The sequence below is a fragment of the Pararge aegeria genome, chromosome 6, assembly GCF_905163445.1.
Source record: "Pararge aegeria chromosome 6, ilParAegt1.1, whole genome shotgun sequence".
Taxonomy (NCBI): Eukaryota; Metazoa; Arthropoda; class Insecta; order Lepidoptera; family Nymphalidae; genus Pararge; species Pararge aegeria.
Genome location: NC_053185.1, coordinates 15,533,430 through 15,594,377, shown reverse-complemented (window position 1 = coordinate 15,594,377; position 60,948 = coordinate 15,533,430). Strand labels below are relative to the sequence as shown.

General features: G+C 34.9%; 1 protein-coding gene across 1 annotated transcript; it reads left to right on the top strand.

The window, feature by feature from the left end:
• Positions 1 to 4,269: 4,269 nt before the first annotated feature.
• LOC120624694 (fringe glycosyltransferase) lies at positions 4,270 to 32,739 on the top strand. Its single transcript, XM_039891370.1, is given in 9 exon segments — positions 4,270 to 4,404; positions 4,406 to 4,711; positions 17,935 to 17,983; positions 19,150 to 19,252; positions 30,458 to 30,605; positions 30,960 to 31,045; positions 31,125 to 31,195; positions 31,699 to 31,876; positions 32,272 to 32,739. Coding segments are annotated over 9 exon segments (1,041 nt in total). The 5' UTR covers positions 4,270 to 4,359; the 3' UTR covers positions 32,327 to 32,739.
• The last annotated feature ends 28,209 nt before the right edge of the window (positions 32,740 to 60,948 follow it).

Sequence of the window (60,948 nt, the reverse complement as noted above, 5' to 3'; positions counted from 1 at the left end):
AATTATTTATTATATTAGTTATTAGTAGTATGTAAGTGTGTAAATTTATGTATTGTTTGTTGTAATTGCGATTTCCCGTCTCTCATGTATTGTTGTGTGCTATCGTTAAAGTTACCTGGCAGAGATCACTTTTAGTGATAAGGTCGCCTTTTGGTTTTAATTTTTTTTTAATTATATTTGTAATTTCTCCTTTACTACGCACGAAAGATGTTTAAATTAAATTAAAATTAAATTCTCTAAACTGAGTAGGTACTGGTGATAATGTTTAGTTATCCTAGTTACTTATTCCATATAGATCCAGCCTTATCTATTTTATATACGCCTGATATTATTTTGAAATACTTTACTGAGGTTTGGGTTCCAACTACAAGGTGTCGAAGTTGTCTGGTGGGAGGCTTCGGCCTTGGCTAGTTACCACCCTACCAACAAAGATGAGCCGCTAAGCAAATTAGCGTTCCGGTATAATGTAACGTAGAAACCCATTAGGTATAGTTTAAATATAACTGTCATACTCCCGAACAGTTTAGCCCGCTACCATCTTAGACTGCATAATCACTTACCACCAGGTGAGTTTGCAGTCGAGAGCTTATTTGTAGGGCAATAAAAGAGTTGCAAATTACAATCCAGCAAGCATCTGAAAACGCAGCGTTTATAGACAGCATGTATTCGCTGGACCCAGTCATATAGGAGTGAGGAAATCTTTAAGTACTACCTAGTGTTTTTTGTTACTGAGCTCGTCAGCGGAAGAATAACCGCCAGCCGCTATGCTTTTTCCGGTCTGAAGGTGGTTGCCGGTAAATAACACCTATACACCATGGAGGACGTGTTCCTTGCACGTTCTGCGAAGTGTTGCTTGGTTATAATCTATCTATACTTATAATAAAACTGTAACTGGAAGATTTCTGTACATTTAATAAATTTTGAAAATTTTGACCCGGGGATACTTTATAATCGATACTGAGTCCAAAACAGATATTTATTTAATTTTTATCTGTCTGTCTGTCTGTCCGGGCATCACGTGAAAACTACTGAACAGATTCAAATAAAATTTGGTATAGAGGTAGTTCATATTCCGGGTCAACATATAGGCTACTTGATATCCCGATAAACAATGTTTTTAGTTTTCTCCGGGAAATAGGATGAAAACTTTTATCAATTTTACTTAATATCTCCGTTAAATTTGCATCGATTTTAATCATTCTTTATTTATTTGAAAATGTATACTATCAAACATGTATTGTATTATTTAATAAGGATCTGATAAATATTGTCGGAGATAAAGAACATAACTCTTTACAAATAACTAAATATAAATAAATATACTACGACGATACACACATCGCCATCTAGCCCCAAAGTAAGCGTAGCTTGTGTTATGGGTACTGAGATAGCTGATAATAATTTTTTTATGAATATAATACACATAAATACTTATAATATACAGATAAACACCCAGACACTGAAAAACATTCATGTACACACAAACACTCTCCAGTTGTGGGAATCGAACCCACGGCCTTGGACTCAGAAAGCACGGTCGCTGCCCACTGCGCCACTCGGCCGTCAACTGTTAGTCTCAAGGCATATGCGACAGGGATCGAATGCATGCGTATCATCCTACTAATATTATAAATGCGAAAGATTGTAAGGATGGATGTATCAACTAAAATACCACGTAAAATAATAGTAGTTACATAACTACCCATGATGATTATGATGTTAGCATTAGATATATTCTAGCTTCTCGATTGACTCTTACGCGGACGAAGTCGCGGGGGTCCGCTAGTATTACTTTAAAAAGGGATACCTCATTTCGCATTAAATAAATGATTGATTATAGCTCCCTTAAATGTTCTAGTTTGAGTGAGTTTAAAAATCACAGTACATAATTTCCACGCTATCGAAGTCGCGGGAAATAATATTTCATAACGATGGTGCGGTATCGAGACTAGTTTAATTTCTAATTAGTTATGTTCACGTTATAAAAGCATCCGATCTTTGCCGTAATTAAGCTTCGATCGCCTCAAATGTAAAAAGTGGGCGGACAACATGAGTTATTTATGTTTTCTTTTCCGATACAATTAAAATTAAAAAGTGGACTAATCAGGTGCTTTCCAATAACGATGTGATGAAACTAGATATGAAAGCTAAATCATTTTTCTTCATTTCTTATTTAACACCTTTGGGGGTAGGTTTGGTTCGCAAAACTGTGATAAAAATCGCAAACATTTATTTATTTTAAATTAAAAGCGCAAGTAAACTTTTCACAGCTTGAAGAATTGCAGATTTCCATACGAACTTAAAGCCATATTTAACCTACTCGGGGATAGACTTCAAAAAATCCTTTCTTAGTGTTCAGTTAAGTCTATAAAAAACCTACTGTCAAATTTCCAGCTGTACAGATATCAACATTCAAAGCTGTACAGTGATATCTCAGTCAGTCACGACTTTGAGTATCGATGTGATGAAACATGATATAAAAGCTCAATAATTTTTCGTCGTCATTGGTCAATAGACATCAGCACCAGTTTACAGCTGGTAAAAGTTCTAGTAAACGCCATTACATCCCGTTCTCGGGCTTCATCAGGGTAAACAGTTAAAAATATCACCATTCAGGTTTTGAAGGTGATAGCCCAGTGACTAAGGCTCCGGTTTTCCTTTCGTGGAGACCGAGTACGAGCCCGGCGCGCACCACTGTATTTTCGGAGTTATGTGCGTTTTTAATTTAAGCAATTTAAATATAACTAGCTTTAATCGGTGAAGGAAATCATACAGAAGAGCATGCCTGAGAGTTCTTCGATAATGTTCTCAACAGCGTGTAAAGACCAATCCGCACTTGGCCAGCGTGATAGACTACGGCCTAAACCCTTCTCATTCTGAGAGGAGACCCGTGGCCTGTAGTGGGCTGGTAATAGGTTGATCATGATGATTACCATTCAGGTGGTAATCATCATGGACGACGTAAGTACGTAAGACGTACCGCCAAGCGATTTCGCGTTTCTATACGATGGCGCGTAGAAACCGTATAATGGGTTTAATATTAATACCTCTAACAGGCAGTTAACATCTTAGACTGCATCACCACTTACGCTTACCATCAGGTAAGATAAGCAAGGGCTAACTTGTAGTCGAATAATAATAAAAAAGATAGGAAGATAAAACAAAACTCAAGTAGTACTAGCATGTAGTACGCCTTAACTTACACACTCCATACAATCCATACACATGATTTCAATTACAAATGGCGCTACATCGAGCGTCGTCTGCATTGTTTGTCAAATGGGTTCCGTAATGGTTTCGATTAATTTCCGCAAATACCTTTGCTGTAGACCTTTCCAGAAATGTCGTGCATTAGGCAGAGCCAGATACTGTGCTTACCTAGAATTGAAATCCTGTAGAATTTTCCAGGGGTAATATCGTGTCAATTTTTACGAAAGGTACATAAAGTTTCGTTACATTTTTTCATCCTATTTTATAAATATGCATAAACAAAACTAGCTATGTATCTGTGTGGTGACATTAGATCTGAATATAGTTGTCAACACCCCTCCTCTCCCCTCGGGTGTCGCATAAGACTAAAGGAATATTACGGTGAACGGCCAGCAGCATCCTCTGTACTACTGCTACCATTTACTGGAATCTCCAAACCGTCTGGTGATCCAAAACCTCCTGCTCGGAGAAGTCTTTATTCCAGCATTGGACTGTTATGGCTATTGATAATGAATGTCCAATAACAGTGAAATATTTAAGATTACTATAGAGGTACAGACTTTTGTTTATTATGTAGAAATATAAATATATTTATATATGCAATTTTACTTGATTTTCACTTTCTGGACTTCCTGTGTCGGCTGTTATAAATATCCCGTCCCGCAACTCATAGGAAAAAATATATCTATATCCCTATTCTATGTATCGATATTATTCTCTTGCAAATTCCTTTTGGGATAAAAGGAAATACCTATGCACCTAAATTATATTCAGAGTATAGTCGCGTCGGTCAACTTAAACTCGCTGAATTAGCATTGTTCTAAAGTGCAGCATACCGGTGGACCTGCAGATGAAGGTAACAATTACTTGAGCCATTGACATGAGTGTCGCTGCCGGCGGGCGGCGGTTGCGCAGGCGGCGGACAGGCGCACGCGCAGGTAGACCAAACGGGAGTGACGCAGAAAGCTATAACGGATCTCTCGCTCACAACACGTGGTGGGGCTGCAAAGTGCGAGGAGGCGCGGGCATGTTTACCGCCGACCGCCTGTGCTACATTTTTATTTAGTTTGTAACCGTTCTTCGCCGTGGAAGCACTGCCGTTTAGCGGTATTTGTGAATCTCTTGTTTTTCGATAATAAAGTACAACAGATGAGTGACAAGGTGGAAATACTTAGCAAAGATTATCAGCGCTATAGCACCAGCCGGCTCTGGCATGGGTGGGCGTAGGATAATCAAAGCTGCGGCTCTGCTCATAACTTTAGGATACTGCAGTTTGCTTGTTTATCAAGGCGGAGTGAATTACAACGTCCAAGAAAGTCGGTCAGTGCAAGTGGCTGATTTACCTATAGAGCCTGTGACAAAAACCAGTATTCTGGACAGTGGTCAGAGCAAGAACATAACATTGGATGACATTTTCATAAGTGTAAAGACAACTAAGTTTTATCAATATTCAAGACTGCCTATTATCTTGAAGACATGGTTTCAATTGGCAAAAAAACAGGTGAGCTTTTATGATTATTTTCGTGCATGATTATATTTCGCGCCAAATTTCTAGGATACTTTAAAAGCAAAGCTCTATTAATCAAGACACACGATAAGTGTGGCAGCCAAGTTCCAGCCAAGAATAAGGAACTGGCGACGTAGACGAACCATTCAGATATCCATTACTTAACAAGATTCTTCTTCTTCTTGCCAAGTAGACACAAAATGTATTCTTCTTCACTCTTATCTATTGAACGTCAACTGACTTTCAACTCCTTTGCATACATCAAGATGGATTTGTACGTATTTGTCTGCATCTTTTTAAATATACCTTTATGTAAAACACTTGCATATGAACGGATACGAAGGTTGGTGCAACGTTACCTACCTAGGTATATAATTTAAATGCTTTGTTAAACAAACCAGTTTATTTTCTCGTTATGGTAGAACAGATGTTGTCAAAGATGCATTGAAGTTATTTGATTTACGTAGGTATATTGTTCTTATTAATCGTAGGTAGATACAGTCTGAGCTTCACCCACGCAATTTTCCATATTTGGCAGCTGATCTTGGAAACGCTCAATTACCGTGGACTGGGTCGCCTCTACTTGGTATGCCCACCAATTTAGTGATTGAGTGGTTTTATTCTCTTCCCCTATATCTTGCCATACGCCTGCACGGCTAGCATAGGCAGGAGACAATTACATCCCCAAGGGGATGGGGGGGGATATATATTTATCTTCTCCCACAACTTTATTATTTCTCAGAGCACTGGCAAACAAGTGGATAGGTATATAATATCCAAATAATATATGTGAAATAATAAACGGTGTAAACTTCCCCTATTCCATATTCCCGTGCGCTGGTGGACACGTTAATTATACCCCTTGTCAGGGGATATAATTTTTGTCTCCTGCCCGTGCTAGCCCTGCAGGAGGCATAGTTAACCTAGAGTAGGTAGGTATTTACTTGTTACGTACCGAATATTTTAGAATTCTTCATTATTAATGAACAAAACACTATTAAAGTTTGTAACCTTAGAATTAAGAACATACAGAAACCGTATACACGAATATTTTCGAAGCATCTAAAACCATTCCACTTCAGTACTGACTTTCGAACAGGCAGTTAGTCACTTCACACATAAGAAAGTTCTAAACGTTCTAAAATCATTTCGCGAGAGTGAAGTGATATGGGCGCGGGGCGTTTTCACTGTTTTGGCCACAATGCTCTGCAAGCAATAAAGACTGAATGAGGGTTTTGTATATTACACCAGATGGAAGGTGCCTAACCTATGTCCTTATTACCCTGTCAAGATACCTATCCTATGAAGGTTAACGTAGCTTGAATGATAAATTGATTTATTAGGAAGGTAGGGTACGTGGTTTAGTATGAAATTATTACCGATGCAAAATCTGATTTCTCGCCTGCGTATTCTTGCTACCGATATTTCAGAAACCGTAACCAGAATTGATCAAAATTAGTTAAAAACGTTAACGTTATGTCTGAACCGATAGGTAGGATCTACACACTTATTCAATTTTGTTTCATTCTAATGACGTCTTCATTTTCTCATCTTTTATTATCGCACCATCGTCCGATACCCTCGTCCCATTTGAGAAAACATCTGCTAAAACATGTTCTTTGCAAAACCTGATATCTAAATTGTTCGTCGAACACGTATTTTTTAACAAAACTCGTATTAGATGTTTTTGTCGTTTTTAAAGCTTAGAAAATTATGTTTAATAGTTCTTTTCAAAGTATTTTTTTAAACCGAGTAACAAAATAATCTAGGTAATAGGAATAATTTTAAAAATAAAATATACCAACATAATAATTCTTATTATAGACATGAGATTTGTAATTTCAGTTTTCTTCTTATTGCGCTCAGTGAATTATCTTGGCTTCTGAAACCTGCAGTATTATCTATGCCATTAAAACATACAAATTTTGAAGCTCCTGCGGCAAGTCGGGTGGGGTAACACGCATCAACATTATCAATTATAGGTAGTAAGAGGGTATTGGCTAACACAATCTTTGTCTTAATCGGCAAAAGATTCTTCCAACGCCTTAGGTAACCGATAGTATCAAAAAATTTCCGCCCAACCTTTGTAACCTGTGGTGACCATGAAAAGGAGCTATCCTTAATAAGACCAAGGTTTTTAACCGTACCTCAGTAAGGTAAAGCTACACCGTCATAATAAAATGCCGGTAGATCATTGAGTCGTGTCAGTAGCTCGGGACTACCAATGACGATTACCTGGGGGCTTAGCAGGATTTACCGCAAGCCCAAAGGATTTGCATAAACTACATATGTTGTTCACGTCTGAATTAAGCTTGGAGGTAACAGAGGAAATTCAGCCTTGAGAGACTGTCCTGGTCATCACGTGGGCGTTGTGGCTCGCTCGGAAAACTTCACTCCTCCCTGAACGTTGGGTGTGATGGAGATGCTAAAGAAAGTTTTCCCACAAAATTTTACACACCCAGGTGTGTAAAATTTTTTTCACTACCTTTTTTCTCCCTCGGGTAGCTTTTAATACTAGAATAAAACATTAGATCACTCGTTCAACATTTAGGTAACCGGCTTAGCCTATTATTATGAAGAAGAAGAAACACGTTATTACATTAAGGAGTATACAGTAAACAATGTAGACATGCGAAGGCGGCCTTATTGCTGTAAGCGACAGGCAACCTTTGTAGAAAGTACTACAGCAAGAGAACGGGATAGTGACAAGAGTGTTTTGATATATACATAAATACCAAAAATGTATATTGTATACAAATACATAGACCATTTAAATAAATAAACGTAATATATAAATTTAAATATACATAATAAATAAAAGTAGATTTTAATACATAATTTACAAATAATAATAAAGCAACAACTTCTTGTGCTATCACACAAAGAGAGGTAGTAGTCCTTCAGACGACTCTAAAATATAGGAAGGGAATTACTTCCACGGATTTCAGAAGGCAGATTATTTCATAGCATAAATATTAGTGTAGATTATAATCGCTGTTACCTACCTAAGAATTTATGAGACCGTAAATCTTGTTATATCGATGAGATTAGTCCAATAAGACCAATTTTAATACAAATTCCTAATTATAAACACTGCATTAATCCGTAAAAGCAAGTACTATGAAACTAAAAACTTATCTATTCGAAAATATCTAATATTCGAGGTAAGTTTTCACTTGCTCTTCAGTTTATGAATAATAACTATGTTTTCATTGTTATAAATTGTGATTAACATTCAGGCTATTTGTATTCCAAACGGTTCCAAGAAGAAGCCAACAATAAACTCAGTGGGGTATTCATAAAGTCTTACCTACGTACGATGCTTCGATAGACGGCTTAATGTTTTTCTTTCAAGTAATTGAACGATGAACTTATTATTCAGATGATTTAGACAAGCGCTCCACACAACGACACAAACATCGTTATTACAGATAAATATTCAGAGGCTGCATTAATTTCACCGTTAGAGGCTGACTCGTTAATCGTATCTCGTTTCCCGAATAGGTACCAACAAGACCAATTTTATTTTATCTTATACTAAAAAGACCAACAACTGTGCCCGCATTCATTCACAATTGGATAATCCTTTATCGTTATAGAAATTCATGTTTTGATCACTGTAGTTGGTTTCTTTTAAGTTTCCATAGTTCTTTAACTTAAACTATCTAGATTGTAATTGGTGCTAATTTAAACTTCGCTAGACTGACATTGGTGCTTATGTTGTCGTTAACAAATATCTAAGCTAAGCTAACTAGTCTAAAAATAGTACCATCCTTTTAATCAAAGACTTGTCAGTTGTTGTGTTTTAGTTAGGTTTAAACGCTTAAAGACAATAAACAGTACGTATAAACAGTTCAAACAACAAAAATTTTAGTAGGCTTCTATAATAGCCAATTTCATAGAAAGTGAAACAAAATTTTGTAATCATTAAAAACTATTCAAATTATTTCCCACCTTAAGTCTAAACCGGTACGTATTGAATGTATTATGTATTAGTGAAAAGCACTTACGGCTCGTTTTTTAATATTTACATTCAAACTAATTTTAAATTAAACTTTTATTAACTCGATTTTAGCCATTATTCGCATCTAAATTTATTCGACCGGCCGATATTTTTAGGAAGTTTCATTACCCTCGTTCTACTACCATGACTAAGCTAATCATCATCATTTTCACTGTACTAAATAATTTAATAATAACTAGAAGGTATCATAAGCTCTGTTAAGTAACTATTGCATTGTCTTTTTATAAAATCAAACTTAATTTTATTATCAGTAAGTACCAACAGGAGAAATACTGGAAGTAATATTATAACTGCAGTAGAGAGTACGGTGCCGAGGTCAGTCATGAACCGCTCGTTTAGCTAGTTTCCTGAATCTGGAGCGTGCATAATCGACCGTTAATCCGGCCGAAGGACCAACATAAATAACTATTGTACATCAAAGGCCCTGCGCTCGCGCAGCGCGTGGCACGAAGGCGCGCGCCGGCCACGTGACCGGATTGTTGCCTTGCTTTCCCCTTTTTGTATCAGAAGCTCTCGGTGCGGCTTATCGATTTTGATTTATGTAGTACAACTTAGTTAATATAATGTTTATTCAGTGGAATAATTTAAAAAATATTTTCTTTGCTCTCTTAATCTCTCTCATGCGTTTTAATATCAACGCATGAGAGAGATCAAGTTATATATTTATAATACTTTTGTCCCAATAAAGCATGTAAGATTTTTTTAACATTCTGTTAACAAAAGCGGCAGGTTATTTCAACTATTCAGGATGGATTCAGGGTTCGTATTTTAAAACATAGAAATGTCGTTCTATAAAAGGTTTCATAAAGTAGGTACCAAGGACTTTTCTTATCGCAGTAGTTTTGGTATTTTTATCTCACCTCTCCGATTCCAAGAAGTCGATAGCTTTGTTTACACATACTTCCGGTGCAACCCGAAGCTTATGTTGTGTTAACCAACGTTCTAATTAGCTAATGCATCAGCATAATCTGTATTAATTACATTAAAGGTACACATGAAGAGTTGGGATCCTTAATTTTTATTTCTTGTATGTTTAAGAAACTTATACGGTGCGTTCTTTTTTACAATAACATTTATTATCCTATATATATTATTATTAAACTCTTTATTTGTATACCACAACATTTAAAATATAACAAAAACAGAAACATCGAAAGAAGTAGTAATACAAAAGGCGGCCTTATCGCTTAATAGCGATCTCTGCCAGGCAACCTTAGAATTAGGAAAAAAAAAGAAGAGGAGAATAGACTGCTGGTGGTACAAATATTAAAATACATACATGCAAATAACTACATGCCAATACATAAACTAGTGTGCACAAATAGATAAAAAGTAAATAATATAATAAATAAATAAATATAAAAATAAACTAATATATATAATAACAACACTTACATAATTAAATACTTTAACATACAATAAATGAGTAAGTACATATATACATACTATTAAAAGTCGTTAACAATATAATGGGCCTTAACTGCTCTTTTAAATATCGCCAGTGATTTGGATCGTCGTATGCTCAATGGAAGCGCATTCCACAATTCCACAGCTCGTACGCTAAACGAACGCTTATAAAATTTTGTCTTATGATAAGGCATACACAGCGTCAGCGCACGGCACGATCTTACACCAGATTGCTCACCATGAAAAGTGAACTTCTCTTTTAAATACGAGGGAGTATTTAGATGAAATAACACACAGTACAGAAGAGAAAGTACATGCATATCCCGGCGACGACGAATAGGAAGCCACTTGAGTTTTTGTCGAAATACGGAAACATGGTCATATTTGCGAAGGCCAAATATGAACCGAATAGCCAGATTTTGAAGACGCTCAAGTTTATTAAGCTGATCCTCGGTCAGATTAAGAAAGCTTGCATCCGCATAATCGAGAATAGATAGAAAAAGAGAATGTGCTAGCATAACTTTGGTCGGAATTGGAAGAAATGATTGCAGCCTTCGCAACGAGCTCATCGCCACAAACACTTTCTGACTCAGCTCTTTGACATGCACTGTCCATGACAATTCCCGGTCGAGGTATACACCAAGATCTTTCACAGAGTCACAAAAAGGAATAGCGATGCCATTATAAATAACAGAAGGAATGCTCAGCCAATCAACCCTCGCGATCATTCCTGAGCTACCAATAACGATAGCTTTTGATTTTGCAGGATTGACCTTTAGCCCATATTGCCTGCTCCACTCAGAAATTGCAGCCATATCATTATTTATAGCTGCAATAGCAGAACCAAGATTTTGAAGGGTAGATGAGCGATATATTTGGATATCATCTGCATACATGTGATAGAGAGAAGAGATGTTTTGAGTAATAGAGTTAATGAAAATAGAAAAAAGTAAAGGAGATAACACGCCACCCTGAGGTACCCCAGCCGCTACATCACACCAAGACGAAAAGGACTCGTCAATCTGAATGCGCTGTCGACGGCCATTGAGGTAACTCCGAAACCAGTCTATTACTGATGGAGATATGTTAATAGAGCGTAAAAGACTAAGCAAGATGTCAAAGTCAACTGTATTAAAGGCATTGCTAAAGTCAAGCAGAATAAGAATTGTTAGCTGCTTGTTATCCATCGCCCATCGAATATCATCAGTTACTTTAGCAAGAGCAGTAGCCGTACTATGACCAGGACGAAAGCCAGATTGCAAAGAACTGAGAAGGTTATTCTTATTAAGAAAGAGACTAAGTTGTTGAGATACGAGTTTTTCAAGAACTTTTGAGAGAAATGGTAATATAGAAATGGGGCGAAAATCAGAAAACGATGAAGGGTTGTTTTTTTTAGGTAGAGGAATAATCTGAGCAAACTTCCATTCTTCAGGGAATTTGCTACAGAGAATGGAAGAGTTTAAGATATGGGTTAGAATAGGGGAAACAACGTCAAGAATTGGAATGATCATATTACGGGTAATGCTATCTACACCAACAGCATTCGATGCAATGGATATTATGCTCTTCTTAACATCGCATTCAGTAAAAGACTCGAAGGTAAATGGTAAAAAGTTAGGAGTTGAGTGGGAAGAAAGAATACTAAGAGTACGTTCTTTATCGGAACTATTAATTGTATCAGAAGTAGAAAAATGTTTATTTAGGAGTTCGATATCAACGTTAATAGAAGATCTATGAGATGATTTACCAACTCCAAGAGACTCAAGAAACTTCCAGGTTTTAGCAGTGTCACCACTTTCAACAGACTTATGAATATGGCGTCGTTGAGCATCCCTACACAATGTATTACAGCGATTCCGTGCTTTATGATATTTTTCCCGGTTAGCGTCAGTATTATTTGTTTTGTATTTATATTTCGCCGCAATCTTTTTGTCCATTAAAATTTTTATCTCTTCTGATAACCAAGGCGCCGGTAGATGTTTCAGCTTGATTGGTCTTAACGGAGCATGCGTATCGTAGAGTTGCGTTATCAGGGAATTAAATATCTCAATTTTGCGGTCAACTGAGTCAACAGCTGCGATAGCCGCCCAGTCCAGATGACTAGCATCATCACACAAGCGACGGCTGTCAATTCCTCCAAAGTTACGCCGCAGAAGTACCCTCGATTTTGCTTTAAGTGGACGTATTTTATATGAAAGATAAATCAAATCATGATAAGAAAATGCATCGGCAGGACACTGGCCATGCTTAAAGACGAAATCCGGAGAAGATACCATAATAAGGTCAAGAAGAGAAGGAGTACAACCAGGAGAATAATGCGTAGCAGCAAGGGGCAGGACAGACAAATTACAGGATTCCACTGTAGTCAAAAATTTCTTGCTGCGATAATCATTTTTGAGTAAACAAGTATTAAAATCTCCAAAAATAATGGAGTGGCTATAAAGAGGAACTTCTTTCTCTAATAAGGATTCAAATGAACGAAAGTAATCAGAAACGTATGGTGGACAATAGAACACTCCAAGAAGAATTTTGGTATGGGAAATAAGAACTTCAACAAGTAGGTGCTCAGCAGCATCAGGTAAGGGGGGTTGTGAAGACATACTAATAACAGTAAAAGGAATATAAGAACGCAAGTAGATCGCTACTCCACCACCCCCCTTACCAACACGGTCATTGCGAATAAGCCTAAAACCTGGCAGCGAATAAGAGGTAGAAGGTAAACAAGTTTTAAGCCAAGACTCAGACACTAGTATAGCATGTATGTTACGGGAATCAAAAGATGCAAGCATATCAGGATAATGAGCTGGGATATATATATTTATATATATATATTTTATTCTCCTAAACATTACCTAATACCAGCGGAGAATATCAATTAACTGCGTTTCTTGTTAATAAATTTTATGACGTGTTTTCACTGATTTCTCCGACGTTTCTTGACCAATTTACGATTTATTTTTAACTTTAAGCTTTCTATTAAAATTTATGAAAGATTTTAATAAATTTTCAATATAATACGTAGTTGCAATTGTAAGCAAGTCAAATTGGTAAAATCAACGATCGATATCGGTGGTTGAAATCGATTATTGTAAAATACGCCCAAATTTATTAATAGTCGTTGTACTTGTGATGTCTACTAACCAAAAATATAAAAATATCAAATTAGGTTAACACAACCAATTTTTTTGCTTTTAAAAGTATTTTAGATTGTTTACTAATTTTAGCCTATATTTGGAAAGTAGAAGATTGCTTTACAACAAAACATGGCATAACGTTACGCTCTAACATATTTTGAAAGGTGAAAAAAATAACGTATTGTATTCCAACGCTAAGTCATTGTTATTTGTAAGGGCCTTAATAAGGTAAAACCCTTTATCAAATGTTCATAAACCATAAAAGTAATCCTATAGCCGAAACACCAACGTCAATTCCATAAATCCTCAATAAATCACAATCACGAAGGCTGTCCCGGCTATTCGATGACAGATCTCTTTTTTCGGTTGCTTCTTTAAATAATACCTAACCAATTTTTTTCGACTTCCATAAAAATATATCTTTTCTCGTTCAGATAAGCTACGTGATTTTGTTTTCGTATCATTACCTTGTCAATGTAAACATAGTTGAAATTATAGAAAAGGGCGTAGGTAGGTACTTCTTTTAGCGCGTAATCATTTTTTTTTGTGCCGGATTAAACGGTACACAGATTCTGCATTAGTCAAACTTGATGTAGGGTTTTCTCGACACACTTTTGTATTAATATTATAAAATATGAATTATCTCCGATGATCATTAAAGTTTTACCTGCTCTGAAAACTGCATTAGGTACAAGGTTTAAAAACATAATATTGTTGTGTGTTATAATAGAACTACACATTAGTTATGGTCTGCAGGTAATTTAGGAATTATGAAAGTACTTATCAAAGTTACTTACTGTGATAGAGTGCATCCGAACATAGTGCGTATAGTGTAGGTAGGTACTAAAGTGAGCCTTGCTACTACCATCACTTTAAGTAGTATTAGTACAATATTGTTGACGTTTTGTTTGAGAATTATAGTCTTTATATTTAGGACGTCAATTTAAGTTTCATTTAAGTTTTGAATAATTTTTTTTTTCTGTTATCCTGCCACGTATAACTTTAGTACCTTCAAGTCAAGAGTGAATAGGCTTTTTATAGGCAAGCGTGATCCAACCTAGACCTCACCATTGCTTTCCAACGGACATGATTGTCGTCAAGCGCGGGCCGTTTTATATCGTTAATAAAAAAATTCAAAAAAGTTTAGAGCGAATGTAGAATGTGAAAGAGATCGGTATCACGACGCAAAGCAAACCAATTTCAAGCAAACACAAAATCTTCGACATCTGTTTAAATTCATATTACTTATTAAGTTCTTATAAATAGGGGGATTGAAAATGTCCTTAAATTATTATCCCTGAGCAATTTTTTAAAAATAATAATCGAACTTTGCTGGACTAACATTTGTTGTTTACCCAAGTTGGCAAAGTAATACGATCTCTTGTGGTAAAAGTTAACGTTGGAAAGTTTTGAATATAAGCTTGATCATGAGCAAACTTCGGTACCCCATCGATGTAAATTGGGTTGCCATATCTACCGAGGATAATTTACAGACCGCCCAACTTTAGGGTAATTAAAAACTATATGCATAATAAATCATAGGTTTATTTGAGTAATGCCGCCTCGATTCAGTGGTTAGCATGTTTAACTGAAAAATTCGGAGTCCTGGGTTCGAATCCAGCTCGGGCCAAAATCAGCTTATAGTTTGAAACATAGCGTTATCCAAAAGCGATACGAAGCGGAAATAATTCTGTTGATAATGAGAAAAATGTATTAATTAGTTACCTACGCAGAATTTAGTTATGTTTTTCTTTTCCCCGCGGCATACCTACCTTACCTTTCCGTTAAAACGTCTTTTAAGCCGTTGCAACGATTAGCAATCATTGTTAAATTTCAAAAACATATGTAAGAATAGATGTTTTAAATTTAACATAGTAATTTAAGAAGGTCATACCTACCTACTATGGTAGGTACGACCGTCTTAAATTATTATGTTCTTTATATGTACTCTTATGATTTCACACGCCTTGAAATATAAATAAGTTATAACTTAGCATTAAAAATAAAAAAGTTGTTGAAAAGTAAAATTGTCTACTTTTGCACATACTTTATTACTAGCTTACTTATAATCATATTATTTATTGCTGAACACAAATCGCTAATGTGAATTATTAAAATGATAATTTTATTCGAGACATGTCGTAGATTTCCTCTGAACAACACCTGCGACTATAAATAAATAATTAATATCGTAAAGCTTTGCACTTTATTAAACATGACTCGCTATTCGCAACAAAGTATGTTTGTTGTAGCAATTGCAATAAGTACCGTGTACCTAGTATAGCTACGTAAAAAGTAGGGTGTTTTTGATGGTTTTTTATGTGTGAGTCCTATTATACATGTTATAAAATAAATATACATTTATTTTATAACGTCTAAAAAAGTGAACTGAATAAAACCAATAAATACGTGCTATAAAATTATATACATGTTATAAAATAAATATACATTTATTTTATAAATGTATATTTATTATACCAATAAATACTGGCTATATATAATTTTATAGCCAGTATTTATTGGTTTTATTCAGTTCACTTTTTTAGACTTTAAAGCCAAAAAGGCGTACTATTATAGTTTTCTGGGTAACATTGTAATAGCGCCAAGGCCGCCTATTCTTTCTTTATACCTTTATATTATGCCTTTTCTTTCAGTTGTTTTTTTTATTGCTTTGTCTTTGGTGTACAATAAAGTTTATTTGATTTGATTGATTAACTAAATCCTATTTCAGCATTTTCACTTTCTTAATCGTTGTCATTAGCACGTCTTCGCAATACGCGCGGATTTAGTTACGGGCAACAGCTAGTCAACTATGTTTATACAGATATATAATATTTGTTGTGATATTTTTTGTATGTACTCCTGTTTTATCCCATAGTACCAAATGTTTAAACATCGTTTTATAAACTAGGCAGGCACCTACTGCAGGCGTAAACGGAATTTATTACTTTTCACGGACGCTTAAATAACACTGTGATTTAAAAGCTAGTCAGTCACCTTGTCGGATGACCGAACCTAACGTTCTTTACACAACTGGTTCGTGGATTTAATTTAGGTATATTTTGGTTACTTAACAACAAAAAATTAAGAAAAGACTGTGGATTATATGAGAATTTTAAGGAAAGACTGGCATACATAGGAATATAAAATCTGAAGAGTCTAGGAGATTACCATCATCATTTTCATATGATGGAACTCTCAGGCATGCAGGTATTTTTCTTCACCGTTGAAGCAAGATATTTTCATTGCTGAAAACGCACATACCTAACTTAAAAAAGTTAGATGTACGTGCCGGGATTAGAACTCGCCCCCTCGAAAGTGAAGTCGAAGTCCTACCCACTGGGCTATCACCGCTTTAAGGAGATTAAACCTGCATTAAAATCCTTACATAATAATAAATAAATAATAAATAATAATAAATAATAATAATAAATATACTAAGACAATACACACATCGCCACCTAGCCCCAAAGTAAGCGTAGCTTGTGTTATGGGTACTAAGATGACTGATGAATATTTTAATGAATTATATATACATAAATACTTAGAAAATACATATAAACACCCAGACACTGAAAAACACTTAATGCTCATCACACAAACATTTTCCAGTTGTGGGAATCGAACCCACGGCCTTGGACTCAGAAAGCAGGGTCGCTGCCCACTGCGCCAGTCGGCCGTCAAATAAATATACTACGCAGTACACACATCGCCATCTCGTCCCAAAGTAAGCATAGCTTGTGTTATGGGTACTAAGATAACTGATGAATAATTTTAATGAATAAGATACATAAATACTTATAATATATAGATAAACACCCAGACACTGAAAAACATTCATGTTCATCAAACAAACATTTTCCAGTTGTGGGAACCGAACCCGCGGCCTTGGACTCAGAAAGCAGGGTCGCTGCCAACTGCGCCAATCGGCCGTCGATATAAATGCTAAATTGTTTTAGTTTGTTTATTCTTCCTGTAAGTCCTAACTAAGCAACTAATTAGCTTGATTTTAAGCATAGATCTATAGGTATATAGGATAGATAGATTGGTATAATATACTTATACTTTTATATATATATATATATATAAATATCAAAGGAAAACAAAGGGCTCCCACGTTATTAGTAAAAACCGTAATGAACCTTAGCAATAGCTAATGATAAATATACTGAAATTGATTTAAAGTTTTTTTGCTATAGCGGATTCTATCGCGCTACCTATTTTTAAAACTATATTAGTGAATTCGACCACGCGACATAAAACTCTTCACCTATGTTAGGGACAGTAACTTAAATACCATACCTACTTATGGATAGAAGCAGGCGTTACTTTGCGGAAATCCATAGTATATTATGAAAATTAAGCTTAATTTATATATACTCCGCAAACAGTAACAATTATTCATTGTTAAGTCAACATCACCTGCGGATGCTCCGTTTTCGGAGCGAGACGTGCGTAGAGGGTACATTGCCGAGGATCTGTTTGGTGTGGAGTATACGGATTGAAGAAATTATAAATTACACCATCCAGATTCTCCTGCTGTTCAAGTTGTATAGTAAATTAAGCTTAGTTTTCATAATACCTACTTTTGTAAAAATATTCAGTATACCAAATTTTTTTTCTCTTCTAATTTAGGTTGTTTTTTGTTTCAGACATGGTTCTTCACAGACACAGACAACCCACGGCACCAGAACCAAACGAGTAAGTTGTAATTTTCTTTAAATATTATTAATGCACAATGAAAGTTTCTTAAACTTGTAGACACATCTAAGCCGCCGCCCCGCGTTTTTGTTTTTTTTATATTTCCCAATGGGTTAATGAACTGATTACAAACTCCTTATATGATACAAGGCGATCTGTACAATATAAAGCCAACAGCAGTGTTTGGGAATTCTCATTAGGGAGACCTGTATCACGAGTACCAAATTTTAAGATAGGGACCGAATGTTTTTGGCGACACTTTTCTTAGCGATTTGTAGCTAAGTAAATATTGTGTGTATGTGTGTGCTGCAGGCACGCTTTCACTGGTTTGATTTCGAAAGATGGGGATTTCTTGCCGCTGACAAAAAATTTAAATAATAATTAATCCTTTCTGCCTCTAATATATAAGGTATATATATAACAACGATTTTGACGGTCGGCTGGCGTGGGTTCGATTCCCACAAGTGGATAAGTGGTGGGGCTAGATGGCGATGTTTGCATTGTCGTAGTAGATTCATATTATTATTGATCACATATTTTTAAACATTAAGTGAAAAGGTGGTTAGCACCTAATAATAGATGCGTGTTTGGTAGTAGTCGAACGAAACGCTCTACTGAGCTTTTCGTCACAGAAGCTCGTCCGAGGAATTACTATCGTAGGTATTTCTGCCGTAGGTACCTGTTTGGGCCATTCATTTACATTTATCATCTGTGGTCTGGACCGTGAATGTCTATGGATTCTGTGGTTTCTTGGTGGGTCTGTGGTCGTAAAGAACTAGTGTAATTTTTGTGTACCGAAAAATGTCTCTTACATGTGCTAGCCGAACTGGTGGGCGTTTAATCTGGTCCGTCAATTATTGCTTTAAAAATAAAGTAGGTTACCTTACATGTTAGCTGTGAGGAGTGTGTCGGCAAAAATCACGTCGAAATTACTTTTCTGAAAACACTACTAAAACTGCACTAAAGCTACAATAATAATAATATTTAAAAATAAATGTCACGTTTCCTTATATGTGCGGTGCCATCAAAGTTTGAAAATTTCAAATCTCATTTCAGTGTAGCAATTGAGTTCATTGCTACAAAACACTCCCATTGGCGGCTTTGCATTCGAAATGCAACTCAATGGCAAGGTTTTAAAGCTTTAATTTGTTCTTCTTTGCCCGCAGACGGTCACATGGTAAACACCAAGTGCTCGGCGTCACACCAGCTAAAACACCTCTGTTGCAAAATGTCCGTGGAGTACGATCATTTTCTGGAGAGCGGTAAAAAGTAAGTAAAGTCGTTATAATAAATAAGCTTTACGGACTTTAAGAGCAGTTTTACATGATTCTGTACGAGCTTTAAGAGAAACTTTTAGCAAAACTGGGGTCTTTTGCGGTATATACGTGTCATACAAGAAATTGGTCCAAATTCTGTCAAACGCAAATTAACAAAACTTAATCGTTGGGATTAAAAGTAATGATGTCCTTTTCACATTGGCGTTGTGTAAAAAGGATAGCACCATTTTAAGTTTTTGTCTCATTAATATTAATTTATAAACTAACTTAAATATACAACGTGTAACCGAATGACGAAATACTGTTGAAGGGTGCTTCATTTCATAAGGCCTGTACCCTGTAAAAATATTAATTAAAAAGAAGAATATTTATTTTTTCATACAAACGAATTACAACATTCTAAGTGTTTTCTTATAACAACTCTATTGAAGATGAAAGTCCGACAGTACCACACGCATAGTACCTACACTTCGCGATGTAGAGATATTTACCGAGAAGTCTCAGAAACAGTAAATAATATATCTCGAAAGCCTGTGAAGTAATATCTCGGATTTCATTACCTTATTAATATATACAACGTGTTAATAAGGTTAAGGTTTTAATAAAAATAATAGATACAATTCGATTATTAAAAGTCACCGACTGAAATGCTAAAAAGTAAGCCCGCAATCTGCACTCAAGACACTTCTATACCCTAGGTATATGATAAAATGAAAAAGGATAGTAATTAAAGTACCTAGTCATAGCAAGGACTAGCTGGACGCCCAGCAATTAGTTCGCCGCCGCTACAGGCTTCATCATCAATAATTTTCTATCATAAATTACACCCTAGACATATAAAAAATCCTACTGATTACCCACTAATTATAATGCAATTAAAGCTAAATTCACACTTGATACTCCTACCTACAATGTCACGAGATGATGTGTGTAATTAATCATACCACAATAATAATTATAACAAGTGTATAATTACAATATGTATGTATAGTATGTAGGTTATACGATTAGCAAATTTCGTTAATGTACGTGATCTCAAATGAATACCTAATTAATAACAAGTAGATAACTACCGAAATGTTTCTAAGCAAAATATTGAATGTATATTGTTCTACTATTTGCTCAGAATAACGAGAATGGTCGGGTTATTATTTGGTCGGATATTTTATCGAGTGTATCTACAGTTTATTTGGAAAGAGAACAATATTGCGCAGACCTCTTCAATAATAAGCCACGTTTAATGACTAAAGCGATATGAAGCGGTGATAGCCTATTGGGTAAGGCTTCGGCATTTCTTTCGGTGGAACCGAGTTTGTTTTCAGGTACGCTAACTAACTTTTTGGAAATACACATTGCAATTATAAGCAATTAAATATGTGCTTCAACTGTGAACACTGTAAGGAAACCGGCATGCTTGAGAGTTCTTCACAATGTTTTCAACGGCGTGTTAAGTCTACAAATCCGAATTCGACCAACGTGGACTGCCTAAATTCCTTCTCAATCTGATAGGAGTCTGAAAGTCCCGTGCACTTTAGTGGGTCTGTAATAAAATTCAAAATTCAAAATTCATTTATTTCAACTAGGCCTAATAAAAGCAGTTTTGAAACGTCAAGTCTGTTTGTGTGTAGTAACTCTACCACCGGTTCGGAAGGCAGATTCAACCGAGAAGAAGCCGGCAAGAAACCCAGCAGTTGCTATTTGCCAATATCAACAATTTACATTTTACATTTTAAAATTCATTTTTCTATCTTGTGAGAGATTAAAGCGGAGCCGGATGCTTCCAACTCCAAGCAACCTTGTCATTAAGAAATTCATCAATTGTATAATAACCTCGCTGTAATAAAATTTTCCAAATTTTCCAGACTGCGGCACTATAAGTTATTAACTCTATCTGATCGTAGAAAACTATTGGACCTTTGTTTTTTATATAGACTTTGTAATAATGCCCTAGATGCGTCTGATCTACTTTACAAAGTTTCTGTCAGAATCCCAAGGCCGTTCAGTCGTGTAAAAAATTATATGCCTTTTAAAGCTGCCGTCTCGAAAACAAATCTGGGGGTCTCAGCGCCTATTAATAGGTTGTTAACTTTGTATAACAGCATTAATAAAGTGCTTGACATAGACATAATAGGGGATAGTCTTCCTATATTTAAAAAAAAACTAAAGGACCACTTCCTATCGCAATACGGTGGTACTGTTTAAACTTAGTTATTATTATTATTATTTTTTTTCCTTTACTCTTTTTTGTGTTAGTTTAGCTAGCTTATGTCTCTCTTAATCGTTTTTTCTCCTTCTAACTAACAATATAGTTTTTATTTGCTAGTTGTGGCAGTCTTTAAGTGGGTCTACAATATTACATTTATATGTTATTTCATTTTTTTGTTTAGTTTTTAAGAGTTGTTGTTGTAACCTGTTGATTGTCCCTAAATAAATAAATAAATAAATAAATAAATGTGTTTTAACACATTCTTTAAACTTATGCATTGGTAGGTCCAAAATAATATGTTGATACTGTATCTTCCTGTTCGGAAATTACCTTCTCAGTTATTACAAAACAAGGCAGAAAATATGTTATATATTAACCAACCCAAAATATTTAGGCCGTTATAGATATAACCCAATTCCACCTTGATCAGTATTTTGTTTCGTTCCTCTCTCCGTTAAAAGTAATTAACCTAAATCATGTTCTACTACTGGACACACTAGTTTACACGTCAGACGTCACACGTCACACGAATTATTAAATGCTACAATAACGTACCGCTGAAAACAACATCTTTCTTTGTAATGATAGCCTCGCAATAAAAAAACTCAGCGTCCTATAAAAGAACAGGGTTTGCTCAAAGTAGAAGCATCACGCAACAAATAGCAAAGTCGATGAAATTTCCAAGGTGCTAAATATTGGTCATCGGAAGACCATTGAAGACGCATATAGTCTTATTAGCTCTTAGAGTAAAGGAAGGTTGCGCCCACAAACCTAAGCCCAGAAATACTCCAAGTCTATCAATTAATACAGTGTTAAATAGTGATACTAATAAAATATGTTTAATGGAATTAATTGTACCTACGCAAGAGATGAATAATTGGCACCTGCAGCCTTTACATCATAGATCTGGTTCATTACCATAAATCCAAATGAAGGACGACCAGTACAGGATATATTATGCATATGTGTAATGACTATATACTGAATCAACTTCTAAAAGACAGCTGTCTCACACTACCCACTCGGTAGAATTTCTAAACACGTGTTTGGGAAGGCACATTCTTTATTAAAAGCATGTTCTTCTCTTCTTTATCTTTTTCTTCATTAGAAACGAACAAAGAAAGAAAAGGTGTTTAGCTTAAGGTCTCGTTAATGAAGGTCGGGTCTGGATTAAAGTTATTTTTGTTACGTTGTTTAAAGCCTTCTATTAGGTTCTGTCATTGGCATTGAGCGACTTTACCTGGTCAGACCAGCAAAGAGGTGGTCGGCCGCGTTGTATTTTACCCTCTATCTCACCTCCCACTATTTTGTTTATCCAAGCGATGGCCAATAAGATCAAAGTTACTAAGTTACTAAGTCCTGGTGCTAAAACGTAGCTGTTCCAGGATAGGTTTGTACTCATAGTTGTCTATGGTTTACATAGCTCCCCTCTCCAACACCACTTTTCATAGGCATCGATTATATTATTAGCATTCTAAATACCAACATGACTAGATGATATAGACTCAGGTGTCGTCATTACAGAAATAATATTTAAACATAATTTTGAAGATTAAAATAAACAAAGTAAAATACTGCGCGGCCAGTTTACACAGCGAGAGTTGAGAGCGTTTTTGTTTTTAGTAAAAACAAGATGCTCTCAACTTCTGTTTTTACAAGCTTGCCCGTATCAACGAACATGAGCCATTGTTTGACAACTTTAATCAGACATATCATGGACAAGATGGTTCCAAGTATTTTTCTTATAACAACAGGTTTTGTAGGCCATGAATACACCTGTTACATACTAATATTATAAATGCGGAATTAGTGTGTATTTATATTTTAATATTACTTACTAATTCCCAAGGAGAGTTGACGTCAGGCAGGCGCAGAGGTCGGTGAAAAAAGAAATGCCAAAACAAGCACAACCTTTTTTGTTTTCAAGTGCTAGAGACATATTGTGTGGACTCCAAATAACGTAAGATAAAGGCATTCTAAGAAGGCTATTTCTAATCAATGTAAAGCTTAACCATATAGGAAAACTATAAACTACATATTTGAAAACCTGGAAATTAATAGGGTTTACTTTATTCCGGAAATATTCCTGGAAACGTTTATTAAAATTAAAAACGCACATAACTCCGGAAATTTAGAAGTGCGTACCGGGATGGATCTCAGTCCCCCTAAAGTGAAGCCGAAGTCATACCCACTAGGCTATTAACGCCATAATTATCAACCATTTACAGGTCCACTACAGAACTCGAGTCTCCTTTTAGAATGAGTAGGGTTTTGGCTTTAGTCCACAATACAAGCGCGGATAGCATGGACTTCGCCGTTCTTTATGGAGAACTGATAATCACGGAGGTTTCCTCACGAAGTTTTCGCCTTCACCTTTAAAGAAGGAATATTAATGACACGTGATGATACTTAAACGATAAAAAAGCTTGGGTGTGAATTCCTCTAGCTTCATAGCTTAATATAAATTTACTGTGAGATGGTGATAACAAAAAAAAAAATTACCCGGCTAAGTTTGTTGTGGGCTCTTTTTAGACCAGGGCGCGTTTGGAACCGTCGTAGCTTCAGGTTTAAGTTGGCGAACGAAGTTATCACCACCCCCTTACAATTATGTAAACATATATGTATGAATGCTTCATAAGTGCCTGTGATAGGCCTACATGAATAAAGAAATTTTGAATTTGAATTTTGAATTTGCACATAATTGCAAAAAGTTAGAAATGCGTGCAGGGGTTCGAACCTTGTTCCCGGATGTTTTTTTTTTTATCTCACTGTTAAAGTCTCTAGTAGACGAGAGAATAGGAGAAAGTAATCAATACATAGGAACTATGTATACCTTTACCCTACAACCTGCAAATGAGAGTGAATCTTCTATTTATAGGTACTCGAGTACTTACCTGTAAGTGTAACAATGTTTTACGACTACTGCCACTGTACTGGTATGTTCAGCTTAACATCCTCCCTGGAGACCTAGGATGAACAATAACAATTTTGATACTAAACTGTGTTGGAAATTTCTTGACAGAAAAACCATACTTTTTTAGGGCCTGAACCGGAATCCGACTTGCCTAAACCTTGTGATCCGTAATTGAACATACAAGCAATTGACGGGGCAATTGTTGCACATCCCTATCCCTACTAATATTATAAATGTGAATGTAAGTTTGTTTGTTACGCTTTCACGCAAAAACTACTAAACCGATCATCACGAAACTTTGTACACATATTCCTAAAGGTATTAGAAATAATATAGGAGGCTTTTATCCCGAAATTAAGCTCAGTTCTCTCGGGAGAGGGGGTGAGAGTGTTTGACGATTTTACACCAGGCTTAGCTATCCTAAATACATAAAGTGCTGCCACATTTATGAGGCACATGTCTTTCGAAAAACAAAAACAAAAGCGGATAAAGTCGCGGGCAACAGCTAGTACTTTATACACACAAAGATCTTATTTAATATATTGAATAATCATTATCATCAATAGCATACAACAGTAATCTGAAGGTTTACTTATAATAACCCGCAAATTCACCAACATCATATCGACCCACTACAGGGCACGGGTCTTCCCACAATGAGAAGGGGTTCAGGCCGTAGTCCACAACGCTGGCCCAGTGCGGATTGGTGGACTCCACATACCTTTGAGAACATTATATAGAACACTCAGGCATGCAGGTTTCCTCACGATGTTTTCCTTCACCGTTGAAGTAAGTGATATTTTAATTACTTAAAACGCACATAACTTAGAAAAGTTAGAGGTGGTGCTGGGATTCGAACTCTGCCCCCCCAAAGTGAAGCTCCTACCTACTGCGCTATGGTAAAAACAGAGAACGCTGCTGTTCTCTATTAAATTCCCTTAGTCGCCTCGTACGACACTTGCGGGTAGAGGTGGGCGATAATAGTATTATTTTCTATAATGGCGACAATAGTATTCTTTTCTGTAATAGTTTACATGAAATAATGTTCATGACATTGCTTCAGTAAATATGAAGATATAAAAAAGGGTGCATTAGTTACACTTCAGTCTTGTATTGAGACTCCGACGGCGCAAGATACCTCCAGGTGTCATAGTCGTTATCCTGGTATAGTTACTGGTTAAATGTTAGTATAGCAACACAACGTGTCACGCGTTATCTTTGTTCTCTAACCTTACCGCAAAAGTTTACCTAGCCATTGACGCCGATGAATTCTTAACCGCCGCTTAAGCTGTGTTCTCGGCTCTTTAATCTCAGCCCACCTGGTTTGAATAAACACAACATGAGCTAATGGTTTTTGGAGAGCAAGACCAATATTATTTTGGGCTCACAATCATTTTCACGCTTAACCCGAACCTTCTACAATTGTTTTTGTTAGAGCAAGTTCGGTGTATTCACTGCTTTCCCAGGGCTTATTGTTTAGTTTTACTCAAGATCAACACATTAATGCTGCTTTATGCTTTATACTTCATACCGTATTATACTATGATGTCCTGGTATGAATTCTATTTCAAACTTGCTTAATTTAGTACTTTTAATAACGGCGTCTCTTAAGGCTACCATTGATTGATTAACGCAACATAGGTACCTCATTATGTTTTAATTATAATAGGTACTTCTAATAGGTATTTATGTTCATAGAAGAAATTCTTTAATTTTTGCTTGTTGGTTTTTGAATTTTCGTGTTCAATACTTTAGTATTATTATTAATATTATGATTATTAGTAATCAAACACGACTGCCTAAAAAAAGAGTATTATTTTTGTTGGATTCCTGTTTCTATGTTTAAATATAAAACATATGTATATTTCTATGTGAGATTCTTTATTCCACCGTAGCTGCTGAGTGTCTCAACATATTTAAATGTATACTTTAAATCATAAAGACTTCAAATAATCCCGAGGGAGACTGGCTAGAAATAAAGAAAAAAAAGTACGGTGGTTCTATGCTGCCATTTTCAAATGTGATAATTCATACAGTATTAAACTCAAACCGACAAAACATTGGTTTACCTAATTAATAGGTTTATATACATGGAGACAAAGAATGATTTTATATTGCACACAAGAAGATAAAAAACATGACGACAGACAATTTTAAGTTACGACGATTAATCTAGCAAATTAAGATCGGGGTAGTGCCCTAAACAAACTGATAAATGTAGCCTTGTTTATTTATTTATTTTATTTATCATTTATTTGTTCGAAGAACCACCAACAGAATCTCATGTTACACTATTACTATTGACATATGGTAATAGCCAAAGTATTAGAAACACAAATGATTCAACTTATAGGTAACTTCAACATGCTTAATTATGATAAATACACAAAATATACAAAAATAAATTGACATGGCTTAGTAATCAGCGGGAACTCCATATTTTACAAAAACAAAAAAATATGCTTTTTTGGAAAGTTCAGTTCTGTTACCTTCAAAATAGTTATTTATATCCGAAAGTACAAACGCTTATTACGTCAAACAATTTAGCTAATAACGGTGTCCCTATGTCTATCATTCGTGTAAGCTTTTCTTTATTTTTATGTCTTTTATCTTGTTTCCAGTTCAAGATATCGAAACAATATCGTTAAAACCAGTCTTTTATTTAATTGCCAATTTGGCATTTCAAATTAAACTCTTTAAAGCGAACATAATAAAATTACAGTTCATTGTGTACCTCCCAAATAAATATGAATCTTGCAGTTATACGAACAAAGTTCAAATTCTCTCTGTAAAATAAATAAGCTCCATTCTTTAACAATAAAGTTGTAGGTATATTGTAACTTTGAACGCATTATTTATGCCCATTAATTTCATAATGTAGGTTATATATTGTCCGTAAATTGAAAAAGTTCTTTAAATACATTTCTCATTTTACTTATCTGATTTATTTTAATTATAGCACACGGGCGGAAAACCGCAATGGATGTTGATAGTAAAATATTCCGATAGCATAAAATATGTCGAGCTCTGATATAATTTCAGATTTTATTGTATATTTCATATAGGTATATACTCTCATTCATTATCTTCAGCCTCATCATCATCGTCATAACATCTACCGATAGATGTAAGCTTACATAAAAGTCCTATTATAGTATAAAGAACTACATATACGATAAAAAAGCTAGGGTGTGAATTATTGCTCTGACCTGTATGCTTCTTAAACAGTTTTAAATGAGAATACTACGAAACCGGCCGGTCAAACAAATTAACTTAGCCTGTTGACAAGTCGGCTAAATTTGTTGTGGATTTTTTTTTCCAGGGTGTGTTTGGAACCCTCGTAACTTTAGTGCTAAGTTTACGAATGTAGTAATGTACGCATAATCGCTCAAAAATAAGCATTAAATATTAAATAATAAATATTTTCACTCTCCGTCAAACGTAATCCATTAAAAGCACTTTTTCTCATTACCGCCGATTTAGTTCAACCGACAAAAAATATATACTACGTTTGAAGTGTTTTTTTATTATTTTTGCAGATACATGTGCTATTACATTGTTATTCAAAATTCAAAATTCAATATTTCAAGTAGGCCTAATTAATAAGCACTTATGAAACGTCAAGTCTGTTTGTAGTGACTCTACCACCGGTTCGGAAGGCAGATTCCACTGAGAAGAGCCGTCAAGATTGCTCTTTTCCAAAATCATTTTAAAGTTTATTTTATATAATAAACTTAATATAATTATAAAAGCCCTTTTCCTCCCTAACTTTGATGGAACCAAATGCTTCCAATTCGATATCGATTAATTATTATTAGTGTAACCGACAAAAAAAAATCAACCGTTTAAAGTTTTTTTTTTATATTTACACAAAAAATACCAATAATATTAACTCATAGAATGGATAATAACTCTATATCCTTAAAATATTTTTCATACTAAACAATAATTTTCTCTGTCTAAAATTTTTAGTGTTACCTACTTACAAAGCGTATATCTAAGAGGCACGAGGTTCCCTGTGCCTGTTTATAATATCAATATTAAATTTATTTTATTTAGAACAGTAAAAAATAAATTAACCAAACTTTTCTACTCTTAGACTTTTGCCATTCTCACCTAGAGATTTACTCATACAACAAGAATAGTGTATAAGCACATCTGTAGGTGATACAAGCTAGAGCTTGCCAAGAGATATGACGCTCTATAAGCAAACCGGTACAAGTTACCGGTAGCGCCGTTTTAGTGTAACGTAACTACGAAGGCTTTATTTGACTTGTCCACTTTGTATGTCTTGTACAGTAATACCCTCAACCAAACCACATAGGTTCTGTGAGAAGCAAATACAGAGATTTATGAAATGGAATGCATTGATTTAGAAGATTTACTGGATGTGCCAAATTTTACAGAATGAACAGACAGGCCTTACTATACCATCCCTTAAATCAGTATTATTATAATATTGTCGATGTTTTATTACAGCATTAGGGCAAATAAACTGTGATTTCAAGACATTACTATTTTAAGCGTTGGTAGTAGGGGCCTGAATAATAAAACTTATGTTTTTTTTTATCGCACTTATGTCTTTTTGAAATTGATAGCCCAATTTTTTGGATTACTATGAAGTTAATAAACAGTAGACAAGTATTGTACTGTACTGAATCCAAAGTCATATCATATCTATGTCTATTACTTTTTGCATTAACAGTAATCCCGGATTCGAGTTTCAAATGAAGGTGAACCTATGATGGGGGTATCCGAGGTGGGGAAGAGATTTGGAACTAGCATCGCGTTGGAACTCGTAAACATTAATCCGTTCCAGGATATTTACGATCACATTGTCTACATTACCTACCTGCTTTGTTACAAAGCCCATTCCCCGTTTATTGTTCCTACCGTGATATTATATAAGTTATGGCTACATATTTGTAAAGACTATAACCGCCATCAATTTCATTCAAGGATTCTTTGGGGTCATCTTAAACTCACTATAATCATCTCAATGTCTCATCAACATCTTACAACTGAATAATTAATTTGCTAATCCAAAGAGCTTAGTAACCATTATTCTTTCACTTCTAACAGACTTGTATAACTTAACCTTACTTATTACTTTCATTGAAAGGTAATCATTTATTATTATTTAAACCCTACTCGTTATTACTAATGTCTTTAGTTTTACATAGAAGAAAAAACGTCTTTTTCACAAACTACATTAAATATTCAATAGAAGACTAAAGCTTTTTCTTACTTTGCCGTAAGAAAACCTGATCCATGTTATGACTTGCATAGGTGGCCATTATATGTCGTACGCCATGTTGCAATATGTGGTCTCAAATTACGCGGTCGGAGCTCCTGTTATTTGAGCTCACTTTAATATCGGCAAATTACACCACACTACTAATCATTAATGATACGAAGACCAAGTCTTCGAATTTACTGGTACTTCATTGAAGTTATTTTTATTCATGTCTTATGAGAATGAGCATGTAATTTAATTTATTAAAAAAACAACATTGACAACAACGAGTGCGGCAGCTGTTGGTTACATTATATTTCATTTCTGTCATCAGTATTAGCATGTGAGATGACTGGAGACTATTTAGTATTTATATTCATCTTTATTCATCTATTCTCTAACTTTTTGAAATAATATGCTTTTTAAATGAAGCTATTAAATATTACTTGATTTAACATACATCCCTGAGAGTTCTCAATAATGTTTTCAAAGTCGCGTGAAGTCTACCAATCCGCACTTAGTCAAGATAGTGGACTACGGCCTAATCCCTTCTCATTCTGAGATAAGAGCCGTGCCCTGTAGTTGGGTCCTAATGATGGCAAAATAAACCAATAGTCCTGTGCATTCTTCCAAGACCTTAAATAAACCAAGCTTCATCAATCCAGTTTAGCCATTCACATATATGATGCAGTCCGTTGCTACGATGCTGCATGAAATAAGTAACTCTGAGAAATATATACTTTGTAATTCAGGTAGGGATAGCTAAAGTTAAAATACAGATTTATAGATTACATGGGTACAGTAGGTATGATTATAAATAATATTTAATTTTCTTCATCAGGTGGTTCTGTCACTTTGATGATGACAACTACGTCAACGTTCCACGGTTGCTCGCTGTGCTACAAAAATATAACCATCAAGAAGACTGGTATCTCGGAAAGACATCTGTGAACAAACCTGTAGATATGTTTAAGAAGCCCACCAATCAGGTACGAATCAATAAACATATATTATGTCATTAAAATATTTACTTATATTATGAGTGGCATGCACTATTGTACTTGGAAATGCATTAAAAAATATGTGATCAAAATTGATGAATGATACATTCGAATTCTTATTTTATTATGCACTCATTATTAAAAACTCTCTGTTCTCTCGTGTTTTGTCTCTTTTCAATTATTGACCTTTCAAATGTCAAACGTGACACAAATAAAACATTTAGTATATAAGGGGCGACATACTCCATATATAATTTATGTCTAAAATTCATATCGATTCAATTTCAAAATTTACAAGCAATTTTTTATTTAGACTTAAACTTTACATTTCAATTGTTTCAGTTATTATACACCTTTTGGTTTGCAACTGGCGGTGCCGGAATATGTTTAAGCAGAAGTTTAGCTTTAAAAATGTTACCAATAGCAAGGTAAAAATATATTTTTAATGTGTCATTTTTATTAATTAAACATTAAAACTATGTTTTCTAATTTATATATATTTTTCAGTGGTGGCAGATTCATCAGTATCTGTGAGAGTATTCGATTCCCAGATGATGTCACTCTGGGTTATATTATAGGTATGTCTATCTTATATATTTATAATGGCATATATATATTAATACCCATCGTTTTTAAAACCAATTAATGAAAGAATTACACATAGATATATAATTATATTAATATATTATTTTCTTACCGCCAATGAAATTCAATGTTCGTAAGCTTATATAACAATCAAAAAAGAAAAATTATGCAATTGTCTATAACAAAGTACAATAATAAACAAACAGATTTCTGCTTATGACAGGAACAATTCTGGGATAAGGATATTAATTGACGTCTACAAGCAAAGTGACAAAAATTAAAACACAAGCCTTACTGTAAAATAAACAAGTAGATTTTGTAAAAAACAAGGATTCTCAAAACAAAAAATTGTACTATAACTACTCAACAACGAAACAATACTTCAGTTAGTTCAGTTCAATTTCAGTTATGGAAAACCAAGAAATAAGAAATGTATTTAATTGAAAGAACCGAAACTTTCATTAAATTAGAAAGTAAAATGTTGTTATTGTTACAGAACATCTTATGGAGAAAAACTTGACTCGATTACCAGAACTGCACTCGCATTTGGAGCAAATGAAACTATTGAATCCGGAAACTTTCCGAGACCAAATATCGTTCAGTTACTCAAAGACATCTAAAGGCTGGAACGTTATCAATGTTCCGGGCTTCAACTACAGATATGATCCAACGAGGTGAGACCACAGTATAGATAGTTAGTGAGAGTTAGTGATGTGATAAGCATAGATAATAGAGGTAGGATTTGGGCATTATGTGAAAGCTTCTTGCTATAATCATATTATAAAGCTCCTTCTATATAATATTAAAGCAACGCAGTTCTCTTGAATTTATAATATGTTGCTAAGGCACTGTTTCGCTCGATAATCGATAAGAAACAGAAAGTTTTTATTTACCAAAAATATTCTACGTACCATGGTTATAGGGATTCACAGCGAACTTAAACAGATAATACTGGACTCTTATGAAAGCATTGGTTTTGTATTATGACCACCTTAACATATTATCAGGTGTTCATCTATAAAAATGCATGTAAGCATTTAAGTTAAAATGCTTGTATCTTTTGTTTCAGGTTCCTCTCACTGCACTGTTACCTCTTTCCTTACTTCAAATATTGCCCGAGGTAGTACCGAAACGCAAGTGACCAAAATGTTCAATGATAATTAATTGCATATTAGATTATCTTTACATTCCTATCACTAAAGCACGCTAATGTATGCTTTAAAATAAAGATCTAAGTATTTTTTAAGTAGTGCAATAAATTAACATTTCTTTAAAATACATTTTGAGTATATATGGACAAAGTTGAAAATTATTTTGTGATATGTGATATTGGTTAACAATCTCTGTAGAAATCTAAATTTTATATTTAAAAAATATGGTTTAAGCAATATATGGAGCATTTGTATTGTATAGTTTAATGATTAATGAAAACCTTAACTGTGATATTAAATTATATTTAATTTTAAGTTCTGTTTATATTACCTAGATCTACTGATATATGTTGTATTTAAATTTTCTTCCAGTCAAATGTGTTATGAAGTTGTTTGATAGGTTGTTTATCAAATAAACAATTGTAATTTTGATACCATATTTTATTGAACCACCAATATGTATAGTTCGCGTGCACAATTATATCAGGCTCAGTTTTCGATAGATACCGTTTTGTTACAAATATTTACGTGACATATTCTGTTTATAACAAATTGTATAAGTCAAAGTCAAATATTTGGCACTTTGATGCGTACATTACATGTAAAATACAACACAGAAGTGAGTTGATGACGAAAACTAAATTCGTCAACTTAAAACTAAAGATACGAGGGTTCCAAACGCGCCCCGGTCTAAGAAGAAGCCCACAACAAAGTTAGCCGGTCGTTCTTTTTTTGTTATCACTATCTCACATTGTCACTAAAAACTATCAAAGAAGCAACCTGGTTAGAGCAATAATTTACATCCAAGCATTTTTATCGTTGTGTAGTCCTTAAAACTATAATAGGACTTTTCTATAATCTTACGTTTAATACAAACTTGAACTTTTTCAGAGACATCTCCAAGATATCAACTGGTAGTTTTTTGTAAAATTGTATACAATTTCGCAAACGTAGTTTTTAGTAGAAGTTGCATACTAATTTCGGTATACAAGATTTTCTCTATCTGTTTCCAATCTTTTACATTCTTAGGAAAAATCCTTGCGTACCTATGCAACCCCTTTTCAACGTTTATGAGTAAGGGGTTTAGAGTTTTTTGGCTGAGCAGCTGTGCCAGACATTTCGTATAAGTTAACGATATCATGTGAGCTTGCCATAGACTTTCGTCAGTAAAAAAAGTATTGATTTTAAAAAAATGTTAAGATAACCGACTTTGTAATATAACTACAAAAGCAAGAAATTAATATTTGCTACAACATTTTTATGTCGGTGCCAAGTAAAATGTACAAAGTTAATATGTATAGATCATATACTTTCGTACTTAACGTATTCCTTGTTATAAAGAAGCAAATAAAGTGCTAGTAGTTTTCTACTTTTTTGAGTTCTGTTAAATTTTCTTGTTTACCTGTTATGTAAACAATCAACACACGTACGTTTTGAGTATCTCCCGTAATCAATTTCCCGTAAGATATGACAAGATTCGAAAACGAACCGGAGTTACCGAAACGCCTAGTTTATTTGGTTTTTAAGCGTGGCGGATAACTTCAAATAGCTGCAGCCATTAACGTACCTAGCTCATCGGGTACTTAACCTAGAAAGATGACTTCAAACAAGCTGCAGTTTCAAGAGACACTTTGTCAAAAGTGAAATCTAATAGCTAATGTCCATCGTTGGAGACGAATCCTTAATATTTTTAACACGCTGTTATTTTAGTTTTGTATGTAGGTATGTTACATGAATTTCATCCCTTTTAAAACGTCGGATTTATTTTAAACTTAGCACAAAGATAGGGGACCGACAACAATGCAATAATTTAAAAAGTAGCATTTCGCACTAGCTTGATTGAGATCTTCCGAATGAGCCTCGTTTTTAGTTCGGTTATCTACAAAAGCGGAGATAGCGTAAAACCTGGGTAAGGTAAATTGCAATGATAGGTTTATAAAAAGGACAATCTAAAACAGCGTGTTTTTTTCGGTTTTTTAACTATTATCACATAAAATGTTCGCCAATGTTTACGATAATATGCAGGTACATGTCGATAAACTTACAAACTGTAGAGGTCAAGATAAAAAAAAAAACAAATGCCGGCCCCTATAGAATACTAATGGTATGCATTACGTGAACCTGTCGCAAATTGCGGAGAGATGTCTGGCGACAGCCTACTCAGCTATTTAACATTCATGGAATGTTAGGTTAATGTCCTTATCGACGTGCCTATATTTATTTCTACTCTGTGTTACTTTATTAACGTGATTTAATAACACATTTTATAACGCCTTAATTTATTCATTGCTCAGAACTACTAAACAAATGATGGAGTAAAATTATGATTTACTGGGCTAGAATAAAATTGGAATAAATTACCTGTAAATAAAAAATTGCAATTAAAAAGTACGTAACGGATTTTAATACTGTTTTCAGCAATTGGTAGAGCAATCCAAGAGCAAGGTTTATATGTAGTATACATGTATATTATAGAAAAGAAAAGCCAAGAAAGTCAAAGGTGTGTGTCTATAAAACGCGCTCATCTTATAATAATCATTATTAATCACTTTAAACTGTCCCATGTGCTGTACTGCAACCGAAGCCAGGGCGAGTCGCTAGTTTATATACATTTTTTACCACCACAAGTTGGCCCTTGAGTGCAATTTCACCTTATCATAAATTATGATATAGTCTAAAATGGTAGAGGACCAAGCTTTGAAATATGGCCGTGGCTGATAACCGACAAAGATGTCTAGCGAATTCGCGTTCTGGTACGATGCCGCACACAAACTGATTAAGGTTCACATAACTGCCATAGGTAACCACAACAGTTTACATGTAATCTAAGAGGATCTGGAAATAGATAAGCGTATAGAGCCACATATCCTTTTAGGTCATGTTTTAGTTTGCAACGTTCTGAAATCGAATCCGGTTATGCCATAAAAAAAATATCATGAACATAGGCCCTAATGTTGGCCCTAAAAATGCTACAGACAACAAGAAACAACAATAACCAACCAAGCATGACTACGAAAAATTGTATCGAAGCCTCCAAATCAGAACGAATCACGAGAGGAACCCAATTACGCAGCATGAGTCCGTAATAATCGATTAGTAAATAAAAGAAAACAAATTGGCCAGGTGCCACGGCAGGAAATGTCAGGACCCGCCACCGCGAAGCGAATGAGGCATGTCAATGATAATTAATCATCAAAGAAGCTTTAAATTTAATGCCATATAATCGACCACTGCCAGCACGTTTCAAATTCACTGTAGCATACCCAGTTTAAAATTGAATCAGATTAGATTTCGGAGGTTTCAATAGCTTCGTGTCTTGTCATCACACTCCAATTAAACGTCCCGAAGTCTGAAGTCAGTCAGATTTGTAATTAGTAACCGTTTTACATTAATTGACGTCAGTGGAGTGCATAGAGGGTACGCACAGGGTATGCAGATGATATAAAATTAAGAAAATCTCCAGTACGAGTTATAAAAACCTTAAGGATAGGCATTGTAAACGTTATAAAAGCTAGCGTTAAGTATTTATAAATTAAAAATAAATATAAAAGATACTCAGATTTTAAAAATAAATAAATAAAGAAAATAAAAACAGTAATTAATTGAAATGTAGAATTAAAATTAGAATAAATTAAATTACAATTAAAATTTAACTATTATATTATTTCATGTTTGGAATCTGGTGCATTTTAGCTCGTCCTGGATATTTTCTTCATTTTATATTATCTGCATACCCTGTGCATACATACCCTCTATGCACGCCACTGATTGATTGACCAAACAGATAACATACATAAACAGAGCAACAGTTCGCAGGGCATGCAAGGAATACGTCCTGAAACGTGCCGTCCTGTATCAATCATCTGCCTGTATTTTTTTTTTTGGAAAATAAACAGCTATAAATAAATTGTTACAATGGATAAACTTAATTATAGATCTTACACAAGCCAATAAAGTTTCCACTATTAATTAAAATTATCATACTCATAGTTGTAGTTCTTCTCCAGACGAGCTTAAAAAATGCTACCTTATGCGTTTCGAAATGTAGGTGTATTGAAGAATGCTCAAAATCAAGTGGCCGAGAACTGATGTCCACCACAAGAGGAGACCAGTTTTCCTTCCCAAGACTTGTACTAGAAGGTGAAATAGTTGGGAAGAGATCTCCAGGACGTCAGAGACGCAAATGGTTGGACGATATACAGGGGTTAACCGGACTTTGTTATCGCGTTCTAAAGAAAGCGGCATTCAATACGGAGACTTTTCGATTGTTGACCGCCAAACTTCGATTTAAAAAAGATGGCACCCGATAATGACTATGACCTTATCCGTTTATTTTATAAAAGGAATCTACTGTCATAATTTACAGCTTAAGATATACCATCCAGTCAGGACTTCGAATTTTATATATAAATATATAGATATTTTTTTGTTTTTTATTTATAAATAAATATACTACTACAATACACACATCACCATCTAGCCCTAAAGTAAGCGTAGCTTGTGTTATGGGTACTGAAAATGACTTATAAATATTGTTATGAATAACATACATAAATAAATAGCAATATACATATAAACACCCAGACACTGAAAAACATTCATGCTCATCACACAAACATTTTCCAGTCCTGGGAATCGAACCCACGGCCTTGGACTCAGAGAGCAGGGTCGCTGCAAACTGCGCCAATCGGCCGTCAATTAATAAAATTAATATATTATACCTATATTTATATTTTAGACACAAAACCTAGCCTTTAGCATACCAGTGACGGCAATAAATCGTCGCCTAAGATGCGGTTAGTACCGTTTACGGAACGAATTCACCTTCCAAGTTCGAAATATATTAAATCACGCGAGTCCAGATTATGTTCGTACAAGTCCCATTCAGGTGTCTCTCAAGTTATAAATAAGGTGCTAATGTGAGTAAAGTGTTACATTATGAATTGAAATGTCTAAAAATTGAAAGATGGCTTGTTTTTTCTGACGAACTTGCCCACGCCATAAAAAGCAAATCAAGAACATTATCATTTACATAGGATGCAAGAATTCCAAGAAGAACGTCATTTGTGGAAGTTAACAATTACTGTCTATAATAACTGCAACAACTAACTTCAGACCCGAACACAGCAACGCTGCTGGCGGCAGAAATAAGCATCGCGGTATTATTTCTCTGGACGAGTTCTGTCACAAAAAGCTCGACTTACTATATCTCTTTAAATATATCTATAGAATACCTACAATCACATTATTATGAAATATACTGGGGCAAGTGTAAAAGCTGATCAATTTATCTTTCATATTAATGACTACCGGCGTTATAAAGGATAAACATTCAAATCACACTCGGTTCCCAACGGTAATCGGAGCTAAATATGAATGTCATAATTTCCTTTAAAAGCAGTGGCATTAACGCACGCTATTAAAACTCTGTGTCTTTAATACGGGCTATAAAAGTTTCCTATCTACAAGCGTTTCGATTAACCGAACTGGTTCACCTAATGGCTCAGAATAAATATAATTAAGCTTTCAGAGGCTGCCGATTGATCTCTCACTACGCTTACCAAATATTTCCAATTTACGGGATAGTTTGATACTTATTATTAAAGTATAATAACTTTTTATTAACCTAATATGTATTGTTTTTGTTTGCATGAAAACTTTATTGCACACACACATTTTATACGAAGTAAACACATACACAGAATTGTAACCTAATATGTTTAGTATCAAATATAAAATGATTATGTGTTTTAGTTCGTGGTAAAAATTGTATAGAGTATGTGGACCCTTCTCATTGTGAGAGGAGATCCGTAACCTGTTCTAATGTACTTTCTCTCTATGAACCATTTTTTTTCTTTTTGCCTTGCAAGCATATAACATGTTTTGCCTATTGCATATTCCGATACACTCATTAGAGAATAGGATCTTAATAAAAGCCTATTTTATATTTTAGAAGGATCTCTGCTCTATATCCATGATATCTGATCGGTCTCTTTATCATCATTACCTCATCTCTCATAGGAGAGAGAGCTTTAGAGTATATTTATTTATTTATTTATTTAGGAAAACCAACCGCTAATACATTTTTTCTTGTCCAAGTTTTTACGTTGCGAGCTAAGTGAATGTTCAGCTTATTACAGGTTTTCACAACGTTTACAAATAATCTCAAAATTAATTACATTTTATATATAACTGCATTACAAAATAAATGTCTAAAAATATTTTACTAATTAAAAATGTTAAAAATATAAATAGAATTAAAATTAAAATTCATATTAAATTAAGAAATGAATTAAAAATTTAATTAAACAGAAAAAATAAATTAACATCAATGTCCAAGTTTAAGCTTATTAAATTTTGAATATTTGATAACATAAGAAGTCAAATATTTATTTTATTTTTATCTTGAAATGTCAGATAGAACAATTAAAAGTGTCAATAATTTTACGCCTAAAGTCAGTGTATTTATTATGAAATAAGTCTATTTCTTTTTGTTTTTTTACGTAATCGTTATAAATGTCGGATATTCTAGGTAAGGGAGAATATTTACCCATAATATACTACCCAGGTAGCCTAAAAAGGTAATTGAAATGTAAGAAACCAGAACTCTCCGGCAGATCTATAAACTTACTTATTTTGAACAGCTCGTTCAAATCTATCTTGCGGTAAAGATTGATTTAAAGTCAAACTACACTATATTCATATCAACCTCAGAGCTCTGGGGTACAAGCACGGCTTGGGCTGTACCAGACATAAATAATTGGAATCAATTCACAATTAGCAATCTGTGATACTTATCCATAGCTGGCTCCAACTTTTAAACAGCAAATTAATAATAAGAAAAAAATATATAGATATCTCTCACTCTCTGCCCTAGTGTTTTGAGAACGTGGCGTGACTACTTCATCCAACTAACTTTATTTAAGAATAATGTAGAGAATATTTTCAATAACAATTCGACAACTGCACGAAGGAACATTTCTGGCAAGATAATTTTATTGCGCTAAAATCGCTGCATTTTTTTTATTCCTAGAACATAACGAAAAAAAAAATTCCTAGAACATAAATTCGTTACTGTAACTGATTTATATAATGACTTAAAACTAATTTCTGTTTAATATATTCAGTTTAAAAAAAGTTCTAAGCATTATAATATAGTCGACAATAAACTTGAAACCTAGAACCCCGAGCAATTCAAAAATATATGTTGTTATATGTATATATGCGGCATTTTTAAAACATATCGAATGTTTCTGTTTAAAACAAGGTCTAGTTCAAGTGATTAAGTGAAACGAAATTCATCAAATGAGTTAGCTCAGCCAAATATTTTAAATGAGGCACAAATTGAAAATGATATTTAGTTCTAAAAAAAATTGGATTCCTGCTTTCTTTATTTCTTTTTTTGTTTCTTTGCCTATTTTCTCACAGAAAAATATTATGTGTTACGGTATCGTTCCCTGCGTAAATCAACACGCTGATCCGGTGCGGATCGGTGGGCTTTAACTGTAATTATCTAGAATATAGTAATAGCAACTGTTAGGTACCGACGACTCAACGTGATCTCTGAATTTTTTTTAACATCGGGCTGGTACCGAGATTTTTATTAATCAAATATAATTTTTTGCGCCTACCCAGGAATCAAACCCAGTCCAAGATTCTCAAGCTACGAGGAAGTTAAAGTTATTCCAATCGGCCCAAATGTTTACTAAAAGCATTTCTAGTATCAGCAGTGACCAGATGTCAGTGGCTGACCTTCTGTTTTGGGTCATGGAACATGTAGAGTGCAGATCAAATCCTGTATCCGCAGTGCAACAACTATAAAGCATGGACATTAAACCTGTCTTGTTTTATTTGATATCTATACATTTATTGCGAAATTATAAATGAAAAGATGCATCTGTTTGTTACCAATGTTTGTATTAACTGTTGCACCGATTTTGATGGAATTGAGCACTGAGATAGCTTGCATGTTTAAGGATGGCTTAAAACCTACGACTCGGGTTGATGCATACATGCATATCCTGCAAAGTTTTGCCCTATCCTACCTATAGGCAAAAGATTTCCACTTAACCTAAGGTCATCTGCTTAGTCTGTCAATTATTAAATTATAAAAAAATATGGAGTAGGATATCAATTAACCTTTCAGAATATCACCTATTTACTTATACTGCGTGCTAACTTACCATAAGGTGAGACCACTTAATTTTTTAACAAGAAAAAATATCATCTACTAGCCCATGCCACATAGGTTCATAACTAAGAGTATCTCTATGCCAAAAATCACGTCAATCCGTTTATCTATTGCTACGTGTTTGAAGGACAAAACGTAAGCGTCAGCGTATCTTTCCACAGGAATTGTGCATTCTTCCCAAATAAAAAGCCTAGCCTATTTCACTCTCCGGCTAAAACTATTTTTATGCAAAAATATACATAACATCTATCCGTTGCTCTGTTGCTGCGTTATTGATAGACAAACAAACACACTTTCGCCCTATAATATTAGTATGGAAGTATGGTACGGTGGTAACCTAACGCAACTATATGGTTTACCGAGTACGATATCCGGCACGCCTCTAACTTTTCGGAGTGACGTGCGTTTTAAACAATTATATATATCACATTCTTATCTGCATGTATTATCTATCCTCTACTCTATTCTTTTTCTTCCTTGGACACCACCCTACCTTAAAGAACGATTCAATTTTATTGGCCCGTGCACATCCCAAGGCTCTCAGCGATCCACCCGAGAAAATGTGCTTAGAATGGTGAAGTGTAACTCTCGCAGTTATTCAGAGTCGGCAATTTCTGTGGAATGTACTCCCTGATGACATTCGGCGCTCTAAATCCCTTGCGATTTTTAAAAGTCGTGTAAGGAGGACTAGAGGAGACTATTTGTCACTATAAACATGTTATTATTATATAATTATTATATGTATATGTGTGTGTAAAAATGCATATTTATTAATATATATTATATTATTACATTTATTATTTTATTTAATTATTTATGTATAATATATATATTGTATATATATAATTGTATATATATAATTGCGCTTCCCCGTCTCTCATTGCCTTATTCCAATAGTTAAGGTAGCCTGGAAGAGATCACTGTTAGTGATAAGGCCGCCTTTTGCATATAATTTATGTTAATGTAAGTGTCCTGTGTGTGTTTCCTTTATTATGCAATAAAGTTGTTTAAATAAAATAAAATAAATTCTTTAACGGTGAAGGAAAACCTGAAGAATGATGTTCTCAGACGCGTGTGAATACGCCAATACACACTTGGCCTGTGTGGTGGACTACCACCTAAATCCTGCTTGTTCAAACAGGAGATCTGTGCCTTTTAGAATGGGTAGTTATGGATAACAAGAAAAAACTTGCCCCCTAGAATTCGTTTATCCCATATAAGTGCTTTTTGTTTGGACTTCCTACAAGTTATCCATTACTTTGGAAATGACAACCAATTAAACTGGCCCCCTATTTGTATCGCCGCCTATACTTTCTTTACTGGCGACTTTATTTTTATACTTAGCTTCGTGAGTTTACCTTAGCGTAAACACTTCATGGGTAATTGGATTGATAAATTATCTCAATTTAAGAATAATATAAATAAATAAATAAACTACGACAATACACAAATCGCCATTTAGCCCCAAAGTAAGAGTAGCTTGTGTTATGGGTATAGCTGATGAATATTTTTATGAATTTAGTACACATAAATTACATATAATATTCAGATAAACACCCAGACACTGAAAAACATCCATGTTCATCACATAAACATTTTCCAGTTGTGGGAATCGAACCCACGGCCTTGGGCTCTCCGCGCCGCGTTGAGGGTCAATAAGATTTCTCTTATTGACCCACAACGCGGCTCAAACTCTTAAGTGACTTTAAAGTTTTGCCCCATTCAAAGTTTCATACTGTAACCCACTTGTAACACTTATTTTAAGTTCGCACTACATCTAAGTCAATCTAGTTTTTAATAACCTGTAAATGTATAATTTTCAAGACACCTACACAACTTTAACTTACAGATAAGCGATGATTAATTACTCGGGTAATAATAAATTGCTGTTCCTGTCAATCTGAACCTCATTACAATCATCAATAAGAGACACATACGCAATCTAAGTTAATAGTTTCATTTTACTCGACAATAACGTTATAATAAAAAGGCCCGCCGGTGAAATAAAACTCAAAAACATCTAAAAAGTTGCACAATCTATATACTTAAACTCAAGCGGCTGCCCGTGACTTCGTGTGCGTTTGTTTCCGGCTTAAGTATCATATATACTCGTATATATCCCATGAAGATGCTATCTTAATACGATATTTCAAGGTCGGTTTAGCTGTGAAACTATTAGTAGATTTTTTAATGTAACAAACTTTTTCTTTTTTGACCCTACGGTAATAGTTACGTATGTTTTCTTGGGATAAATGAATCCTACGTCCGTTTCAAGAACGCAAGCTTCTTCTATGTCGTTTTCTTCATTACAGAAGGCCGTATCCGGATTCTGCGGCCTTACTGAAAGTACCTATTTGAATCCGGATACCTGTGTTGTTTATAGCCCTCAATTCTGTTCTATTTTTAAAATTGCTGAAATAAAGGACTGTGTGCAACTTTTACCATCCACCTTACCTACCACTTATAGTTTGTACTACTAGGTTATTGGGCTGGTGTCCAGCAATATGACCAAAATAACTAACAAAAATTTTGTAACTGTCCCAGGATCGACAGGTGGTGGTGGATGTTCTCTTAGCAGACCATGGTATACTATGGTCTGAGAACAGTGTAGCATCCTTCTCCAACAACTGTCGGCCGACTGGCGCAGTGGGCAGCGACCCTGCTTTCTGAGTCCAAGGCCGTGGGTTCGATTCCCACAACTGGAAAATGTTTGTGTGATGAGCATTAAGTGTATTTTCACTTTTTGTATTAATACACATTTATATTTTGTATTTTCTAAGTATTTATGTATATATAATTCATAAAAATATTCATCAGTCATCTTAGTACCCATAACACAAGCTACGCTTACTTTGGGGCTAGGTGGCGATGTGTGTATTGTCGTAGTATATTTATTTATTTATTTTACAACATATTTTAAAGGCATCGATGTTTTTTCTTTTAGCCGTTCAGATTTTTCATACCTCAGAAACATAGACCATCATTGGGAAGACTGATGTTCGGACCAGTCTTTTTTTAGTGGTATTGGAATATTGCGAGCTATGTCTATCCTAATAAATGTCACCAAGATCAGGGCAGCGGTTGAACTGAAATAGGTGGGAAATAAACAAACGTACACACATTCGCATTTGTAATATTAAGTATGGATATTTTATACAAGAGACGGCTTTGAAGCAGCTATATAATTGGCTTCGGACCAGTTAATAACAGTTTTATCGTCAAGTGAACGACAGGACCGGTCCGTGTCAATTAAATCGCCCTCAGCTGCACTGGGACATGTTAACGTCGATTTTACCATTTATAGCGCACGACAAAACGTTGTGCTGTTGCGACAGTGACATTTTATCGACACGACCCTGGCAATTTGTATTTTTGAGATAGGATTGGTGAATGTTTCTGGCTTTGGAGTAAATAAAATAATTGTCTCGAAACCATGCTTGCTCTAACTTGATAACGATTTAGCTCGCTAAGTGAACGATCTGATAACGTCGACTCTGTCATTATAAGTAACTTAAAGGAAATAACTACATACGAGTATAACCATGCAAGCAAATGTAGTACTTCTTGCAATTAATTACACTTCGGACTGATTCGTCGCTTGGAATGTTCCATATACTATGTACATTAGGCTGCTAATAATGATGTTAAATCACTTGCAAATTTGAGGTTAGATAAGAATATGAGACGTCATTTACATCGTTATCAGTATCGAATCGTTGTCGTCTAAAGCAAAACACCTCTACCACAAGTTGAGAAACAAAGATTGACGATTTTCCGTTGGTAACGTTTGAAATTACACGAGACGGAAGATGGCAATAATTGTCAGTTCTGCATTGCAAACTATATAGGCGACTTTATGTACAAATGGTTAATTATATGGCAATATATAAACTGGGAGAATTTCTTAATAGCTGTAGGTATATTTGTACGTTTAGCTTAGAAGCCATCTTTGTATGGCAACAAAGATGCAGAGGATATGACCATTGACCAGTGACAATAACGGGCATAGTTTACTGTATACTAATTCTGTAGCTGCTGAATACAAGCCACATTATCAGCAAACTAAACTTCTATCTACGAAACCTTTGTAGAAGGTGATTGTCTAACCTTACTTTACTTTAACAATTCGCAACTCGTGTCAACGAGGTTATCAGAAAACATTCTATTAATACAAATGAAATCTTTAAATGATTTACACAAACTAATACGCAAAAAGTTCAAACAATTCCCATAAAAAGACCTTGTGGGTGAATAAGATAAAATCACCAACCAGGTGGCAAGCGGAACCACAATAAGGCTCGGTTCTAGTTCCATTGCCCAACATAATGTAATCACAGATAACCGCCATGCAGATAAGCTGTAGCCTGTACCACATTTGAATGGGCGTGACCTCACGACAGCCGCACCCTTGCCATGCCGGTTACTCATTGTCCGGTGTGTACTAGTGAAAGGATTTAGAACATATAATATTTTGCGTTATTAAATAATGTTTCCTATGTTGTACAATATAAATAAATAATATATACTACGACAATTCACACATTGCCATCTAGCCCCATAGTAAGCATAGCTTATGTTATTTTTACTAAGAGGACTGATGAATACTTTTTTGATATACATAAATACTTATAATATACAGATAAACACCCAGACACTGAAAAACATTCATGTTCATCACACCAACATTTTAAAGTTGTGGGAATCGAACCCACGGCCTTTGACTAAGAAAGCAGGGTCGATGCCCACTGCGCCAGCCAGCCATCATAATAAAATATTATTGCTTCAAGATTACTAGATTAGGGTATCGAGTTTGATTCGAGCAGCCAGCACGAATTTCTTTTTAGGGGCACGTTCGTTTAAATTTCAGCAATGAGGAAACTGCATCCTACAATTTTTTACAATAGTCTCAAAGGGGTGTGAAGTCTACCACGTCGCAGCATTGTGGACTATGACCTAAGCCCTTCTCATTCTGGGAGTTAGACTCGCGCACTGTATTGGGACGGTAAAATCATAATGGTTATATTGTTTACTAAGTGTGTACTGCTGCAGTTTCACCCGCATAAACTACGGGACGCAACGTACTGATATAAAGTTTTATAAAGATTTGGCGGCTGATTGGCGCAGTGGGCAGCGACCCTGCTTTCTGAATCCAAGGCCGTGGGTTCGATTCCCACAACTGGAAAATGTTCGTGTGATGAACATGAATGTTTTTCAGTGTCTGGGTGTTTATATGTATATTATAAGTATTTATGTATACTATTCATAAAAATATTCATCAGTTATCTTAGTACTCATAACACAAGCTACGCTTACTTTGGGACTAGATGGCGGTGTGTGTATTGTCGTAGTATATTTATTTATTTATTTATCATAATAAAAAAAAAAAAAAAAGTCCAAAACCAACAGCAATAAATCAGCTACCTTACGCATTTCATCAATCGTACTTCAAATGTACAAATAAACTGTTAAGCTTTATAATACAAGTTTCCTATATAAATTATTGCAAATAATCTAGCGATATGATGTAGCCTAATAGCAGTAATAAATATTAGTCGATAGTGCTGAGTAAGCAGCGTTGACCCAAGTTAGTAAATGGATGGGTGTAATTTTAAGTTTGAAAGATAATTTAGCGTCATCAAAACTGAGTAGGTACCTATCAATTATGATGCCATCCGTATATTGAACACAAACGTCACCGTAGCCCAGTGGGTAAAACTTCACTTTTGGATCCCAGCACGAAAAATAACAGGGTTCGTGCTGGGTTTTAATCAATTAAGTATCACTTGCTTCAACGGTGAAGGAAAACATCGTGAGGAAACCTTCATGCCTGAGAGTTCTCCATAATGTTCTCAAAGGTGTGTGGAGTCCACCAATCCGCACTGGGCCACCGTGGTGGACTACGGCCTTAAACCCTTCTCATTGTGGGGGACCCTGTATGACCCGCTAATGGGTTGATACGGTAGTGGTGGTATATTGATACTGTAGTATGTAATTTGTTTAAACATTAAATCTAGCAGATTACACAGAGTACATTAAAGAGTCATCAAACTCCTGAAGAAGTTCCGATGTCGGAGCGAAACGTGCGTAGAGAGTACCTTCCGGAAGATATGTTTAGTTTGTAGTAAATATATTAAGAATTTATAAATTGCACCGTAATTACCTACATATTTTCCTGGATTTCGCGGATTATAGCAAATAAAACATAATGTTCATTGTATTAAATGGAATTCCGCAAAATAACGCCCGCTTCTATCGTCCTTCATCCTCTATCATCCATGGGTCTATCGTATCCGAGATATAACCCTACTGGTGTATTCATAATATCGCCAAATGTTAGCTGTAAATGTAATTCTCGATAAATTCCTTCATATAGTACTATTACAAAGGTACAACAAAGTCAGAAGTAATCTAGTCTATGAGGGGGACCTATCTGGGTCTCGTTGACGTTTCCAGGGTCGTCATCTATTCATCGAGTAGGGAGTGCCTTACAATTGCTATATCCAATACAATTGGCACATACAATAAGCATTCGGATCATTTATCTTTTAGAACACGCTGCAAAGGCCATTCATTGATTCTTTGAATGAACCTATTCTGATTTAATTTAAAACCTTATTATTATAAGTGTATTCACGTCTTTATAATGTGTATGTAAATTTTTTAGACTGTGGCGCTCTGGCGAGACAAAACGCGTGGGCCATTTTTTTATGATTATTGCAGTAATGTATTTGCCTTAACCTTGTGAGAGTTTCTCAACATATAAAGGTAATTAAAAGTCAATATGGCGGCCTCTAGTCGCCATATTGTGAAAATCCAAAAGAAGGACAATTAGCTACGTCCAAGTACCACTTATTGATCTTGAAAATCATGCTAAAATTATGGTTTTATTATTGATGGAGTATCTATCTAATTCTTTATGCGTAGACTACTAATATTTTATTCTATGTCATAGTTTAGCCTATGTACTCTATAAAGGAGCAAAACAATATATATACAATATTAATTTAAGTCATTTTTATATTTGTTACATAAAGTAAAGAAATTTAAATAAAAAATAATATGCAGTAGTACGAAAAGATATATAAAAAGGTAGAGTAAGAAAATCTGTGACTTAACTGCTTATACGTATAGATAAAATGTGGCAAACTATCAATACAGTAGGTAATAATATAATGTCGTGCCGTTACTTGTGACACATAAAGCAGTTGTAGAAAGAAAAGAAAAAGATGTTTTATCGAGTCTACATACTGGCGACTAGTAGCCTGTCTTGCTTTTTATAGCTCAAAGAAACCAGAATTTGTATCACTGAGTTATAAATTCTGAAATAGGCCTCTATGTACATTCAGTACAAGTTGGCACAATATTACAACTTTGGTGATTACTCTTAATAAATAAATAAATAAATAAATAAATATACTACGACAATACACACATCGCCATCTAGCCCCAAAGTAAGCATAGCTTGTGTTATGGGTACCAGGATAGCTGATGAATATTTTTATGAATATGATACACATAAATACTTATAATATACAGATAAACACCCAGCCACTGCAAAACAATCATGTTCATCACACAAATTCAGTTGTGGGAATCGAACCCACGGCCTAGGACTCAGAAAGCAGGGTCGCTGCCCACTGCGCCAGTCGGCCGTCAAACTCTGATATATATATTATCTTATATATATATACTCTTATATTATTTGTTTTTTTTTGTAATGCACGAAGTTTACGCTATGGTTTCTAGATTTCTAGAGGATCTCAAACTTTGACCCAATTAAAACATTAACTCTGATCGTCATCTGAGCCGAGGTTAGGCCTCATGTGAGGTGCCCCCAGGGCGGCGATCCCTTCTCTTCTTTGAGCGCTAGGATTTAAACTCTAGGGTGTTTATTGTTCACCTAGGACCATAACATTTTTGCTAGTGCGATAGTAATCCATTACCCTATATGACGTTAAATGTAACAGCTGATGATATGGTTGTCGCTACGATTTTTTATGACAACTTTGAATGAATGATTGAAAGAATGAATGAATAAAAGAATGAATGAATGAAAAAAATAATGTATCAATGAAAGAATGAATGAAAGAATGAGACAATAAATGAATGAATAAATATACTTTTATTGCACACCACAAAAAGTACATAGAACAAATAGAAAAGTATATCAAAACAACGTATACAATTTGGCGGCCTTATCGCTACATAGCGATTTCTTCCAGGCAACCAATGTACAATTATCTTAGAAAGTTTTTCACTCAGAATTAGGAACATATAAAAACCGCGTACATGACTAATATTGAAGCATCAAAAACTACTCCACTTTAGTTGTGTTTCTGTAAATAGCGGTTAGTTATTTCATTAATTTAGTAGTTGACAGTAATTATTTTTACCACAAAATGGGGAAAACGTCTTCTCTGTTTTTGTGCACAATGCACTGAATGAGGATTCTGTATTTTCTTAATTCTGTGGTTTTTCATTACTATTAAACACTTTCCAACCTGCCTTTACATCATTTTCAACAAGGATTTGGAAATTGCAAGGCTATAGTTAGCGTGTGCAATTGAATAAACAAAATGACGGTGTAAATTCGAAATCAGCATGGCGTCTCTTAATCATAGCGCTATTTTAATGTGTAGCCATATTTTTATACCCACAAGCCATATGTGTATAATATTACCTATTTATCTAAGTCTAATAAAATTATTGCGATATTTTCATCTATTTCTCATTATCAAACAGCATATGGACAAATGACAGGCTGGTCACGATTCGATTCAGTAGAAAGATAACTAATTATCGTATAATGTTGTCTTTAGCAAGCTATGTAAATAACAGGTTTCCCCTTCCGTCAATATTTTTAAAATTCGTCCGTGCCAGCCGCTCCCGTTTGACAAAATATTAAATTTTATACGATTGCGTTGAGTGTATGGTTATATATATATCAAATTTCTTTTGATGATAATTATGTATTTTGTTTGGTATTTTTTAAATGTACTGTTTAGGAATAATATCATCTAGCTAATCTAAAACATTTGTATTTTTTACCTTTTCCTTCGACGCGAAAAAATGGGGTGTTATAAGTTTGTCGTGTGTATGTGTGCGTATGTGTGCGTATGTGTGCGTGTGTGTATGTGTGTTTGTGTGTTTGTGTCTGTGTGTGTATGTGTGTTTGACGACCTTGACGCAACGGTGAGTGCTTAAAATTTAAGTAAAGGTCTCGGGTTCAATTCACGGCAGGGGAATTTGGGAATTTATAATTTCAGAATTCTCTCTGGTCTGGTGGGAGGCTTTGGCCGTTGCTAGATAAAACCCTACCAACAAAGACGTGCCGCTTAGTTTTCCGGTGCGATGTCGCGTGGCAACCGAGTACGAATATTACTACCATACTCCCTAACAGGTTAGCCCGCTATCCTCTTAGACTGCATCATAATCACCAGGTAAGATTGCAGTTAATAGCTAACTTGTGGTAGAATAAAAAAAAAAGATTAAAAATATGTTTTAGCTGGTTCTGTTTTAAGTGATGGTGGTTTGATTTCTGTATTCAGGAAACCAGGAAATCCTACACTGGGATTAGCCACATTCTTTGGCAAGTACGATGCCAGGTACAAACCGATATGGTTTCCATAAAGTCGCATATTTGCGGGCGTGTTTTCTGTTACTCTACAGGGTCAGGCCCACCTCACCCAGACCAGACTATTAGGCGAGATTGCGCTATGAAGTTCGAATGTGCATATGTCACGTTATATGTGTAATGTCGTTTATATGTGTTATGTCACGTTATAACAGTTAAAAAGTAAAGTAACAAAATGAATAACTATTCTGATGTCATGACAATTTATTTATAAAGCCCTAAAACGATGAACTGTTAAGTTTATAAGCTGTAGCCTGCTGTAGCCTTAATAAAAGTATATATTAAACTATTTTGATATAACGGTATTAGTAATTGATTACATTTAGTGGCTAGGCTGTACTGTTGATAATTTATAAGGCTATTGCAATCCCCGCGACCACACCCACATTACTTGCAAACAGGCTCTTGATTCCGAAGATAAAGTTTAATACGCGGAACCAAAGCCGGCAATGTTGCAGCAAGTTTGCAACAAATCACATTGTAATATTATGCAATTAAGGCCTAGCAGTTAGGTCATACCAAGTACCTACCATATAATATAACATACAAATACAACAGATTAAAATAACCTGCAAAAATAGGGCTCCATGCAAATTATTTATAAATAAAATAATTAACTATACCATACGAAACTATCAATGTTAATATCTATCTATTTTAAATAAATATACTACGACAATACACACATCGCCATCTAGCCCCAAAGTAAGCGTAGCTTGAGTTATGGTTACTAAAATGACTGAAGAATTATTTTTATGAATAACATACATAAATACTTAGAATATACATATAAACACCCAGACACTGAAAAACATTCATATCAAATATTTTTCCAGTAGTGGGAATCGAACCCACGGCCTTGGGCTCAGAAAGCAGGGTCACTGCAAACTGCGCCAATCGGCCGTCAAAGCACGCCGTCAAGTGTTAGCCCGTGAGTCAAATATTGACTCACGGGCTATCTACTCACGTTTTATAAGAAAACTAATACTGTGATTTCATGTAAATTTAATATACCTAAGTACTCGTAAAGTCCTGCATCGCGATTTAACTTAATAGTGCTAGGGGGCTATGAAAGTCAACCCATTCTTAAGTGCTAATATTAATCTGAACTAAATTACTTTTGGTGCAAGTGACCGCCGAACAGCGAGTTAGCTGTAATGCTGATACGATTTGTCTTTAATTCACTTATTACTGTTAAGGATCATACAAAAACCATCAAATTTGGAATTTCATGAAAATATATTTATTTTTATATAATATACTCAGAGAGAGTAGTAGTGGGCAGAGTTCAACGGCGAAGGAGAACATCGTGTGGAAATCTGCATGTGTGTAGAGTCCACCAATCCGCAGTGGGCCAACGTGGTGGACTAGGGCCTTAACCGTTTCACAGGCCGGAGTCCACCACACTGCTAGACTTCGCCTAGATCCTTTGAGAACACTAAAGAGAATTTTAAGTCTAATCCTCTTAGTGCTTTCCTTCACAGTTAAAGCAAGTGATATTAAAAAAAAATATAAGTTAATCGCTGCCAGCTTATAACTTGTAATAAAGTTAATAAATGCGCAAGTAGTCAACAAATAATGCAGAGAAACCTCAGCTTATAGGTGTGGCTAGAGGCAAGGAGTACTTGTACAATTAAATATATATTAAAATGTAGTAGTGAAAGGCTGTTTTGAAAGTTGTAATTATAAATGAATTATGATAAATGTAAGGTAATTTGAAAGTAGTTCACTCATATTCTATGTGCCAAAAATTACGACAGATTTGTTCGTATGCTTCTGAAATGTGATGTCGATTAACATAATAGTAGTTGGCAGTAATAACCACAAATGAAATGCTCTACAGAACAATTTTATTATAAATACAAATATATACATCTAAACCTTTGTCTATGAATACAGATAACCTTTGTGAGTCAAGTCAAAGTACAAACAAAAAGGTAAATAAAAAGAAATATTCACCTTTCCTTATAATAAACTAGCTGTTGCCCGCGACTTCGTCTGTGTTTGATTTTGTTTTTTATGTGGCATTAAATTTAATGGTGGATCAAAAAAAAATTAAATTATTCAGTATCGCTAAGCCTTAAATGAGGGGTCTGCTGCTGTCCGCTGAGGAGTTCTGTCTTCTATCTCCAACCACTGTAACCTCTATAGTACAAAAATAATTATTTAAATTGGTTATAATTTGTCGGAGGTATGGTGTAAAAGCGTCAAACACTCATTCCCTCTCCCAAAGGAACCGAGCTTAATGTCGGGATAAAAAGTATTCTATATTACTTTTAACACTTCCATGAATATGTGTACTAATTTTCATGAGCATCGGTTAAGTAGTTTTTTCCGCGAAAGCGTAACAAACAAACTTACATTGACATTTATAATATTAGTAGGGATAGTAGGGATAGGGATAGGCATAACAATTCACGAACTAAGCAGTTTTCAATTTTCAATTTTACATACCGATATCATATATTTTTATTATTTTATTTATTTATATATATGCATAAAAAACAAGGTTTACACCCACAAATATTTGAATAGATTCAGATAAAAAGTCCTAATTTGGCCATGGTTTGGGTGAGTATCTGACTCCTAACTAGTTACAACTGTATTTAGGATATCACATATTCTACCGCGGACTAGTGGCATTAACAGGATTCATATTTTAAATACAGCATTACAGTAATGTTAATGTACCGCTAAAGTGCACTGTTAAAACACATCACTTATTTCTTAGAACTTAATATCAAAACATGATTAAATAATAGGTCTTTAAACATAAACACAAAACTTAACAAACTAGTATTAAAACAAGAAACTTTACTGCATACTACTTGACATATTTTAATAAAAAGATCACTCATACAATACGTGAAAACCCGCCGCTTGCGCCGCGAACGGTCGCTGCGTCGTGCGACATACTCCGCGCAATGAATGCAGGCGTACAATAAATACACCGAACTAGGCAATGAAGCATCTCTGATAGGTGGAAATCATTGCCTATAAAAAGAGCAACACTTCGCAGGGCATGCAAGGAAAGTCCTTCAGCGTGCCACCCTTTGTCCATCAACTGTCTGAGGCGTAGATGCTAAGCCTCAGGGGCATATAACGACACCAGCAACCATGTCTTTGCAAAAATGCTTGCCAGCCGAAATGAGCATAGCGATAGAACTTTCGCGCACGATCTCCGTTACAAAAACTGTCAAAATTGCGATTTAGTGTTCCGATGCGATGTCGCGTAGAAACCGATTGGGGCACGACTACCATACTCTCTAGCAGGTTAGCCCGCTACCATCTTAAACTACATCACCATTTACTACCAGGTGAGATTGCAGTCAAGTAAATTCTGTCAAAGTTTGAGTTCGTGGAGTGAGCTATGGTTAGGAGTATCTGAGAGCTATGTTAGGAGGACATCTGTAGAACAACTAGAGTTACCGACATACCTATTTCACATGACTGACGACACATTTCCAGGAAATAAATCTCTCTTAAAAGCACTAATTATATTTGTCTAGAACTTATCACAAAATTACTTAATTATCCTTAAGATTATAATGTGTAGTAATTCTCGACTTATCCTCGTTCGTAATTACTGTTAGTAAGATAACTAAATTGTTTATTGGACTACACTTTTAAACGAGTAAAGGTTTCCTGAATGAAGAATCCTATCTATTTTAACTTATTCACTATGGTAAACCCTTTTGGTGTTGTACCAAGTTATTAGATGCGTTCGTTTTAATGCGACACGATCCTTAAACTAAACGGCCGTACCTATTAACATAAACAGGAATAATGTACAACGGTTTACTTCTAATTTTATGGTATCGCTGCAACTGTAGGCTTTAGCCGTGAACGAAACGATTTAAAAGGAAATCGGAACTTTTATGTATTGGGGTGTTGTTATCCAACTGTTTTGTTTCATACAAAATCAAAGTTTCAACATGGTTTTGATCCTTATTCACAAGGACTTTGTCACTCACTTTGTCAAACAACTTTTTAAATCAGCTTTAATCATGCTCGTAGTTAAAACTTAGTTCCATGCTTGAAGTTTCTTAAGCAATTTTAAAAACCAAACCAATATTTATACGTTACATTTATTGGCACGAGAGAGTCCTTAAATACAATTCGTTAAATTTTTTTTTTTCGCTAAACTTTTTTTAAATTGTCCATTATTCTTATTTAGTTTTCGGTTTTCTAGAAAGATCCGAACTTTCTGTAGTTCACTCAATCTATTCATAAAATAACTGTTAGGTTTTATATTCAATAACAGTTAAGAGTTATTACGATGTGAATGGAAAATCGAAAAGGGCTTAAGATGTTCCTGCAAACCATAATAATTTAATACATATTTTATATTCAGGGGCACTTATTTATGTTTCGGTACATAAATGCCCCTATTTGAGGTCCACGAAACCACATAACAAAATACATCCAACCGAAACAATATTTCAATCCCATAAAAGCAAAACTTGGGAAATTAAAATCGTTTCGAGACCGCAACTTCTAGAAAATACCCCTAATATCTTTCATTTAAACTTTTTATCCCGGACCGCATCTTTGAAACTTCCCGTATAAAAGCCACTAATAGGCAATGTGGTTGAAAAACTTTGCTATTTTCCCGGGAATACTAAAGCATTTCAGCTTAACTCACCGCTCTCGATCTCGGTATGGTTAACTAAGTGTGGTCGGTATTAGCAAATTGTTCCTCACTACATTGGTTTAGTAAAGTCAGAGAGCATAGTATGAATGAATGAATGAATACACTTTTATTGTACACCACAGAGAAAATTTACAGAGATACAAATACAACAGCACAAGCAGCATGCAGCAGGTAAAACGTGCAATTTGGCGGCCTTATCGCTAAATAGCGATCTCTTCCAGGCAACCAAAGACATACAAGAAAATGCAATAAGAAATAAGTAGGTGGTACAACAAACATTAGTAAATATTAAGATTTAAAACTTAATTAACATAAAATAAACATAAAACATAGTACATATTAAAGATATGTACAAAAATATATATATACAAACATATAAACATAGTAATGTAGACATTGTATTTTTTATTTTACCTGTTTCCTTGCAAATGTTTACATGCTCTCTAGCACAACGTTGACTATTGGAGAATCATAGCAAAAAAGAACTGTCTATAAATATGTATACAATCTTTTTCCTGACTGATTTACAAACAATCGACGGTCCAAACGGCTGCATGTAGAGATTAGAAAATTTGAAAGAGTACCTATTGAGCCCCTCGAGGTGTAAGGAAAGAATAGGATTTATAAAAGTACCTACAGTGTAGTATTGAGTACAGTAGTCTTAAAAATGAAAGGACCCAAGTGCAATTTATTATTTCTATATTTTTAAATTTGAACTGTCGGGCTTTGGGAGTCTTTGACCCTGGCTAGTTATCCCCTGACGAAGACGCACCGCCAAGTACTTTAGCTTTCCGGTACAATGCCGCGTGTTAAAAGTACTTTCTAACGAAAAAATCCAAATTCAAATTCAATTTTTTTTTTTTATTGTGTACCTATCAGACGCACTTTTATGAAGCGTTCATACGTATAATATGCTACCATCAATAACATGTATCAATAATGTACCATAAATAAAATAGATGATGGTGATAACTTTAGAAGGATTCCTGGTCTAAGTCTTAAGAGCCCACAACAAAAAAATGGGTTCGTTAAAACTACGGTAACAGACAGTACTCCTAACATGTTAGCCCGCTTATCTTAGACTATATCATGACTTATCACAAAGTAATATTGCAGTCAAGGCTAAACTTTTAGTAGAATAAGTAAAAAAAGCATTCGACTATAAAAGGCATGCAAATGGGAATCACCAAATCCTGTTTAACATACCATACAGACAGTTAAAACTACTAACAAGCGAGTGAGTTAAACACTGGTTTGCAATAGATCCAATTTCGAAGTGTTCGCACACTATACAGGAGATAAAACAAATTTGCTTTATAAATCGCGTCACGTAAAAATACCTCCAAGGATTGTTCCGCGCAGTAGAAGTGTGTGTGTCAGTAGTGGAAAAGAGTTAAGTGCAGTTCATCATCATCATCAGCGTATTAACGCCTCACCCCTGGGCAACTAGCAGGGATATAGCTCAATGGGTAAGGCTTCGGCTTTCCTCTCTTGGAGATCGAGTTCGAGCCCAGGCACGTGCCACTGACTTTTCGGAGTTATGTGCGTTTTAATTTAAGTGTGAGGAAAACTGCATGCCTGTGGTTCTGCATAATGTTCTTAACGGCATGTGAAGTCTACCAATACGCCCTTGGCGTGGTAGAATACGGCCAAAACCCTTCTCATTTTGAAAGGAGAACATGCACTGTAGTGGGTCGGTAATGGGTTGATGACGATGCTAGGCAACTTCCTCGTAAAAGAGAGGGATTGGGGACATTAACACACCGCACTTCTTCAATGTTAATAGTCTTCAACGATCAACTTCACAATATTATGTTAGTGACAATAATCGGTATTGACGGCCTAAAACTCCGATGCAGTATTATAGTTTCATGAAGTGAACATTAAACTTATACATTAAAGTAATAAATTAAAATACCAGGTAAAACACTGTCATTCTTATTTTGTATAAGTCACCCCCTGCGCAGTGAAACCGTCAGAACTCTTTTTGCGTGACACGTTGTCTACCTATTAAATCATGGCTCCCACTGGCTTTGTTTTATTATGACATTTTACTAATATATTATAAGGTATAGCTATGAAAACTTAACGCAGCGGGCATTAAAAACACCGAGTAGTAAATAAATAATCAGTTTAAGATTTAATAAGTCAGCTTTGGTGGTGGATTTTAGGTTAATATACCATTCACATAGTTCAAATAATTTTGTTAAATTTGGAAAGACTCACAAAATGTTTTATTCACTATCCGCAACCTATCCCTATCCCTTTTCATAAAAGAGATACTTCAGAGATTGATCTAGAACTGAGATGGGTTTAACATCACATTGTTCTATTTCGGTATGTTGAGATAGTTTGACACTTCACCGCACACGAAAATAGAAACAACATTAATGATAACTTAATAAATAAATTAATTCATTTTTCATGTTTCAACGATTATTCACATGCTAGAGACCGACCACTGTGACTTACGGATCTGAAACGTGGTCGCTAACTATAGGCGTCATAAAAAGGCTCAGAGTCATTCAGCTAAGAACGATGGAAAAGGCAATGTTAGGAGTATCCCTACTTGATCGAAACAGAATTTGACGGCCGATTGGCGCAGTTTGCAGCGATCCTGCTTTCTGAGTCCAAGGCCGTGGGTTCGATTCTCACAACTGGAAAAATGTTCGTGTGATGAGCATGAATGTTTTTCAGTGTCTGGGTGTTTATATGTATATTATAAGTATTTATGTATATTATTTATAAAAATATTCAACAGTCATCTCAGTACCCATAACACAAGCTACGCTTACTTTGGGGCTAGATGTGTGTATTGTCGTAATATATTTATTATTTATTATTATCGTAATATATTTATTATATTATTATTATAGAAAACAGGAGATCCAGAATAGCTAGAGTTACCGTCATAGCTTAGGCAATGGGCGTGGCACATAGCTCGAAGAAAAGATAGACGTTGGGGTGCCAAGGTGTTGGAATGGCGACCGGTAAACGTAGCATCAATCGACCCCAAACGATCGACACCAAACGAGTAGCTGGAAGCCGTGGGCTGGAGCCTTTGTCCAGCAGTTGAAGTGATGATGGTGAATGATGATGATAATGATGATCAGTGATAACCGGAATCAACGGATTACCAAGGCTCGGCTGTCTAATTTCCTAACTCGGAGCTAAAACTTAGAATATTCTTATTTGTAAATAATAAAAAAAAAGTTTTTAGTATTAAATTGAATTTTATTTGATTTAACCTCAATTGGTTTTTATGTTTTATTATGGATGATATATTTATTAAGGACGATAATAACTGCGACTCAGTCTTGACTAAGGCAGTATTATTTTTCTCGATACACACCTTACGTTTAATTTTTGTTGTTTTCGATTCACTGTGTAACTCTCAAATGAGATAAACTTATTAGTGTAATTCTTGACAGAAGAACTCAATACTTAATCTTTGCCCGACCCGGGAATCGAACCCTGTCGCCGCCAGTCAAACATGCCAACTACGAGCCCAAAAGTTAAATACTATTAGTATATGCATCTTTGTATCATATCTTTGCAAAATATATACAAAACATTATTTTACGATTACTTCGAGATTCATATGGAAATTTTACAGTGTTGTTTAGTGTTCGAGAACCTTTGTTATGTCCACCGTGTGTGGTCTAACATCACCTGCATCCAGATATGCAGAGTTTATGCACTAGTTAAATCCAAAGGGGAATTGTAAGCTACCTGTAGCAATCGGCTTGGCAATGTACGGTTTTAAAACAAAAAAAAAAGGTTTGGTCAAATAATTTGGTTGAGGTGTTAATATTTTATAACAGCTACCAAAAATGAATAGTTTTCATCAATTAATAAATGACACGGAGAACACCCGACCATGTGTACGAGTCAAATCAACTAAGAAATCCTTATGCTCCCCACACACTGACAATATTATTGACAATGTAAATATTGTATTTTTTTTTTCAATAATCCTTTAAAACGCTTCGCATACAGTCAATATTCAGATTATTGTCGATATTTTTTATTGGATGTGTTATTTTTTTACCTGCAACTGTCTGCAGGTATAAAAACTTTTTGCAATTTCCCGGCCAATATGCATGTGGTAGAAGTATATTTGCATTGAACTGATAGGATTCCTGAGCGCATTCTTTAAAAAAATCTTTCCCTATTTAACCCATTTGATGGTGGTTTTTTTTATGTTTATAGACGAGCGCTTGACTGCAATGACACCTGATGGTAAGTGATAATGCAGCCTAATTAAGCGTGCTTGTCTTTAAGATGCCAATTCACTCCTGATTTGAAGGTACTCATATTGTAGGCACTGGGGAAAATGGAAGCAGGAAGGGCATTCCAGATCCTAACGGTGCGAATCAGAAACGAAGAAGCAAAGCGCTTTGTAGGTACGTGGTATATCGACCACGTAGAAATGCAGATCCTTACGGTGCATCGCGGTTCGATGGTAAAAAGTAATTTGTATGAATACTGTATAACTGAAATTTACATTTTACTTATTTTAACGACAACGTATATAATTACCAATTTTCATTAAAAAAACTTAAACTAACCGACTTTCACACAAATTTCCGTCTCCTTTTTGACTTTTATCCTATGTTTAAAACTTACAAGGTGGTTAATATGTGTCCAATGCACAAAGTATTTTCTTCTTCAGTAGGTACATCAATTACTTGTATAGAACTATAATCCGCATCGGTGGAAGCTAGACGGTTTCAAGAAATAACTAACATATTTATTTGGGTTATTGCGTGTAAGATACGCTATCTGAATATCTGTCAAATGTAATATCCGGATTAAGTTGGTCTCATCCGGCTCTTCGAATAGTGCGAATAATTGGGATAATTACTAGATTATACATATTATTCGGATTTATCCGGATAGTTTCCGGAAGTATCCGAAATATCAGGATAGGATATAAACCCCATACGATATTTGCATGCCCTAGGTACAATCTTTTGACTGGGTATCTGGGCCGATCTCTACTAATGGTATATAGCAAAAGTGTGCTTGTTGGTTTGTCCCTATTACACCGCGATTTGAGCAAAAATAAAGTAACTATATGAGCTTATTGCGAAAACTAGATGGTCCTTATCAGATTGATTTTACGCCCAATTGTTTAATTTAAAGAAATTTTGTATTCTGGTCTTAGAATTATATAATATGGCACAAGATACTATGAAGTCAGAAAAATCTACAGATTTAATAAATTTAAAAGTTGGTTTGAAGTTTCAAATCTGCTTCCTTTAACGGACGACAATCTTATATAGATCATTATAAAGAAATCTGAAATAATTTTCAAGCGATAGTAACAAGCAAGTAAAATAAACATGTATTTAAAAAAATCATGTGCGTACATAAAATTATAATATATTTTTAATTTTTTTTTATTTTACAAGTAAGCCCTTGACTGCAATCTCACCTGGTGGTAATTGATGATGCAGCCTAAGATGGTAGCGAGCTAACCTGTTACGTAGTATGGTAGTCATCGGTCAATCGGTTTCTAAACGACATCGCACCGGAACACTAAATCGCACAGCGGCACGTCTTTCTCGGTAGGGCGGTAACTAGCCACGGCTCCCACCAGACCGAACCAGGGAAAATTCAGAAATTATAAATTCACAAATAGGGGCAAATTTTGGAAACTAGCCAGGGCCAAAGCAAATGGCTTAGCGATGAACCAGACCTGGGAAAATTCATAAATTATAAATTCCCACATTGCCGCCGGGAATCGAACCGGCGACCTCCTACTTAAATTCACAGCGCTCACCGTTGCGCCAGGGAGGTTTTAATATTTACCTTCATAAACTTGAAACCTACACTAACGATCGCGATAGGTAAACCGGAAATCGTAACCGTTTCAGTTCACTTTTGCATAAATAGATAAGACACCCGCTTTAACTATTCATGAACGAATGTAGACGGTTGGTACTCCCCTAGCGTGAATAAATCCCGACAAAACGAAATGTGTTTGCATTACTTTCTGCAGACGTGGAAAATACCGAATACGGGGTTTTGTTGCCGTGAAAAACACTATTAAATCTGATTTATTACACTAACCGTTCCCCGTGACTTCGTACGTGTGAAGTTTTGCTATA